This window comes from Macrotis lagotis, chromosome X (assembly GCF_037893015.1).
Source record: "Macrotis lagotis isolate mMagLag1 chromosome X, bilby.v1.9.chrom.fasta, whole genome shotgun sequence".
NCBI classification, from domain to species: Eukaryota; Metazoa; Chordata; class Mammalia; order Peramelemorphia; family Peramelidae; genus Macrotis; species Macrotis lagotis.
Window position 1 is genome coordinate 373,812,383 of NC_133666.1, and position 65,066 is coordinate 373,877,448.

The following is a 65,066-nucleotide window of genomic DNA, read 5'->3' on the forward strand; positions in this document are numbered from 1 at the left end:
GATTATGATGATTGTAGTAATGATGATTATGATTATAGTTGGCAAGAATAATCTTTTTTCTGCTAGCGGCTAGTTTTGATTGCTATGATCCAGTTCGCTGACTTGAGACCTGTTGATTAATGGACTTATATAATTAGAAGTAAAATTGTGGGTCAATGCAATAGTTTTATGGTTTTTGTTCTTGTCATATTTTTATGGAAGTATGATAAAGATTATCTTGGAATGGATGTTTACCTAATAAGAGTAATATTTATTGGGTGTTTTATGTTTTGCAAGGCAGTTTCTAAATGTTAACACATTTTAGGCAGCTAGGTGGCGTAGTGGATAAAGCACCAGCCTTGGAGTCAGGAGTACCTGGGTTCAAATCCGGTCTCAGACACTTAATAATTACCTAGCTGTGTGGCCTTGGGCAAGCCACTTAACCCCATTTGCCTTGCAAAAACCTAAAAAAAAAAAAGTTAACATATTTTATCTCTACAACTACACTGGAAAATAGATATTTTTATCTACAGATGAGGAAAATGAGGAAGATAGAGGTTAAGTGACTTGGTCAAGTTTATAATGTTACTAACGCCTAAATTGAGATTTAAATTCAGGCCTTCCTGATTCCAAATCCATTACTGTCCACTATACTGCTTAGATTTTTGTTTGGTTTTTGTTTGTTGTTTTTAATATCTAAGGTTCTACAGAATAACTATAGAAAGTCAAGTCGATAAGAATTTATTAATAATTTACTGTATTCCAGGCACTATACTCAATACTAGGAATTCAATCTAGGGTAGTTAAACAGTATTGAGATAAAAAATGTACTGTTCTGTAGTCACCAAAAACAGCTTTGCAGCAACTCCACTCACAAATATGCTGGTAGGGACAAATAGGCTAGTATGTGTCTGATCCTATTGATACACGATTTTGAGTTTTATTTTTAAAATTATTTTGTTCTCGGTTTTCTGACAATTGTGAATAATCATTTTAAAATGTTTTTGGATCAATGTTACATTTAGACCACTGTGAAAAGCAGTTCTGTCTGTAATGATGCTCTAATTCCCTTAGAGTTTATATGAATTATCAAGACCATTTATATGTAAATTTTAAGAGAATGAGGATTTGCCATCTGTTGGTGTGTAAAAATAGTAAATTCTTGATGGAAACATCCGTCCACCAGATCATGATCTGCTAGTTATTTGGTTGTTGCTATATTTTAAGGGGTCCAGTGATGTGTTGTAATTTTTTTTACTGTGTCCTTGTATAACGTAAAATGATTTTTTTAAATAATGAAGTTTTTGTGGATGACCACTTCTTAGTTTTGGGTGGTAATGACAATTCTGAATATCCATTACAATTCTCTTCATTGCCACAAAAAATATGTTTGAGTCAGTCTTTTAAAAAAATACATTTTGTTACTGTTGTTGACACTTTCTGTTTGAATTCAAGAGAATGTTGCTCAAAAATTCTTCTCATAATTCTTAGATGTATCACTGGTTCCATTTGGAAGCATACCATCATTGGTTATATTGGATCAATGCAATAATATGTAGCACAACATTTGTTAAAGTTTCATGTTTTCTACTAGTCAAACTGACTAAGTTAAGAAACAATTATCTATTTAAGAACTGGGTAGGTAGTATACCAAGCGACCCAGATACAAAGATAGATAAAACCATTTCCAGGACTAAAGCAGCTCATATTCTCATATGGAAGAAAACAGGCATTTTACTATGAAAAAGAATTATATTTGACCCCTAAAAGTTTGTGAGTAATTTTGATGAAGTCATTTTAGTGGAATGATGAGGAAGGAAGCTCAGTACAGACTTGATGAGAGAGAAAGAGGAAAGGAACTAGAAGAATTGATTTTATACAGCCTTCAGTCATGAAAGCATGAAAAGATAAAAAGTTAATTGTTTGGAATGGAATATTAAGTGTTTAAGAGAGGAGGAAATATGGATACATAAATAGGTGTCAGGAAAGCAGGCAGTAGACAAGGGCAATTTGAAGGTCAATGAGAAATTGGGGATAGTGGAAGTAGAAAGGAATTTGCTAGAAAAAATGGGTTGGTTTGATTTACTTAGGGAAGTAGATAATTGTATTATGAATAAGAAAAGACCATCTGTTGAGAGGCAGGATCAAAGGAGAAGACAGTAGGAAAATTCATTTGAGTAATGCAAAGAAGTCAAAATAGGGAGCTCTTAGAAGATAGTTTCATTTGTTTTTTCCCTAAACTATGACAAAACTCTCAAATTGGGATGAAAATAGGGAGAGGCATGGGAGGTCTGTGGATAGATAAAAAATTATGAAAAAAACTATAGTGGTGAGTGAGAGAGTTCTTCAACTGGGGAGCTTAAAATCAGGTTTACTGCAGTGAGAACCCAGTTGAGATTATATAATACAAATTTGTAGACCAACTCAAAATTATTTTATGATTTTTCTTCTGCTTCATTAAAAGGTATGTGAAAAGCAACAAAGGCGGTGGGTGTTGGATGATAAAAACAACTGAAGGTTGTGGGTTGGTAGACATAACTGTTGAATAGGGTTCACTGTTGTTAGTTATCTCCATCTGAGACTGAGGGAGAGATGGTGGTCAAGGTCTTAGTAGCAGATTGACTCCTATGTCCCTCTCAGTGCGGTGAAGAACCTTATGGTTTCAACTAGTAGCTTCCTTCCCTTTTCATTGGAGAGGGATATGCATATGAAAAGAAGTTTTGAATATCATGCAGTGGGGCTATAAACTTGTCATCATAAGACCAGTTCTAAACCTGAACATAATTATTTTTTAATTGCTATTGTGTCTAATGTAAATACAATATTCCTTTCAGGTATCCATTTACTAAGTATAAAAATAGCCCTATGTATGTATGTATGTGTGTGTGTATATATGTGTGTGTGTGTGTGTGTGTGTGTGTGTGTGTATAAACTAAACATAGTTTATCATAATCCTTCTTACTTGCATATTTAGTTAATGCTTTTCTTTGAAATGTTTTGATTATCAAAATCTTTTTCATATCATATGATCTTTAATTGGAAGTTATACTCACCTCTATTTAGAAAAGTGATAAAGCAATTAAGGTTAGGCAAAATGGTAGCAAGTTTAACTAATTTCTAGGCAACATATAAAATTATTCTTAAAACTATAGTGTTGGTTTTACATCTATCTTATAGAATTATTCTGAATGTGAAAAACAGAAACACTAAATATTTATGTCAAAAATTTTGAAATCATTAGTAAAATTATTACAAATATTGTGATACTGTTAAGTAGTTCATTCAATAATCACTGAATAGATAAATTTTGCTTCTTAAACCACTAGATATTTTTGAAATTTCCTTTGTTAAAAATCACGACCAATATCTTGCTTTCTCATAAATATCTAGGCAGTTTTTAGTGATGCAAGTTATCGATGCTTCATATAAATGATAGAAAGACATAATTGGTCTATATTTGGTAGACATTGGCTTTCTCATCTATGGGTAGGAGATTCGAGATGCCTAATTTTAAGAAAAGTAGGGCTAGATGTATTTCTGAAAGAAGATAGTGAAAAAAAATTACCATTAAATTATACAGTACTGTAAAAACATTTAAGCCAATAATATGGGAAATGGTCAAATGTCTCAATTTTCCACCCTTTCAGAGAATCTAGACTACATTTCATGCCTCTTTATCATTGTTCAATGGTTTATTATTTCAATCTGTTTTAAGGATGTTTTACAGTGCCATGTTGTCTTCTGTTTTTCTTACCACAAGTTATACTATCCACCTACACTAATATATTTGAGTGTTGAAGTATAGTTTTGTTTTGTTTTTAATGTAAAATATTGTGGGATAATTCATGCATGTGTGATGGTGGCAGTGAAAGTGAAAACCAACATTGATTTCTTTTATTTATTTATCTATTTATTTGTTTGTTTGTTTGTTTATCTATCTAGGGTAATGAGGTTTAAGTGATTTGCCCAAGGTCACACAACTACTTAGTTATTAAGTGTCTGAGGTCCAATTTGAACTCAGGTCCTCCTGACTCCAGGATTGGTGATCAAAAACCAACATTGATTGAGAAAGTTTCTTTATCTCAGATTTCCCTGTATCAAAAAAAATCACTTTAGTCAATGTAATTCCCTGAATATTTTCTAGTGTCTCTTTTCTCTAGTGTCCAGTGTTTCTTCTCTTTGTTCATTCTGTGAGAAAAAAAAAAAACTACCCCAATTTGTCACTCTAAGAATTACCTTAGGAGCAGCTGGGTGGTGCAGTGGATAGAGCACCGGCCCTGGAGTCAGGAGGACCTGAGTTCAAATCCGGCCTCAGACACTTAATAATTACCTAGCTGTGTGGCCTTGGGCAAGGCACTTAACCCCATTGCCTTGCAAAGAAAAAAAAAAAAAGAATTACCTTAGCATATGGTTTTAACCTATACAGTAAAGATTCATGTCTAAGACAACAGATTATCTTAAACATGCCTCAGGACTCTGTTGCTTAAAAGATCAAGTATATGGGAAAAAATCTCCATAATATAAATAATTATGCGCTAATCAGTCATAATTTAGAAATCACATATGAAATTGGTCAATTAGGGCTCTAAAACCATAAAGAACACCATATGTATTTGTGTGAGTGCATCTGTCTATCTATCTACCTATTCATCTATCTCTCCATGCAAGCATGCATGCATGAACATATAGGAATACATGCCCATATATGCATTTATATATTTCTATACACATTCATGCCTATATATAGAGAGAGATTTCATAAAAGAGAATAAAATGCATGCCTGTATGCAAATAGCATGTTTATACTGTATTGCTATGTGAACATGTGATCATATCTATGCATGTATGATACATATATTGTTGCTGCTTAATCATGCCTAACTTTTTGAGAATCCATTGAGAATCCATTTTTTGGCAAAATTTCTAAAGTGATTTATCCTTACCTTAACAGATGAAATTGAAGCAAAGAGAACTAAGTGACTTATCCAGTATAGTCTGGCTTCTAATAAATTTCTGAGGCCAGATTTGAACTCAGGAAGATGTGTTTTCCTGATATCAGGCCCAGCACTCTATCACTGCACAACCTATCAGAGATCTTAGGAAATTACCTTAAAAAAGTTTTCTTTTCTAACTTTATATCATGTTCTTATGTATAATTGCCTTAGATCATTTATGGGAGTATAACTTAAGTATTCGGGAGATATGAATCTCAGGGAAGTCACATACCAATATTTATATATAAATTGATATTTCTCATCATAAAAGCAAATTACTACCAACACAATATGGTTGTATTAATAGATCCCTGAATATACCAGAGCTGAAATTAATTTTGAATACTAATTGTTATTCTTAAAATATATATATATATGTGTGTGTGTGTGTGTGTGTGTGTGTGTGTGTGTGTGTGTATATATATATATATATATATATTTATTTATTTATTTATTTATTTATTCATGTATATGAACCAGTCACTATTAAAAACATCATATAAGCTAAGGACTCTAACTACATTTACGGGAGACAGAACCCACAGAGGAATTCAATGAGGCAGTTCTCCAACCCAAAGTAAACTGGAAAAGAGCAGAAAGGCTCAGCTACACAGGGTTGGGTCAGAGGGGTGGCCCACCAGAGCGAAGGAATTTCAGCCTCCTGGAGGCAGCCCTAGGTTGCTGGGAGATGCGACTCTGGGCAACGGGGGCAGTTTCCTGATTTACACCCTGGAGAGCACCAGGCACGACTTGGGGGATCAGCAGGGGACCTCTGCCAGAGCAAGCACGGGAAGCCCAGGCCTCAGGGCACACAGCAAGCAGCCCAAATCCAGGAACTGGAAGTGGTAAGCAGGTGCCCCCAGGGCCTGAGTGCTGAGCCTAGGGAGGGAAGTGAAGAGAGAGTCTGCTGAGCTCTGTCTTCTGTCCCTGGAACAGGACTCTGGGGTTCTGACCACATTTAGATCCTGATTGCAGTCTAGGCGCCCCCATAGAACAGCAGGGGCCCCCCACCTCAGCCCCGTGGCAGAGGGGTGCACTTATGGTCATTCACAGACCAGGAGGGAAGACAGAACTTACAAGGGGCTGGGAGTGGATAGCTTTTCCAGGACCATAGGGCTGGGTGGATGCTGGGCCTAAGGGGTGGTATGTGGGCTCGGGGCTTCTTGGCCCTAGGGCCAGAGATCTGTCTGCTGCACCACTCAGCTACCCTACAGCAGATTCAGAGTGAAAGGAGAAAGAAAATATAGTATATGGTAGTAGGGAGGTATGAATGGAGGGAGTTGCAATGAGCAATGGCAAAATGGCAATGGTGGAAAAATATAGAAGTAGCTTTTGTGATGGACTTATCATAAAGAATGTGATCCAGCCGCGACAGAGCTGGTGGTGTCAGAACACAGACTGAAGCACATTTTTTATTATCATTATTTGGGGGGGGGGGGGCAGTTTGCACGGCAAATGGGGCTGGGTGGCCTGCCTGGGGTAGCACAACTGGGTGATTGTTGGGTGTCTGAGGTCTGATTTGGACCTGGGTGTTCCTGGCTCAAGGACCAGTGAACTGGCTGCCACCTGGCTGCCCCTACTATTACTATTAATATTTTTTTTATTTTGGGTCTTTTCTGTTTTTTGGTTTTTGTAGGACAATGGGGTTGGGGTGGCTTGCACAGGGTCACACAACTGGGTGATTGTTGGTTATCTGGAGCCTGATTTGGGCTCCGGTGCTCCTGGCTCCAGGGCCGGTGCTCCGCCCACTGCACCACCTGGCCATATCTATAATTATTACTATTTAATTTTAATTTTTTTCCTCTCCCCTTTACTTTATCGCTCATTAAGGGTCTATATTTTTTGGGGGAGGGGTATTATGTTTACTCTTAAACAAGAATATCTTAGTAATGTAGAAAAAAATTATTTGTACAAAATAAGAATAAATAAATATTTTTTTTTAAAAAAAAGCTGTTCCTGTAATACATTATATGCTTCTCTAGAGTTCCATTATTTATGGCTTCTCAAAGAAAAATATAATTCCACAAAATCCATATACCATAACATATACTGTAACTCAATTACCAATTCTTTGCCAGTACTAAAAGAGTTTCTATGATTATTTTGCAACATGAAGGACCTGTTCCATATTTCATGATTTCCTCTGGATATAGGCTTAGGATTGAAATTGCTGGACCAAAGGGTATGATTAGTTTTATTGTTTTGGGGGCACAGTTTCATATTACTCTCCAGAAACGTTAGATCCCTTCACAACTCCATCAACAATGCAATACCGTTCCCAATCTTCCCATAGTCTCTATAACATTGATCATTTTTCTTTTCTATCATCTTAATCAGTCTGATGGGTATGAAATGATACCTCATAGTTACTCTAATTTTCTTTTCTATAATCATTAATGATTTGGAACACTTTTTCATATATATATATAGTTTTAATTTCTTCATTAAAAAGAGTCGGTTCATATCCTTTTACTATTCATCAACTGGGGAATGACTTAAGACCTTATAAAATTGATATAATTCTCTATTTTAGAAATGAAAGCTTTATCAAAACCCCTAGCTGTGAAAAACTGTTTCCAAGTTTTCTCTTTTCCTTCTAATTTTGGCAGCATTGGTTTTATTAGTACAAAAACTTTTTAATATAATATAGTCAAAATTCAAACATTTTGCAATTTTTATATACTCTGTTTCTTGCTTGGTCATAAATCTCTCGCCCTTATACAGATCTAACAGAGTAATTCTTTGTCTTTTAATTGGTCTATGGTGTTGCACTTCATATCTAAATCCTGTACCCATTTTGAACTTATTTTGGTACAAGGTGTAAGATGTGGGTCTAAGTCTAGTTTTAGCCAAACTATTTGCCAGTTTTCCCAAGTTTTGTCAAATAGTGAGCCAGTATCCCAGAACCTGCCCCAAACGTCTTTCAGTTTGTCAAACATTTGATTTCTATAGTCATTGAATCGATCCTAATGCATTGATCCATTAATCTATTTCATAACTAGGTACCACATAGTTTTGTTGACTGTTACTTTATAGCAGTTTTACATCTGATAGAGCGTTGCTACCTCCTTTTACATTCTTTTTCATCAGTTCCCTTGATATTCTTGACCTTTTGTTGATCCAGATGAATTTTGTTACTTTTTCTCTAGCTCAGTAAAGTGGTTATTTGGTAGTTTTATTGGTACAGCACTGAAAAGTAATTTTATTTGAGTAGAATTGCCATTTTCTTATATTGACTTGATGTAATCATGAGCAACTGTGACATTTTTCCCAATATATAAATTTGACTTTATTTGGGTGGGAAGTGCTTTATAATTGTGTTCATACAGTTCTTAGGTTTGTCTTGGGAGGTAGAATCCCAAATATTTAATGCTATCGACAATAACTATAATTACATACTGTCTACAATTATATAATTATAATATTTGTCACTCTTGGACTTTGTTGTTTATATATAGAAATGGTGATGATTTATGTGGGTTTAGCTACTTTGCTAAATTTGTTCATTGTTTTGAGGAGTTTTTGGATGATTTTCTCAGGTTTTCTAAGTATAACATCATATCATCTGCGAAGAGTGAAAGTTTTTCTTCCTCCTTGCCAATTCTGATTTCTTCAATTTCTTTTTATTTCTCTTATTGAAAAAGCTAACATTTCTAATACCTTGAATAGTAATGGTTATAATGGGCATCTTTGATTCACTCCTGATCTTTTTTAGAAATGATACTAGTTGATCCCCATTATATATAATATTTGTTGATGGTTTTAGATAGATACTGGCTTATTATCTTAAAGAAAAACTCCATTTATTCCTATATTTTCTAGTATGTTTTAATCAGAAAGGATGTTCACAGACTTTTTCAGCATCTATTGAGATAATCATATGATTTCTGTAGGTATGACTATGATATGGTCAATTATATTGAATGTTTTCCTAATATTGAGCCATCTCTACCTACATGGTATAAATCCTATCTGATGATGATAACATTATCCTAGTTATAATTTGAAATAATCTCTTTCCTAAAAGTTTTAAGATTTTTGAATCAATGTTCATTAGAGAGATGGATCTATAATTTTCTTTCTCCATTTTGGTTCCTTCCTGGTTTAGATATGAGCACGACAGTAGTGTGATAAAATGAATTCGCTAGAATTCCTTCTTATCCTAGTTTTTAAAAATAATTGATGTAGAATAGGCAGCAATTATTCCTTTAATGTTTGGTAGAATTCACTTGCAAATCAATCAGACCTGGAAACATTTTTTTAGAGACTTTATTAATGGTTTCTTCAATTTCTTTTTTCTGAAAAGGCTTTATTTAAGCATTTTATTTCCTATTTTGTTAATCTGGGCAGTTTGTATTATTGTAAATATACATCCATTTCACTCAGATTATCAAATTTACTGGCATATAGTTCAGTAAAATAACTCCAAATTATCCTTCTAATTTGTTCCCCTTTGGTTGTTAGTTTACCCTTTCATTTTTGATACAGGCAATTTGGTTATCTACTTACTTTTTTAAAATTAGATTCATCAAAGGCTTACCTATTTTATTGTTTTTTATATAAAACCAACTTTTAGTTTTATTAGATCAATAATTTTCTTCCTTTCTACTTTTAATCCCTTCCTTAACTTTCAGAATTTATAATTTAGCATTTAATTGGGGATCTTCGATTTGTTCTTGTTCCATCTTTTTAATTGCATACTATTCCATTGATCTCCTCTTCCTCTATTTTATTCATTTAAGCATTTAGAGATATAAAATTTCCCTGCAAACCTCTTTGGTGGCATCCCATAAATTCTGGTATGATATTTCATTGCTATCATTTTCATGTATGTAATTATTAATTATTTCTATAATTTGCAGTTTGAAACAACATTATTAAAAATTAAACTATTCAGTTTGCAATGAATTTTTGGTTTATAATTCCATGACTCTTTATTACATGCAATTTTTATTGCATCATTATCTGAAAAGTATGCATTTATTATTCCTTCATTTCAATATAAGGTTTTTAGGCCCTAGTACATGGCTAATTTTGGTATATGTACGATGTACTACCAAGAGAAAGGCATATTCTTTTCTATCCCCATTCAGTTTTCTCCAGAGGGCTTATCAAATCTTAGTTTTCTAAGTTTTTTTTCACCTTCTTAACTTCCTTATTGTTTATTTTGTAATAATATTTATTTAGTTCTAAGAGAAGGAGGTTGAAGTACCCATTATTAAACTTTTGTTGTACATGTGTCCTTGTAATTCATTTCACTTTTCCTCTAGGAATTTGGATACTATACCATTAGATGCAAACATGTTTAATAATAATATTGCTTCATTACCTATGGTGCCTTTAAAGAAGATGTAGTTTTCTTCCTTTTCCCTTTTAAAGTGATCAGTTTTTGCTTTTGTTTTATCTGAAATCAGAATCACTACCTCTGATTTTTTTCTTCAGCTGAAATGTAATATATTTTGCCATAGCCTTTTACGTTTACCCTGTGTGTATCTCTTCTTCATGTGTTTCTTGTAAATAATAATTTGTAGGACTCTGGTTTTTCATCCATTATGCTATTCACTTCTGTTTAATGGAAGAGTTCATCCCATTCACAGTTACAGTTAAGTCAACTAATTCTGTGTTTCCCTCCATGCTATTTTTCCCCATTTATATTTTGCTCTTTACTTTCTTCTTATCCCTCCTCACCAAAGTTTTACTCACTTTAACCTTTAATTTTTCTTTTAAAATTTAAGTTCCAGTTTGCTTTCACTTATCCCTTTGCTTTCCTTTTAATAGTCTGTTCTTCCCTTTTCTTTTCCCTTCCCTTCCTTTACCTGTAGAGTATGATAGATTTTTAAATCCAATTGGGGAGTATTTTATTTCCTCTATGTGCCAAATCTATTGAATTGAATTTATTCAGTGTTCACAAATCTTTGTGACTCTTCACCTGGTATTATTTATCTATAGAAGTACTATCAATCAAGTTCTATTAATCAAGTACCATCAATCAAAGCTTGATTAAGTGATTGCTAGTGTGCTTGATGCTCCGAAGTGCTATCAAAGTAAAATCACAGAGTGAGTGATTGATTATTTTATAGTCAGCATTGCCTCATAGTCACTAAGTACCCTCCCCTCTTCTGCCTTGTTAGAAATTCTCTTCTAAAGAGTCATGAATCACATCAAATTATAATCAGTTTTTGCCTTACCCCCCTTTCAAGTACCTTCCAAGGACACACTATCCTCATGAGCCAAAGCATCATCCAAAGCTAAATCATTTCATAGGTCTTCCCCAAGTATACTTTCTTCCATACTGCTTTCCTTTAGGTCCCCAACCAGGGTACTTGAACCCTTGATAACTGAAGTATGGATTAAGTCCAACCTTTCTAAGTAGGTTCTCATCCTCTGCCACTAAAATCACTTTTGATTTAATTAAGTATAGTTAAGTGCCCTAAGTACTGGGACCCTTAGAAGGACTCTCTTAAGAAACTGACAATTGATTGTAAGATATGGGAGACACTGGCTCTGGCCTGCCTAGTATAAGACGCCCTCATCAGAGAAAGTGCTAAACCCTATGAGCAAAGCAGAATTAAAGTAGGTCAAAGGAATCTGAGACACTTAAGTTTAGAGTTAACACCTCTGCTTTTCATCTGGGATTTTTTTTTGCAAGGTAATGGGGCCACACAGCTAGGTAATTATTAAGTGTCTGAGGCTGGATTTGAACTCAGGTACTCCTGACTCCAGGGGTTGTGCTCTATCCATTGTGCCACCTAGCCACCCTTTTTGTCTCAAACATAGTGATGTCATGTTGGTCCTCTTCAAATGAAACACAAGAACCAATCATACCCTTTAATTATATCCAACCTTTTAACTATACTAAGAGAAATATAATTCTCAAGAGTTACAAGTGTGATCTTTCCTCAGAGGGTTAGGTACAATTTGATGTTCTTGACTAGTATTTGCTTTGTTTTGTTTTTGTTCCCCTTTTTGTTCACCTTTTTATGCATCTCTTTAGTATTGGTTTTGGAGATTTAATTCTCTGTTTTTGTTCTGATATATTTATCAGCATTTTGTGGAAGCCCACTATTTGTCGAACACCCACCTTTTCAGAATATGTTTATTTTTGCAGGGTATTAAATTCTTGGTTGTAATCCAAGGTCCTTTGCCCTAACATATACAGTATTCTAGGTCCTCTGGTTTTTCACTGTTGAAGCTATTAAGTCCCTTGTATTTAAATTACTTCCTTTTTGCTACTTGCAGTATTTTCTCCCTTATTTGAAAATTCAGGAACTCAGCTATCATAGCCCTTGAAGTTTTTATCCTGGGGTCTCTTTCTGGAGGAGCTCTTTTCAATGGCTATTTTGTCTTCTTGTTCTAGCAGATTTGGACAATCTCCCCTAATAATTTTCTGCAAGATCTTTTCAGGTCCTTTTTTTGATCTAGACTTTCTAGTTGTTTTGGAACTTTTTTTCCAGTTAAGGTTTTCCTAAAAGGTATGTTATGTTTTCTATGATTTTTTCAGCCTTTTTACTTTGATGGAATCTTATAGTCTCATACTTTGATTGGTTTCCCTTTGTCTAATTATAATTATTAGTGTTTTATTTGCTTCAGTTAATTTTTGCATTTCCTTTTTCAGTTGGTTGGTTTTATTTTTTGTAGTTACATTCATTTTCCAGTTGATTATTTTTACTCTTAAAAAAGTTGACTGGGGCAACTATGTGGTGCAGTGGTTAGAGCATCAGCCCTGGAGTCAGGATGACTTGAGTTCATATTCAGTCTCTGTCACTTAATAATTACCTGGCTGTGTAACCTTGGGCAAGTCACTTAACTACATTGCCTTGAAAAAAAAGAGAAATAAAAAAGATGAAGTTGATTTCTTTTGCCATTTTTTTGTAATTTTCCTGCATGACTCTCATTTCCTTTCTCCACATTTCTTTTTCCTCTTCTGTTTTGTTTTTTAAATTCTTTTTTAAGTTCTATGAGCTGTTGCATTTGAGTCCAATTTATAAACTCTTTTGATCCTTTTCCTGTGGGCAATTTTTCAATGTTTTCTTCTTCTAAGGTGGCATTGTTATCATCTTTATCTGCATAGCAACTTTTTGTCATGAGTGCTCTTTTAGCTTTTTTGTTCATCCTGAAATATCTGAGCTCTAATCTTGGAGTATAGAAAATAAAGACCCAAGTTTTTTAATGGTGGTGCTGGAATCTGGTCCCTGGCTTGTTGTTGGTCAAGATGTTGCCTATACAGTCTACAAATTGCCTTTGTAGAGGTTTGTTTCTCCCTTTATGTCCAAGTTCTACCTATGCAGTGATTTATTGCCAACCCAGTCCTGTCTTTTGCCCCATTGATCCTGGAGTTCAACCTTTGTTTGGGGTTGAGACCCTCCCTGCTGGCTTGCTATCCAGCTGCTGGGACTGATGCTGTTGTCAAGTTTTCAGGACCTGGATTATACTGTGGCTAAAAGCCTCCCTCTGATTTTCCTGCTCTCCCACCTAATTGGGTTTTACTTCCCCTTTTCCCCAAAGAAATAGACCTTCACTGAAGATCCTCCATGATGCCTACCATTGAAAATCTCTTTGGATATCATCATTTTTTGGTGAGTCTGCAACTTTAATGTCAGCGTTTCTAAAGCCTATCCCATTTAGTGCTTTTTTGTTTTAGGTTTTTCTAAGGCAAATGGGGTTAAGGCCACACAACTAGGTAATTATTAAGTGTCTGAGGCCAAATTTGAATTCAGGTACTCCTGAATCCAGGGCTGGTGCTCTATCCACTGTGCCACTTAGTTGCCCCTCATTTAGCTTTGTATGGGGAAAAGTTCCCCAAAATAAACACTTTTACTACTTAAATTCTTCTTTTGTTATTGAGATATTATTTCTATCTTAAATTATTTTCTCATTATCAAATTGGCATGCAAATTTCTCCTAAGGAACTTTAGTAACATGGAAGATGCTACCTCTCAAGATAACCCTATTCTATTTCTGTATAACTCTTATTGTAGAGAAATAAAAATCCTTATTAAATCACTACTGCATTTCTTTTACTGGAATTGAATTTTTGCAGGGGTCCAGCCTCCGCGGGGTCCTTGGAACTTGACAGGAGGGATAGAGTCGGCAAAATGAGTTGAGTCAACAAGTGGGTATGGGCAGGAACAGGCTGACTGACTGTCAGCTGCTTAGATTTATTTTTATAGTCTTAGAATCATATGAAACAAGCAAACTAAAATCATTTCCTTGGTCACAAAAGTATACAATTTTCATCATTAATCACATAATTCATATGGTTACAAGTTTGATCATGTAGTAGTTACAAGTGTGATTATCAATCATGTAATTAATTTTCTTGTCCCTGCTCAGACCGTGATGACCTCAACCTGACTGTTGCCTAGTTTGTTGCTGCATAGTAAAGTTATTGATTAAACAGAACTTTCCTTAGAATAATCTTTGATATAATTTGTTTAATGGAATGCTTCTATGTTTTTGTACCGCATATGTAATGTTTTCTATATGCTCCCTTGAGAACCTATAGTGAGGGTAGTTATGTTTGTCCACCTGTCCGTTGACTCCTTCAATAACTAATTTTCCTTTCAGTCCTTGTTGGTAGATGCTACGTTTTCTATGACTTTTTATTCTTTGCCAATAAACTAAGGCTGTTAGAGTTCACATATTGGTTACCTATACTAACTATTCTCTTACCATCTTTATCATATATTCCTGTGTATGATAAGGGGGGCAAAACTGTTAATTTCCCTGGAATTCTATCTGACCCATCTTGTATCTTTTTTCTCTGTATATATTCTGACATCTCCCTGGAACTCCCAGTGCTGTATCTTCCAAAGATTTCATAATGCTGAAGCCTTTTGTATGTCTCAGGGAGAGGCAGTCCTGTTAAATTTGGACAGAGTTCACAATCTGTTTTATTCAAGGAATTTCTCTGAAATCCTTCCTTTATAGTTATTCCACTATTAGGATGAGTAAGTTTTGCAATCAATAATAGACTATAAATACGGGTATACATGGAATCCCTATATATATTGAAGAAGGAAATGTTGTTCCATCAGGCAGTGTAACTGCCCTGAGTCTTCTTGCCACGACTGTGTCAAACAGCTTAGAGACCCGGGCTCCCAACAAATTTGAAGTTTCAATCTGTTAAATTTTAACTATTTTCATTGAAAAAGTTAAAATATTGCATAAGAAACCTATTTTTGAAAGCATTTACTCATTTTATTCATTCCTTATCCCCTTATCTGATTGTTATTCATACAACCCTCACAATGAACATGTTAGTATGGTAGATACGGCCAGCATACACTTTGGAAAATATTAATTTCATATATGTAGATTTCTATATACATTCATATATGCAGATGTGAAACACCTATTACTAGTCTACCTCGTGCTGATGTTAAATTTTATTATCTGAAATAAAAGGATACTCAGGATTAAGTTACAGACCATCTATAATTTTATTTTCAAAGCTATCATGAATATCAGATCAGATCACCTGACTCCTCAGATGCCAGAGACCCCAAGTGATTTGTAGAGGTAATTTTTCTTCATAATAGAAAAGAGGGGGGGAAATGACAGAATTTTATTTTGAACATAGTCATTGCCCAAGCCCCTCTTCCTCCCCAAAACAGGAAGAAGGCATGGAGGTCCCTTGATTTCTAATAGGACAAGGCAGTCCTACTGACTAAGTAGCTTCTCTCAGTGTTTCTAAAGCCTATCCTAGAAGTACCATGTCTTATAGGGGTGCTTCTTGTAACCAGAAGACATGCCAAGAAAGAAGATATTATGGTCTACAGTTAGCAGTCACCCCCCCCCCCATCTTCCTTAGAAGACTCCATTATTCAGCTCTTACTCTAACTCTAACTTATTTTCTTTTACTAGTTTTTGACCCTTTTTTGGTTAATCTTCTTATAACATTTATTTCCTCCAGATTATAAGTAGCACATGGACAACTAATGTCTTTAGCTGGATATCAACCTCAACACAACTCTGGAGTCACCACCTTTTAGATATTGCCTCCATCTATTTCCATATTACCCCCAATTCCTTTAAAAAAGAGGAACTGCTGGGCAGAGACAGTAATATGTCCTCTTTTCAGCTTGAGATAGTTTCAGAAGAAGAGACTTTCATCCCAAGTCCAAATATATTTGTTTTGGAATTGTTTAAGTGGAGAATGTAGCAGAGAAAATATTAGATAGAGAAATATATTCTATAAATAATCTGTTCCCTCTGGGCTGATTATGTCAAATAGTAAACTTTTGGGCTACCCTTTCATTTAAGACTAAACCCCATCCCATTGTCCAAGTTATGGAGAAGTGGTCAATGGGTAAAATACTTTACCTTTCTCTGGCAAGGACTAAGTAAATCCCAGGTGTCAAGTCCCTTTTCTGGACTCTTATGTTGAGTCCCACTTCTGGACTCCCTCAATCTCCCCAAGCGAGCGTTGGAGAAGCAGGAAACAAGGAAGACAAAGGAGACAAGTTTCTCCCTCAAGATCTCCAAGTGCTCCATTTTTTCTCCAGAATAAAAGTGCTTAAATACCTTTCCAGTCTCTAATCCACTCCCACTCCTGTGGTAATTAACAAAACAAAGTTCTGATGCTCAAAGGCACTAGGTGATGGTAATTTACAGTATTCCTATACACAATGGTTCCCAATATATCCTCCTTCCTATTTTTGGAACAAAAGTATTACAAAATGAACGCCACATAATTTGTGTTCAAAAATAGTACAAACAAACATCAATTAAACAATAGTAAAAACCAGTATTCCCAAATTTCTTAAAATACCTTTTATCCCCAATTTACAAACAGACAAAGATTAGAAAGGTTTTCTTTTGCCAACAAAATATCCTTTCAAAGTAATCAAATTCAAAACCCAAACTAAAAGGAGTAATATTTAACTTTAACTAACTATTTCAGAGTTTAGACACTAACACAAACACAAGAAACAACTCCTTGGTATTTCAAATTTATCAAAGTGAGATCGTTGGACACCTTGGACAGCACCAAAATCTCAAAATATAGAAACATTTTCCCACCTCTGCAGGCCAGTGGAGAGATATAAAAATGTCCTATTGATGATGAAATACACATATACACATGGCACACCAATTAAGACCAATCAAAAGAAATATAAATCATAGGCACAGACTTCATAAGACAAAATCCAAATTTCCCAATCCCAGAAAAAAAATTCTCTCCCTTTTTTCTTAACTAATTGAACCTCTGAAGCTTCCGGATCAATAACCTATTGAAAAACATAGTCATTGCCCAAGCCCCTCTCCCTCCCCAAACTAGGAAGAAGGCATGGGGGTCCCTTGATTTCTAAAATAAGTTTTTGGAGAACATGGGTTTGAGTTTCAAAGTTCCAAAAAGAAAGATTTCCCTTCTCCACCCCACCCCACCCCACCCCCCTGCAGAGGGTGGGAGGCAGAGAATGAGAGAGCATTTGAAATCACCTAAGCAGTTAACACCAGTACAACCTGGAGTTGTCGCACCTCATGAACAGTAACCATCAACATAATAAATTGTCCAACAGCATGTGACACTTTCTCTTTCAACATAGGAAGCAGTCAATTCGGAACCCTCTGCTGCCCAAGCAACGGCCCAGTTGAGCCTGCTGTAGGTTGAAGAATGAAACTCACTGTATTCGTGGTAGGCATCAGGGTCTACATCAGAGAAGAGAGGTTTCTGCAGTGGGTCTCAGGTCCAGGGGCCCAGGTCAGGTCACACCCAGAGTGCACAGCATGGTCAGATAGGCACCTATAGCCAAAAAGAACAGCAAGCAGGTCCTCCACATCTGGTTCATGGCTGTGGTATGGAGCTGAGTAAGAAGCTTCTTTGCCTGGGGCACTGCTTCCAGGACTCCAGGATGTGAAATACTCAATTGTTTTCTCACTTTCACTGTTTGTTTAAAACCAACCCTCTTTGTTTAAAATCAGCCCCCTAAGTAACAAATCATCCTGTTACTTTCTCCAGAGTCCTCTGCTCTGGGATGTCCCTTGGTTCTCTTGCTTGTATCTGCTAGATATATCTGCTATGTCCTTCTTCCTGACTTTATTCAGATAATACGCCTTTGTGCCATATGTTTAGTCCCTTTTGGATGCCATTATGTAAAGTCCCTTTATGTTGAGTCCCATTTCTGGACTCCTCAATCTTTCCCCAGGAGAGGGTTGGAGGGACAGGAGACAAGGAAGACAAGGACAAGTTTCTCCCTTAAGATCTCCAAGTGATCAGTTTATTCACCAGAATAAAAGTGCTTAAATACCTTTCCAGTCTGTAATCCATTCCCACTCTTGTGGTACTTAGCAAAATAAGGTTCTGATGCTCAAGGACACCAGGTGATGATAATTTACAGTATTCCCAATACACAACACCCAGGCCTCAGGCACAAGACAACTTTCTAGCAAGAATACAATAGATCCCTGTCCTAGCCTAAAAAAACTAAATCTTTGAGCTACTTTGAGCATCTGTTTGTCCCTAATTATTCTATTTTTGTTCTTTGAGGTACACCCTCCATCTACATATACTTAGTTACCTCATTTATGCTCCCTGAGTTACTGACCCCATCATCATCATATACCTAATTATCATATCTTCCTGCTTCCTTTTAAAGCTCACTTTCTCCTGATTCAAGATACAATTTCCCTTTGGGAAACCAATTCACTCTTGTGGAACATGATTCCACAGAAAGTTTATCTTTATCACAGTTACAACACTTTGTAACTTCCCTTTACTTTTCCTTCATTACTGTGCCTGATACTTCTGCTGTTGCTCGTCCTACTGCTGCTAAATAACTTTAGAGGATCAGTAACTTTCTACTGTCTATATTCTTTTTCTTTCTCTCTCTCTCTCTCTCTCTCTCTCTCTCTCTCTCTCTCTCTCTCTCTCCCTCCCTCCCTCCCTCCCCTTAGTTTCTACTAGGCATAGTAATATGTAAATAAACCTTTTTGTCCTGAAACACTTTTGGATCAGAATAGGACTTTTGAGTGAATTAATTTACATTTGCTTGAAACCCTGAAGCCTTTAATTAGTGAGTCACATTTTCCAGCAAAAGAAGCACTAACAACATTTGACTTTTTTTCACTCTCCTTAACACTTTTAATTCTGTTTCTCTCCCCTATTCCCATCACTTTTTCCTAGACATATCATAACATCTTAAACCTAAAGATACCCCAGAGGTCATCAAGTCCATGCTCCTATTCACTGGAGGAATCTTTTTTATAGCATCCCTGACAGATAGTCTTTAGTTGGTTACTTTAAATGCTTTAATTATGGAAAATTAAGCATTCCAAGAAACAATCTGATTTTAAACAAAGAGGATCATCTTGGTCTTCTTTATGTGAAATCCATGTCACATATAATTTTTCCCTGTTAGTCTGAATCTGATACCTAGAATGATACAAACAATTTGACACCCTTATCTATATTGAAGTCTTTCCTTACATGAAGTCAGAATCCTAGAGCTTTCCAAAATGAGCAATTTAAACTGATTTCTTTTCCTATATCATCCATGTTCCCCCCTCCAATTTCCAATACCTCTTCATATATTGTTATCACTTATTGTATTGAGAGAAATGTTATTTCTTTCTTATATTTTAATAATCAACTCCTATTGGGAAGAGACAGGATTTCTTTTTTAACTTAAACTATTTTTTCATTCTCTACTAAGGTAAATAAACCTTTGTAGACCTTCAGTTTGATTGTCTGTTCAATATCTCTTCTTTCCCCCAGTTTCCTTCACAGTTTCCAAAATATTGAGCTAGCCATGGCAATGTATATGGCAACCTCATTATCAAAGTATACATCCCCGGAACATATACTGCCAAAGTAAATGAGAATGGTGTGGTGTTGTCTGGTGGAACATCTATATTTTCTTGTTTTTAATTGTTAGACCAAAATTAGAAGCTGCATCGAGTGTGCGATCATCTGAAAAAAAAACACACACACAAACACAATAACTCCCTCCACTTTGGTCTTAACTTGTAGCCTTTTTAAGTTGAAGAATTGACCATAAGTGTGCCAGCTATCCTTTATTCAGGATTCATGCTTCTTGACATAACCTGGGTAATCTAGATGCAAGAAACTATGTTAATCTGGTTTATCTATTACATCTAACTTTTCCTTAAAAACAACCTTAAAAACCTTTAATCAAACTAAAAATATTTCAAAAGAATCAATATAGATTGATTTCCCTTTCACTGAGTACTGTATTAAGTACTGGGGTCATGCATTTGCATTTGGGTTTGCAGGAGTGTGACACATGTAGGAATGTAATTTCCTATTGTCTTGCAAAGCTAATCACATTTTTAACTGAAAAATGGAATCTAAATTAGATTTCCAAATATAAACAAATATATTCTTACACAAATCTATTATTTTTCCTTCATGCTCAAACTTGTAATAATTACTATTATGCTGTGTCACTTGTGAATAGAGTACTGGGACATGTAGTTAAGGAGAGGGCCTTCAAACCACAAATCTATCCCAGAAAATTTTTCCACATTTGAACACTTGAAGATTACACCTGCTGAGCCTACTGCCAACATTCCATCTCCTTATATCCATTTCAGTTCAACTACTGATCTTTATTGTTCGCAACTCCTTTGTCTTGGCAATTTTACCTTCCACATACATTCCTGAATTGTACTTAGTGGCTCTGAGGTCAGAAGATTGACTTGGTAATTTTAAATGGGACAGATATGCTGCTTGGATTCTAGAGACTTAGAAGTACAAAGTGAATGGATAAGGGAAAAGTGGTATTAGAGGTCTATCAAAGATCCTTTATTTTGAAAAGAATGTATCATTTGTCAGCAAACAAAATACTTTTGTAACTGTAAATACAGAGAGCAATAATACATCATAATCTTTCAAAACACAAATTGTATTTTTTTAAATTTTTATGGGAAAAAAGTTTTCATTGGATTTCATTCAATTGCCTCATTGCATTTTAAGCAATCAAGAATAATCATCATTGCTTAGACTTAGCTCAGAATAATATTCACCAAAAATCTGCAAATCTTTTATTCCAAACCTTGCTCCAGAAATACAAATCCCTTTCCAAGATACCATTTCTTTACCTGGTTATTCATTGCTAAATCAGTTTTTATCTCCTCCATGTTCATCTTAGGTGGAAATCCTATAATTCTATAGATTTGATTCTCTTTTCTAAGATGTCATAATCAGTGGTAATCTTTACAATTTTTTTCAGTAAATATCATTTATTATCATGTTTTGCTAAGTCTTGGAGCTATTGATGTGAGATTTTAAATATGTGTGGGATCAGAACCTTGTGTTATAGCATTGGTTCTCCTTAAGCAGAATAATCAGAAGACCTGGACCAGAGAAGAAAAAGGAGTTTATTTGCTCTTCAAGAAGAGGGCACAACCTCCATAACATGAGTAACAGCCCTAGGAAGAATGCAAAGTATGGAGGCGTGCAAGCTCCCTTTTATTCTAGTCTCTAAAGCAATCACATTCCCCTGGCCTACCTGTTGGCTAGATAGCTGGGCTCACAATCATTCTGTGGGTATCTAGCTAAACAAGGCATAGCATTTCAAGCCCTATTTGTATAACTAAGCAGATCCAGTTTTACCCTATCAAAGAGATAATTCTGTATCGTTCCATATAGAGGGTCAATCAGCACAGTGCTGAATAATCTTTGCTACCACCTGACCTTGGGAAAACGGAAACTGCAATTTCTGCTGACATGGCCTTGGGAAGAAAGGGGGTGGGCAGCTAGGTCGCACAGTGGATAGAGCACCAGCCCTGGTGTCAGGAGAACCTGAGTTCAAATGCATTCTCGGACACTTCATAATTACCTAGCTGTTGTAACCTTGGGCAAGTCACATTAACCCCACTGCCCTTAATAAAATGAAATTTAAAAAGAAGGAAAATGAGAGGGACATCAAAACCATGAGAGAGATTTCATTTTGTTATAATCCCATGCATTAGTCCCACCCTCAAGGGATTTACATCCTAAGGAAGAAGGTACTTAAAAAGGCACCAAATGGAAGGTACTAAAAGGGTACCTTCAGAAAAGGAATGTGGAAGGCAAGGAGAGGGAAAATTTGGATAATAATCCCTCTCTTATACAAATCTTGGGATGTTGGGAGCCAGGGTCTTTAAACTGTTTGACACAGTCTCAGCAAGAAGACTCAAGGCAGTCACACTGCCTGATGGAACATTTCCTTCTTCAATACATATATATATATATATATATATATATATATATATATATATAAATATATATATATATATTATATATATATAAATATATATATGGATTTCATGCATACCAATATGTATAGGTTTATTATTGATTACAATATTTACTCACCCTAATACTGGAATGACTATAAAGGAAGGATTTCAGAAAAATTCCTTGAATAAAACAGATTGTCAACTCTGTCCAAATTTAACAGGACTGCCTCTCTCTGAGGCATACAAAAGGCTTCAACATTATGAAATCTCTGGAAAACCCAGCACTAGGAATTCCAAGGAGATGCCAGAATATATATATATATATGGAAAACAGATACAAGATGGGTCAGATAGAATTCCAGGGAAATTAATAGTTTTGCCCCCCTTACCATACACAGGAATATATGAAAAAGATGGTGAGAAAATAGTTAGTACAGGTGACTCATATGTGAACTCCAGCAGCCTTAGTTTCATGGGAAAGAATAAAAAAGTCACAGAAACTGTGGCTTCTACCAACAAGGCCAGAAAGAAAAATTGGTTATTGTAAGAGTTAACGGATGGGTGGACAAGCATAAAGACCCTCACTACAGACTGTTAAGGAAGTGTATCAAAAAACATTACCTACACAAAACAATAAAAAACTTTCCATTAAAAGAATTGCTTAATTAATAACTTTATATGAATTAACAATTATACAATGTAGTAATAAATAAGGTAACAGAGAGGTTAAGGTCATCATGGTCTGAGTATGGATAAGAAATCAATTAACTATATGATTATTACTTAAACTTGTAATCACATGATTAAAACTTGTAACCATATGAACTATATGATTGTTGATGAAAATTGTACACTCTTGTAACCAAGGAAATGATCTCAGCTCGCTTGCTTGCTTGAAACATACATGATTCTGAAACTATAAAAATAAATCCAAGCAGCTGACAGTCAGTCAACCTGCTCCTGCCTTTACCCACTTGTTGACTCAACTCACTTCGCCCACTCTATCCCTCCTGTCAGGTTCCAAAGGACCCAGCAGAGGATGGACCCCTGCATTGGGATAACCAACCTTTCCACTGTTCTCATAAAGTCAACAAATAAGGGATTCAGCATCTTAAAAAGTATTGAGTAACTCATCAGAAATATGCTTATTTTCCTTCCTCTGATCCTTAACTGGTTGATCTGTCACCTAATATTACTTATTAATCTATTATATAAGATAAACAGAGGTCTGCTTCTGAGAGTATGTATTTCTATTTAATTTGAACACAATCCTGGGTTTTTATTGTTGTTGTTCTTTTCTTTTAAGTTAATACTTCATAATTTTTTGATGACCTGAGGAATGGAGGAATGGAGAGATATTCCTTGAGTCCTTTCATTTTCTCTTCTCAGTTGGAAAGTTTTTATAGTATCTGAAAAACAGACTTTTACAAAAGCATTCTATTTCAAATAGAAGTAATTGACTAAGCCTTTAAACCCAAACCACTGATTGTCATTGAATAGTGAATAAAAGTTCCCATCCCAGGCTCCAAGTTTAAGTTTTGGTGGTGTAGAATAAGTATAAACAGCAATTGTTTTTCTGTTCAGACCAGAAAGTTAGGGTGACTTCCCTCTTAAATAGATCTGCTTATGACAGTAAATCAGGCCATCTTTTGACTCAAATCACATGTACCTCACATAACCAGAAACCTGGGAAAGACCTTAATTTAGTAATGCCAAGGTCACCTGTTGCATCCAGGATGCCATCCCCAGTCTTCTAGAAATTTATCAGGTAACTAGACTTTGGTGGCTCTGGACAAGGGACTCAGTTTGCTTACTTGCAAAGATCTGCCTCACTCAAATTCAATTCATGTGCTAGTCAAGACATCACCCCATTGATTTCATTGATCCTCTTCAAAGAATAAAGGGAGAGCAATAAAAATGGAGAGGAAGTGGATTTCAAATCATGCCCTGAAGGATAGGAAAAATAAGTTTGAAATAGTATTCTAAGTGAAGAAGGGTAAGAAAATCATGTAAATGGAATGGTGACAAAACTTTGGTTGAAAGATAATGATCATAAAAGAAAGGAGTAAAAGAAAAAGTTAGAAAGATATTTTTAAGAGAGTTTTGAATGTCATGAAATCTGGGACATAAGGAAACAGGAATATTTAAAGGCTTATGAACAGGATGACATTAAATATGCTTCGAAAAGATCAATATGCGCTGATCAGGAGCAGCATATCAGACAACAGGTAAGAGAGAACTTCATTTTTTAAAGATTTTATTCGGCTTGTGTAATTGTAGAAAATAAAGGGTGAGGGGAGGTTATGTGATATTGTAGTAGAGGTAATATTAGATAGAGAAAAATGTTATGACAAATATTATTTCCTTCTGTGCTAATCTTGCATAACCTGTGGGTATCTGATTTCCATCCCATTGTTATTTAGATAAATGGTTTTCTGTTGTAGACCCCCCTGAAACCTCAGCACTGAAAGCTATCTCACTAGAAGCAAAGATTAGTGCTCCCATCTGGTATTATTTGATACTCAGATAGAGACTTGATATTGGTGCCCCAAAGGCTGTCTCATCAAAAAGAGATACTAAGATGTAAATACCCATTTCCTTTCCCAAACTCAGCCTAAAATTTATCCCATCAAAAATGGGTATTGAAACACAAATACCCTAACTACTCCTCCCTTACCTCTTTCCCAGCAAATCCCAAAGTCTCTACTACCATCCAATTGTTTGGGGCTATGGAAGCTACTTGAAACACACTCATATTCACATAACATTGTCTATTTTACTGATATCACATGAAGACACTGAGTTGAGTCTACAGGTCATGAACAAACTATGTTTTCCCCACTCCTTGATCTTTCAGGAGCACAGCCCTAATTCCTCCCTATGGAAAAGAATCAAGTGTTTTGCTTTCAGAAGGGTGAGAAAGGTATTACCAGAATCTCACAGATGTCTGTGAGGATAATACATTACAAAAACCAGGATGCCTGGTCTTTGTGGCAACTCAAGAGATGCCAACCTGTTTACAGGAATGAGAGAATTATGACAAAAAGAAAAGGTTAAATAACTTTGCATAAGTTGAATTCTGTGCTATTGTCCCTTTAAAACTGGAGAAGGAAGTAACTATTCTTGCCAATTAGTAAAATGGACAAGGTGGGGAAAACAAATGAAGGGGACAAATGTATCAATTAGATTTGTGACCCCATCCTATAATTGTCATGAAAGGACAGGAACAAAGTCTTAGAAATTACATTTATAACATCTAGCATTTGGGGGTTTAAGAGCCCCTCTCTCATCTTGAGAGAGGTATACCATTTCTTAAGATATCTAAATAAAAACCATTTTAATCACTCTGGACTAAGTATTCATGAGCCATTTATAAAATTTGGGCACTCCTCCTGGGATATAATAATGTAAATCTCTTTTCCTGATATTTTTTCCTGGAAGAATACAAGAAAATAACACATGAAAATGACTTGATTTCAAGCCCACTTTCTTGGTGTTCTCTGCAGGGAAATATCTCAGAGATTCCTGGGAAGATTGGCCTGGAGTTTGGAGTTGAGAGTGTTTAAAATGTCTGGTAGGTATGAACCACGGTAAGGGACAATTACTAGCGTGGTGTGGTGGTGGTGGTGGCCAAAGCTGCCCTGAACTGGCTGAGAAATCCTCCAAAGGAGAGGTCAGAGGATGATAGGGTGCCCCAAAGGGAGGGAGGAGGATTTGGAGTACCTCTCAGGAAATTCCCTAAAATCCAAAGTCCACCAAGGGGAAGGCTGCAGGCTGGACATGGGAGTCTGGGGAGCCTCATGGCTTGTAACCAGGAGCCAGGAGCCAGGAGCCAGGAGCCAGTAGCCGGGTGGACGGTAGTCAGAAGGAGGAAGGAAAGAAGTTGTCAATTGGATTCAATGTGTGTATTGTCCTGCATTGGGGAGGGGGGTAATTTGTGTTTTGTGTGTGTGTGTGTGTGTGTGTGTGTGTGTGTGTGTGTGTGTGTGTGTGTGTGTGTGTGTGTGTGTACTATTTCCTGTGTGTTTTGTCTTGTGTAATTGAACTAGGTTAGTTATTTTTGGGTTGGGGGACTCAGCTTCAGTTTTAAACTGTAGGGGAGCTGGGAGTTGAGCTCAGGAGTTTCAGAAGGTAGAGAGGCGGAGGAAAGAAGATCTGCAGTTTAAAGTGTCCCCCTGGTGTAGCTGAGCCCCTCCCTCACTGAGCCAGCAGCCGGCAGCAGAGCTGGAGAGAGGAGGGGGAGGCTCTTAAATAGAAAGCTGTGTGCCGGAGAGTTTAAAAAGGAAGAGAGAGAGAATTTGAAGGGAGATGATGATCAAGATGGACAAGTTATAGGAGGGATGACTTCTACTTTAACTCTAAACTTGAGTCTAACTGAAGGAGTGACCCACCTGCCCATGGGGGGGGGGGGGACAGAAGATTTAACCTTAAAAGGAATGAAATTGTATCACAGGTGGGATATGTGATTGGCAAAGGAAGAAAATATAAAATCCAGGGTTAGGAGACACATTTATTGAAAGGAAATCATATTTAATGTATGTCTCTGCTCTGGCCAAATGACCTAAAAGTGTTGACTCCCACTCCATTTTTTTTTAACATTGACCCCTTTCTGAACTAAAGTTTTGGGAAGAACACTGAGGATTTTTTTTTTTTTAGATTTTGCAGGGCAAATTGGGATTAAGTGGCTTGCCCAAGGCCACATAACTAGGTAATTATTAAATGTCTGAGGCCGTATTTGAACGCAGGTACTCCTGAATCCAGAGCTGGTGCTCTATCCACTGTGCCACCTAGTGCCCCAACTCTGAGGATTTTTAAAAAGGATTATTAATATTGTTACATTTTGATAAATTTGTACAGAATGGGAGAAATTAAATAACCTAGTTTGTTAAATTGGTTGGGATTTTAAACTTTATTGAAATACCTTTGAATTAAAAGAAAGAGATATTGTGTCGCTAAAAGAAAAAACATGTTATCATGGATAATTACTTATTTCTTTTGGGAAAGAGAGATGCTGTACTAAATTCTATGATCCGATTTGTTTTGATGTTAAATTGATATCAATAACACATTATCAACAATCTCATAGGGTCTTTTGTTGGTAAAGGAGGAAAGTTTGTATAATTTTGTCTTCTCACATTTTTGTGGAAGGGAATAAATATATATGTGTGTGTATGTGTGTGTGCACATGTGTGTATAAAACCAAAAGTAAAATCTATTTAACATCTGTTATTTGAAAATAAGAAAATGTATTTAACAATGCCTAGTATTTATAGCATAAATAAGAATTGCATTGGGGTTTTAAATGTATCATATGTATGAGATTGGATTCTGAGAGGATTTGGGAAAAGAGATCTGAAAGACAAAGGTGAAAAGATAGTAGGATAATCATTTTGCTTTTGTTTTAAGAGGAATGAGATGTTTAAAGAAGACTCTTATGTTTGATGAAAATTAATATATGTTTAATTTTAAAGAAGTCAAGAATGTAGACTTCTCTCTTGGTATTGCAGATGACTGTTGTGGGGGGCTCTGATGGATGACAGAACAAATAGCAATTGTGTGGTCCACTGTAAGGTTACTGATGAATAAGATGTATTTATCAGTTATGTGATATTCTTTGATAACTGCAAAGAGATTGACTTTATAATATTTGGTTATCTCTTATGAATATATAAGTTATTAAAATACTATATTGTTAAAACCTAGCATTAACATGGGATTGCTTTGAAGGGTAATAAGAGAAATATCAAAAATTATTATCCCTTCAGCAATAGACCTGTGGATTCATGAATAATGTAATAATGGAAGGATTGTTTTGTACAATCTAGTAATTTTTGTGTTATTCTTATTACTGTTTTGTTATACTGGAATTAATAACACGTTAGAATTTTAAAGTCACCTAAGATGTTCTAATAGATTTAATGATTTTTGAAAGTAATAGTTTGTATGATAGGGGTCAGCTAGGTGGAGCAATGGATACACCACTTAACCCTTGGAGTCAGGAGGACCTAAGTTCAAATCTTGCCTCAGACATTTAATGATTACCTAGTTGTGTGATCTTGGGCAGTTCACCCTAATTGCCTTTCAAAAAACAAAAAATAATAATTTGTATGTTAAGGATAGCTAGTAGATAAACAAATTCATGTAGAAGTTTCTATATACATATATATATATATATATATATATATATATATATATATATATATATATGAATTGGAAACATTTTGTTTATTTAATCAATTTTCTCATTTTATGTCAAATACCAGGATGATAGCAAAAAAGGAAGTGTTACTGGGTCAATGTGTTGTTCTTGGAGCCAAGGAAGCCAAAGACCTGAAGATGTCAGGTGACAGGATGTACAGTTGAAAGGGCAGCTTTTCAGTATAGCCTGAGGCTGAACCCTTTTGACTTGATTTCCCCAAAATGACATATGGATAATGTCTCACCTGTAGATTAAATCTGGCCTAAGACATTTGATACTACCCACATGACCTCTGCCTGGACACTGAAATTCAGTAATGATAATTAAAGACATTTTCCTTTGATCCCCTGGATGTTTATAGTAACTAAGCAAACCAGAAAAAGAAGTTTTAGATGAATTGGATTTAATAGCCAGATTAGGTTAGTTGTGTGACTCTGACACCTGCTGTCAGCTACATGTTAAGATAGGAATGAAGTTTCCTTAATTTTTATGTTGGAGGAGATATTTAAGCAGGAAGAAGAATGGGAAATTCTTAGGATAATTACAGTTTCGAGGTCTAGTATAAGGAAAGAAATGTGAGCCAGATAAGTAGCATATTTGGAAAAAGGAAAATCTATGGAATATTTGGGAATAATTTTGGAAACAAAATTCATTTTGTAATGAGAGCAAAAGGTTAAGAAATGTATATGCTACAATCTTAAGTTAATGTGGTAATTTTCAGTGGAGTTTACTCATTTAGCAAATTACTTGTAGAAGTTTATTGTGCTAAAGTGAAGTATGTAGGTCAATATGACAGTCAGTAAGGCAAAAATGTAAATTGTAATAAGCTCCAGAATCTCATTGTCTTGTGATAAAAACACATGTTTTTATCTGAATAAAATGTTAAGCAGTTTCTTTACCAGAAGACAAGGTCTCAACAAGTCACCTGAGTTGGAGAGGACCTTTTGGAACAGATTCAGAAGATGCAAAAGGACATCAGATGTCTCTAGGGGGAGAAGAGAAGGAAGAAAGAGATACTGGACCAATTCATCTCCAACATCTCTCATCTATGTGTACATTATTTAGTCAGGGGGTCTCTACCTGTAAGTTCCCCTTGATCCTCTAAGTGTGATATCCCTACTTATGCCCCACTCCTTATGGAGAGGAAGAGGAGGAGAGGCGGGGTAAAGATGTTTTCCACTGAGAGGAAAGGAGGAAGATTATTGGATGGCATGATTATATCCCACATGAGTCTATATATCCTATCTAGGGAGAGTCCTATCTCTGATTTAGACAATGGGATATTAGGATAATGGGAGGAGAATCTAGCTGACAGAAGTCAATGCCCAGTCTTGTGGTATGGTTAACTTTTGGACTTATGGTGATCCACAACAGTTTAAGAATTGGTCTTGGGTACCAGCATGCCTGAGTCAGTCTAGAATTCTCAGTACCTAGTCAGAGGTACACTATGTCCCAGGATTCTGGTGCAGATGACAGAAAAAGTAGTGGCATATGACTGGGTCAGTTCAGGGTGACAATTATTTATACCAGTCTAGATAAAATATTGTCCTGGGGAGTAGCAAATGGCTGTGAACTTCTGTCCAGAAGCAGGGTACACATATTCTGGGCTGTACAACTTACAGAGAGATAAATGAACTGAGAGATTCATGTGAGATGTAATGATGGTACCTGGAACTCTTTATGGGATTCATTATGGTAAAGAAATTTTGACTACTGCTACATATTCTCATCTACCAAGGGTTGATTAAGGAGTTGTTATCTATACTCACAGGCATGCTGCCTGGGCACAGGATGGGATTTGAGGCTATGGGATCCCAATTTTTATCCTAATTAGATTCTAAGCTGAAGAAGAAACAATTATCACTTATTCAGCTAAGGACCTTGGACTTGCTGGCTGGCTAAACCATGCAAATAAGAGAAAAAGTTATTTAGCATAGAGATGTATTAGACTATCTGTTGAATGGAGGAGGAGTTTGTAGTAAATTAAATCTATCAAGTCACTGCCTAAAGATAGATGACAATAGGTGAGTAGTAAAGAAATAAGAAGGGATATCAGAAAGTTGGCAAACCTGGAAAACAGAATGGGCCCATGCCTGATAATGAGGATGTAAGATCTTGATTGGAAAAGTTAATAGTCATGTCAACAATAAGGATTATGATTTGAAGGAGGAATTATTAGTAAAGTGTGGAAAGCAAAATCGATAAAAAGAAAAAAGTTGGAAATTGTGGGAAAGAATCAAGTGTTTTTCTTTCACAAATGTGAGAAAGGATTTTGCCAGAATCTCACAGATGTCTGTGAGGATAATATTTTACAAAAACCACATGCCTGGTCTTTGTGGCAACTCAAGAGATGCCAACCTGTTTACAAGAAGGAGAGAGTTAAGACAAAAGGAAAAGGTTAAATAACTTTGCATATGTTGAATGAGGTCTGTGCTATTGTCCCTTTAGAAATGGAGAAGGAAGTAACTGTTCTTGCTCATTAGTATAAAGAGCAAGGTGAGGAAAACAAGTTGGGGGAGGGGGTGAATGTATCAGATTTGTGACCCCAGCCTATGATTGGCAGGAAAAGGCAGCAACAAAGCCTTAGAAAGTGCATATAACATCTAGCATTTGGCGGTTTGGGGACTCCTTTCCCCTTATTAAGAAATCTTAATAAAAACCATTTTAATCACTCTGGACTAAGTATTCAGGAGCCATTTATAATACTCCCCAACTTTCCCAGATCAGATACTATACTTTAAAAACTTTTCATTGCTCGCTTAGCTTTTGCTAGTTTCTTAAGGAACTTCAACAGTTCCCCTTACAATAGTCTCTAATTTCTCTATACTGCTCTCTCTCTATGATGCTTACTTCTTGATGGCTACTGCTGATGATTGAATCCATCTGCATCATTCTTATAATTGGCCTTAGTTTACTTCTTTACTTTGCCCTAGCTGCTGCTTATCCCTTTAGGGAATCAACTCAGATGCAATAATCTGGCAACTCTCTTTGCTTAATCTCTCTCTCTCTTAATTTTGCTAGAACTCCTTAATTAGTTCTAGCCTATATTCCTGCTATATGTGCAAACTTCTTTACTTGTTAGTTTTAAGATATAATAATATGTAATAAATTTTCATGTCCCTCTACCTCTTAGGCAAAAATCTATGTGTGGAATTCCCCCCCCCCCAACTTTCTGAAGAATCTGATACTCTCACCTTCATCAATATTTAATAATTCTCTATATTTTTATAAAACTTTAAAAGGAAGTTTCACAAACATGTATTTATTTGATCATCATAACTGATCTATGATGTAAATACTATGAGAACTATTCTTGTCTTTAATAGAAGAATGTCACTGAAATAATGTAATTGATTTATGACCACATAGAGAGCTAGTTAAATATTAATGATGACCCTAAAAAAATTACTTACTTTTTTCCTAATTCAGCAAATTTTCCACTAGGCCATGTCACTTCCAGAGATGATGGTTTAGATTCTTTGATAAAAAATTTTGTTGGATAAAACCATGGCTGCTAGTAAAATTGGTCATTAAAAAAAATAAGTATTTGGGGCAATGAAAATGTAAAAGAAAAAATAAGGAATTGGAAGAACAAATATTAAGAAACCTTTAAATAAAGATAAACTAAAATTCTAATAATATACTTACCATATTCCATTTTCATGTTATGAGCATCAGAACCTGAAGTCCCATTTTCCTTAAAAGAATCAGTTGTTTAATCCCAACTTAATTGTAAACTTAAACTTTCTCTCTTTTAGAATCTTTTATTAAGGTGCTCTTAATGAATGAGTTACAGTATCTGATATTCAGCTAAGGGAGCAGAACCAAGAGAACAAAGTACACACTGACAACATCATTGTGAGATGATCACCCTTGATGAAGCAGCTACTCTCAGCAATTAAGACAATTAGGACAACAGTAATAGAGCAGCTATGGATAATGTTATCCTCATCCAGTGGAAGAAAAACAAACAAAAAATCCCAAAACAAAACCTTCAGAATCTGATGAACACTTTATAAAAATATCTCTTATGTATCTCTTTTTCTTAATCCCAGTTCCTCATACGGAAATGACTAATCTGTAAATATGTTTATCACAAAAATATATGCACAATGTTAACCTGTTTGCTACTGAGGAGAGTGGGGTGGGAAGGGCAGGCGGAAGGAAATTTTGCAACTTAACTTAAAAATACACATGTGCATATGGATGAATGTTGAAAAACTTTCACATGTATTTATAAAAATAAAATAGCAAGAAAAAGAAAAAAATTCAAGTATTACAAACTGTTTCAAATATGAAGGAATGTAAGAAAAACATAAAAATAATATTTTGTTTTTGTAAAGCATTTCATGTTTTGTAAAATAAATGAATTTTAAAAATTGTTTCCACAATCAAGTGATTTTATTTGAATTCCAGTTGAAAATACTGTAGACAAATAGAAAATAATGAAAATGAAAATAGCATGATATTTTATTGACATTCTTCCCAATGTATTTGTGGAAAAAAGAAGGTAAATTATTTTGGTTAAAAAAAAAAAGAAGCAAAGCAGCATAGTTTATACTGAAGCAGGGCACTGAGAAAATCCTGGGTTTTTTTTTTTTTTTTTGTTCTCCATTCTGTATTGACTATGATCTCCATTCCCCATGCCAGATTAGATTTAGGGGATTTAGCATGCAATAAATATATAGAACAGCACAGTGAGTGCTGTTGTAGCCACTCCTTGGGGAAGGCCCTTATAGTAAATGCACTGGAGAATATCTGGACCCTGCTATTAAATCATTCTTCAAGCATTACCCTTGCCCTGCCCACCTGTAGTTGATCTAAGCTTCTCTTTCTCTCCTTCCATCCCCTCCCCCCCTTCCCCTTCCCTTCTTCTCTTCTCTTTTTTCCTTCCTGGGCTCTGTGCCATTTCTTTCCCTCTTCTTTTCTATTTTCTCTTTTCCTTTATAATTTTACTACTCCATTCCTAGTTTATAACTACCAATATGTCCATAGCTCCATTTGATGATCTATGTTGGTCTAAGCTTCTTTTCTTTCCTTTTTCCTTTTAATCACTTAACCTTTTTTTAACCTCAGCTTCTGCTAATCAGCCTGTCCTTCAAACAACTCACTCTCTTGTTGCTTGTCCAAAGAATTTAACCTGTGAACTTTTATAGTTACTTGTAAACTATTTGAGCAACTGTGAATTAATATTTAAGTCTTTCTTACCCTTCTGAGTCAGAGAGTTGGTGAGTTTTTCACCCCCAAAAGAATTCCCATGGTGATAATCTCCTGTACCCCATTTCCTCCCATCTTCAGTATTTTCTTTTGAAGCTGATGCACAACCTTAGCCAGATATAAAGAAAAAAAAAACAATTTTAACAAAGTTGGTTCACACTCATATTTGTAAATGTGTATGTTTATGGACACCTGCAATATATGTTAAATGTTTCTATTATTTTATGAATGGTAGATACTTATAAAATGTAAGCTGAATTTGTGAATTATTATTAAAGGTAGCAATATATGTAGCTTCTCTCATTCTCTCCCTCTTCTTTCCCCCTTTTTTGCCTTTTCTCACACCTCTTCATTTCATATTTCCTCTCACCAGTTCTTATTTTATTATATCTCTTTTTCTTTTTAAAAATAGATATCAGTATCATGCTTTTACATGTAGGTGAAATGAATTTTTTTGGCTATATAATTACACCTGAAATAATTCATGAATAGAGAGATATGATAATGTGGAGGAGTAGAAAGTCTCTAAGTACAAAGAGATTTTTTTTTTCCCAGAATTTTTAAAACACAGGAGATGGGTGAATTGAAAAACAATACTGTTCAATTTCAGGGAATTTCTTCTTTCCTTTTCTAAATATGAAAAAATGTGATGTAAATATGAATGTTTTGGGGGGAGTGGAAGAAGGATTCAGAAGTTAAGTAAATAAGCATCAACCATGTTTTCAGAAATTCAAACTTTGGTATAACACTTACAAGGGATACATATACCGAATTAAAATTTTTTTAGAGTTATTGATAGAACTTAAAAAGATTTTCTTCTTTGAAAATTTCTAATATCAGAAAAAGAGATTAGAAATATGTTTAAAAATCAAGATGCACTTTAGTATTTTAAAATAATTTGATTCCTTAGGAATTAATATTAGGGTCCATTCAAATTGTCTAAGCTTTTGCAAGTTCCTTAATAATTTGTTAATGCTATTTTGAATTTATTGACACAAATTCTTTTCTTCTTAAAAGATTTATTACAATGTTATTTCTGGATAGATTATATTAATTTTAATATCAACTCTTTAAAAATAAAACATTTCTATTATTTGTTAAAAGTATTTTCACTATCCATTCTTTCAATCTATATAGATTTATTCTTTTCATTTTCCCTGAGAGGAATGAAATTGTGTATGACATATATTCTTACCTCAAAAAGCTAACAATAGAATATCCTGGTAGATAAGAAATCAATTGTAAAGTGAAGCCATATAAAATACTGAATTTTTTAAAAATATTATTTAAATACTAAAAGTCGCAGAATATTTAACCATTTTAAGATGTCTTGAAAAAGTATTGTTGAGGACTTCTTTATCATATGGATATGAATATGTCAGTCAAATAGAGAACATCAAAAGAAAAAGTTGGCTTTAGCTTTTATTACCCACCAACTTAACCTTTCACTTTGTACCATGTTAGAGGAAAAAAAAAATAGTCAGGGGAAGCCATGCCAAGAATATCCATTTAGTCATTATTTGAGTCAGGTACAATTGTAACATTGATGTCTCAGGTAGGGAGAATGAACAGTTATAGATTTTGTTGTAAGGAAAGAATAACTTTTTAAACTAGCATTATAAAGGAGATTTGACAAAATGGAGGGTATTTAGAGTTTAAGTATTTTTTAATATATCAAATTATATTAATGAGCATCCAGTGAAGTATGGCTTGGAATTTCATTGTGGTGCAGAAGTGATCTCATACTTCCAAAGGTTATTCCAACATAGTATAATCTTTGTTAGATATAATCAAGCTCAGAAAACTTAATACACTAGTGAATTTTCTCTTATCCTAGAACCATCAAAGTCAAAGGTCAGAGAGATTTTTCATCACAAATACTACAACTGAGAAATCAAAGGTTTTCAATATTATTAAACTGTTTTCTAAACTTCAATATAATATATGTCTATCATTGTCATAATTGTTTTAGTTTTTGTTATCAGTATTATTACCATTCTTGTTAATATGTCCTCATCTTTGTTGAAAATGTAGATAGATAAAAATGGTCCTGAAAAGCTATTATCCTGCCAATATTTGTTTAAATTTTTTATGCTTTCTATATTACTATACATGTGGATTTATATATCTATATCTATATATTAATCAGTTAAATATTGATGTATATATAGCTAAAATTATATATATTCATATATTCTACAATATATATATAAAATCAATTTAATCTATCTCACTATGTTTCTAACATCCATTATTTGTGTATAGTTTTATATGGAGACAGAAATGTGTACAATATATATGTGAGCAGCTAGAAGGCCCTGTAGAGGACCTAAGTTCAAATTTGTCCTCAGACACTAACTAGTTATATGACCTTGAGCAAGTCACTTAATGTTGATAGCTTCACATCCATCTCTAGTGATCCAAATTCATATCTGGCTACTGGACCCAGATAGCTTTGGAGGAGAAAGTGAGACTTGTGAGTTAGCATAGTACTCCCCTCACTCAGATCCAATTCACATGCATGTCATGGCATCACCTCCATGATGTCAAGGTCTAATTTAAAATGAAAAGCAAACATGTAATCATCATTAAATTATATATGTGCAAAAATGTTTATGTGTATGTTGCTATAGTTATATATTTCATATACATATATGTGTATATATAACACATACATATGTATGTATACTATCCATTACTCACTGTGACATATAAAAAGTTTGAGAGAAATAGTTTCTTACTATTGAATCATTTTATCAATTATACTAGCAGATAAGTAATAAAAATAATCACTGATAGTCTCAAATACCAAAGACCTATCATGGAATTGCTCATTGCTTATATGCTGTTGGAAGAGTGGGTTTTCTTAAGAGTAGCAATCAATTGTGATTGGTTAAAAATTACTGAAAATAAACATTATAATGAGAGATGAGTTTATTCCAATGAGGTGCTGGAGGATATGATTCTGATCACTCAGTCTTGGACAAAGAGACTTACTCTTACCTACACCAACTTGTCTAGGATAATCTAAACAAAAGGGGAATCTATTTTTACCCAGGCCTATCTTCCTTAAATACAATGGGCTAGAATCTACCAATTCACCTAATAAGAATCTCCCTATTTTTTAACAGGACTAAGTTTTCAATTTCATTATTAACCACATATTTTAAATGCTGCATGATTAAACTAGAGGGCATGATTATGAAATGAAGAAAATTAAAGAGAAGAGCCTTAGTTTTAATTCAATGATTGGCTATTAATGTGGAAGAGAAATAATAATTTCTCTCATTTTACACATATTTGTATGTATGTAGCATAAATACATACTCACCTATGCAAAAAAATGACATAACATAAATTCATTCTTTGTAGTCTTACTTAAAAGAGTGTTGGTACAACTCCATTAATAAGAAAATCATGATTGTTTACATTTCATCATACTCCAACATGATTCTTATCAATGATATGCCTTTTCATTTCAAAATGTTTTGAAATCTCTGTTTTATGGAGATTATAAGTACTTGTTATGATAAGATAGATTAAAAATAGGTAAAATATATCAATTAACCAGTGTTATATCTAACTTTGTAGACAATCTTTTGAATAATTAAAATGGTCTAATTTCAGTATAAATAATTGATTGATGTTTTCAGGATATTTCAAGGTCTATTTTTGGCATGAAGTTATTGGGGTTTTTTTAACTAGCTGTTAGTCCATAAAAGATAGTGAGTTTCTGATACAATGTTTTAATAGCAAAGTGTTGTTTGATAATTAAGTGCTAATTTTTTTTACCACCTATAGTCTTGTGTTTTGCAATTTATATGTTCTCTTGAATACTGTAATATTACTAAATTAATATTACTAAATATTACTAAAATTAATTATTGTATCCAGCTTCTTTAACAATAAAACCACTCAATTTCTATCATGAATATCCTGGTACTAATTTGTTGCTGTAGAATCCTAGAATCACAACTTCTCAACAATGAGTTTGTCAATATTATTGATGATACAGAGGTAGTTGATGTCATCACTAGATTATCTTTTAATTCTTTTCTTAGTTCTTAGCCATTTCTTGAACTGTCCTTTGAGATAATTCACATTCAATTATATCTGACAAATTCAATATTGTATATCTCTTAAAAAATCTTTGATTTTTCATTGATAAGATACACACATGCACACATATACTTTTATTTCTTGAATTGTTTATTATTTGCTCTAACAAATGAGTTTATTATATGCAAATTTTATTTTTAACAAGAAAATGTTAATCTTTTTGATGCTGTCTTAGGGTGACTGTCCCCGAATTTCACTAATATTGTATAACTTTATTCTGATTTTTCCAAATTATTTATTAACTACTATACAGTTATAAAAGTATACATCTAGGTGAATGATAGATAAATGAGAATTGCTTTAACATGCTTTTCCTCCCTTACTTTGATTTCAGGATATAAATATATTTCAACATGGTTTTCTATTTCATAGTTTTATGCTTAATATATCATGCCTGGAGAAAATAAAATATCTATATGTATTGATTTCCAGATTTAAGCTTCATATCTTTAGTTTCTATCTCTCCCTGATATACAGAAGGTTTTATATTTATTGAGTAAAAAAATGACATTTTAATATCATTGGAGAAATGTCCCATGAGATGAAAGACCTGTGGTTTTCAGTGGAGTTATATAGTTTAATGCCTTGTACATGAAATGATGAATCAGATAGTTTGGTTTGAATTCTCCTTTTAAAATAGGAGTCACAGTTTATTCTATTTAGATGTAATATTAATAGTTGCAAGGATGTGCAGGAACATGGAATGTTTAAACCATTTCCAGGAGAAATACAGCATTATCAATTGTTCTTGAAATTATTGACAAATATTAATAATATGTTTTAAATAGTGAAGATGTTTTTTATGTGGTGATCAAATCCTCCAGTGCTTTTGGTTATATTTGGCTCAATTGTAATCAAAGGAAAAGACTTTATTTAGTCTTACCAATTCAATTTATGAAAAAAATCAATAAAATTAAGAAATTATGTTACTTACCAATGGTCCAATAAGTAGCAAGAAGTAGAATTGTGTTTTGAAGATGGATATCTTGATCCCAAATGGGCTTTTCAACATGGTATCTTCCACATACCTCTATAACATTGTGATAATCAAATGATCCTATTTACTGTTATCTTCTCCCTTAATTCTTTTCCTTTCCCTTTAAAGTTTTCAATCTTTCCTTAGCTACTGATTTCTTTACCATTCATTACAAGAATGATAAGATTCCCTCCTCTTTAAAAATACTTCACTTGATGCTACCAATAATTTAAATATCATTTCCTCTGTTGTTTTATCAATTATGTAAAACCTGATAACAAGAGCGTACACTAAGGCTAGACCCTGATCTCTATATCTTCTTTCACAAGGTGACTTCAATAAGCTTTGTAATCTGTACAAGTTACTATCAAATATATTTGTCTTTATCTTCATAACATTTCTTGCATACATTGTTCTTTCTATTTATATTACCATCATATTAGTTTATTCTCCCAACATATCTTGCCTAGATCATTGTAATATACTCCAAATTGTCTCCTCAGTGATTCTAATCCATCCTTTCAACAACTACAAATGATTTTCCTAAGACCTAGAATACATAAACACATATATGCATGTGCATACATACATACATATGCACATATGTAAGTATATTCAAACTCAAACAAATGATTATATGTGTGAATAAGTGAAAATGAGTCATTTTGGAGTATATATATATAGATATATATATATATCTATATATATATATGAAATTATAAACCACCCCAGTATCTTTCTTAAGTAAGATAGCAGAAAACAACACATGACTAAAAAAGAGGAAAAAAAGGAAAAAAACTAATAAACAACAATACATAAATACTAAGATTAATATTAATAAAATTATTGTATTCTATTATTTCTGGGGATGAATGAATAAAGATTATTCTAGCTATTTAGTTTGACTAAAATACATAATTTTACATGTTTTAGACTATATATATAAAACATTATTGTTGCTTCCATAGATTGTTCATCTCATGATATTAAATTAAGACTTTTAATTAGAAAAATTTTGACTGTGCTCATATTTCTTGTGCCTCTGCTTCCCTAGCCCTGAGATTAGCTATGATATAACTGAAATATTCTCTATCTTTGTTATATTTAATGTCATTATTGACAATTATATAATATCTGAAAAAATGTCTTCACTTTCAAGAATTACTGCTCCCTGGTAAAATTATAAAGGTCGTTTTGTTTTGTTTTGCATATGTATTTTTCTTCAGAGATACACTTAAAAGAACTTTCTCAAGAAGATCTATATTTCTTAGTCTTCTTGTAAATGGATGAAAATGAATTTATTTTAAAGGTTTCCTAATGTTATCATCTAGCCAAATATGTTTTTACTATTTTATTTATTTGTTCTTTCACGTACCTACAATGATAGTTTTTAACCAATCGATTTTTACATTTTGAGTTTTACATTTTTTTCCCTCCCTCTTCTCCCCCTTCTCCATACAGAAAGTAATCTGATATAGGCTCCACATTAATAACCGTGAGAGAAAAATCAAATTCAAGTAGAAGAAAGAAACATTAGAGAGGAAAAAATGACAATGCATAAGACAGCTGTTAAAAATTTAAGATAATAAGCTTTGGTCTCCATTTAAACTCCACAGTTCCTTCTCTAGATATAGATGGTAATTTCTAGCATAAGTCTTTTAAATTGTCTTTGATTATCATATTACTGAAATTAACAATTCCATCGTGCTTGTTCATCACCCTATGTTGTAGTTAACGAGTATAATATTCTTCTGGTGTGCTCATTTCACTCAGTATCAATTCATAAATGTCTTTCCAGGCATTACTGAAATCTCATCCCTCATAATTTCTTATAGAACAATAGTGTTCCATTGCATACATATACCACATTTTATTCAGCCTTTCCCCAATTGATGAGGATTCCCTCAATTTCCAATTCTTTCTATCAATATTTTTGAACATATGATATTTTAACCCTTTTTCATTATCTTCAGGTTATAGACCCCAAAATGGTACTGCTTGATCAAAGGGAATGCACATTTCTATTGTCCTTTCTGTTTGATTCCAAATTGCTCTCCAGAAAAATGATATGAGTTCACAACTCCATCAACAATGTTTTATTGTCCCAGTTTTCTCATATCCCCTCCAATGTAGATCTTTTTTTCCTAGTCACATTGAGCAATCTGATAGATGTGAGGTGGCACCTCAGAGATGTTTTAATTTGCATTTCTCTAATTAATAATGATTTACTGCAATTTTTTCATGACTATAGATAGCTTTTATTTCTTCATCTGAGAATTATCTTTCCAGATCCTTTAACCATTTAACAATTTGGGCGATAAGATTTTTTCTTAATATTTGATTTCTCAGAAACACTAGTTTTAAAAATTGTTTCCCAGATTACTAAATTTCTTTTAATCTTGGCTACAGTTGATTTGTTTGCACAAATACTTTTTAATTTAATGTAATCAAAATTATTCAGTTTCTTTATTATAATGTTCTCTCTATCTCTTCTTTGGTCATAAACTGCTCCCCTTTCAATACATTTGTCAGGTAACCCATTCCTTGTTCTCTTAATTGGCTTATATGTTTAAATCCTGCACTCATTTTGTCCTTGGGATAGGATGTGAGATGTTAGTCTATGCCAAGTGTCTGCCCTATTATCTTCTAGTTAAGCAGTTTTTTTGATAAAAAATAGAATAAATTTTTATCCCAGAAACTGGAATCTTTGGGTTAATTGAACAGTAGATTCCTATAATCATTTTACTACTGTCTCTTACTTTACCTCATCTATTCCACTCTATTTCTTAGTATTAAACAATTTTGATAACTGATGCTTTATAATGCAATTTTAAATCTGGTATGGGTAGACCTCCATCTTTTGAATTTTTTTCATTAATTCTTTTGATATTCTTGACCTCTCGTTCTTCCATATGAATCTACTTACTATTTTTTTCTAGTTCACTAAAGTGATCTTTTGGAAGTTTGATTGTTATGGCACTAAATAAGTAATTTAATTTAGGTAAAATTGCCATTTTTATTATAATACCTTGACTTACCCATGAGCAATTGATATTTGTCCAGTTATTTGGATCTGATTTTATTTCTGCAAAAAAGTGTTTTATTTTTGTTTTCATGAAGTTTCTGCATAGGCCTTGGCAGGTAAACTTCCAAGTATTTTATGGTGTCTGAAAGTATGGGATTTCTCTTCCTTTCTCTTGCTGCTGCATCTTATTAATAATATGTAGAATAGCTGAGGAATAACATGGGTTTATTTTATATCCTGTGACTTTGCTTAAAGTTGCTAATTGTTTCCAATAATTTTTGAGATGATTTTCTATGGTTCTTTAGGTATACCATCATAACAACTGCAGAGGGGCAGCTAGGTGGCACAGTGGATAAACCACTAGCCCTGGAGTCAGGAGTACCTGGGTTCAAATCTGGTCTCAGACATTTAATAATTACCTAGCTGTGTGACCCTGGGCAAGCCATTTAACCCCATTTGCCTTGCAAAAAAACCTAAAAAAAAAACCCATCTGTTGAGTAAGAGTTTTATTTTTTCATTACTGATTCTAATTCCTTCAATTGCTTTTTAAAACAGAATTGAATAATAGTGGTGATAATAGACTTCCTTGTTTCACCCCTGATCTTATTAGCAAAGTTTATAGCTTATTGCCATTACATATAATATTTGTTGATGGTTTTAGTTAGCTATTGCTAATCAGTTTAAGGAAAATTTAATTTGTTCCTGTGCTGTCTAGTGTTTTTAAAAGGAATGGGTGATTTGTTGTGTCTAAATTTTTTTCAGCATTTATTGAGAAAATCATATGATTTGTTAGGTTTGTAATTAATATGGTCAAATACAGTGATAGTTTTCCTATTATTGAACCAACCTTGCATTACAGGTATAAGTCCCACTTGTTCATAGTTTATTATCCTAATGAGAACTTGCTGTAATTGCTTTGCTAACATTCTATTTAACAGTTTTTCGCCCTTATTCATTAGGGAAATTGGTCTATAATTTTCTTTCTCTGTTTTGACTCTTCCTGGTTTAGGTATGGACACCATACTGGTGTCACAGAAGGAATTTGGCAGACATCTTTCTTCACTTATTTTTTTTTCAAATAGTTTTAATAGAATTTGAGCTAATTGTTCCTTGAATATTTGGTAGAATTCACTTGTGAATCCATCTGTCCTTGGAGATCTTTTCTTAGGGAATTCAAAAAGAATGTTCATTCTTTTTCTGAGATAGGGTTATTGAAGCATTTAATTTCTTCTTTTAACCTGGCAATTTATATTTTTATAAATATTCACCCATTTCACTTAGATTATCAAATATATTAGCATACAGTTAGGCAAAATCTCTGCTCTCTGCCTTTGGCATTTGCCTGTTTCCAACCTCCTCAGTGTCAGACCTTACTTTTTTTTTCTTTTGTGGGTTCTTTTGATCCTAAATCTTTTAAAAGGCTTGATTCATGCTGATTCTGAGGGAAAACAGGACAGTTTAAAACAGTGCCTGACTTCTCTCTGCCATCTTGGCCAGAACCCCCAAATGTCTTTTAAAATAAATATTAGTAATCCTGTCTATTTCTTACATGAATGGTGTGAACAAAAATAGATTCTAAAAGTTTTTATAGATTTAGAAAAGAATTTACATTCAGTCTGAATTTATTCTGGAGAGAATTCATTGTCTCGTCTATGTCTTTGCTAAAGAATGATTTGAACCCAAGAACTGTCTGATAACATTTATATTAATGGCAAAAAAGTGTTGTAGTTTTCAACCATTTCAATCTGTCAGCAAATAAAAAAAACATCTGTCAGAAACTCAGGAGGGAGACTTCTTTTTGTTCTGAGATATCTAACAGTCTTGACAGCTTTACTCCTACTGTAGCTATAGAAGTTTCCAGCATATCTGAATTTGAAAAAAAAATCACAGATTGTTCAACTATATTTGCAAGATGTGATTCCCCCAGATGTCAGAAGTATATTTCTCTAATTTTACCTTCATTATAGAATGCCTTCAGGCTTAAACTGCCTAGTTTTTTCTGTGAAATACTTTATCTGCATTGTTGGCTCCTAAGGAAGATGTAATAGCAATCAGTAAGTAATAGTACAGAAGCTGTTGATTATTACTGAATAAACTAAAAGGCTTTCTATGCATTGCAAACCAAAAAATGATCAAACCAATAACTTTCACTGTGTATTCCAAATGACATTGTAAAATCTGAGGACCTTATTAATCAGTGACTTATGGCATGCTTTGCAAAGATTTTCATGTACCTGGTTCAGAAAACAGGAGAAGAACAGATCTAAGGAGTTTCTTTTGAGGGAATTAAATTAAATCAGTATTCATCAACAGAGGCCACTAGGTAGAACAGACAAGCAAATTATAAATAAATCAGAGAAGATACAAAAAGAAGAGGATATTTACTGCCACAATTGATTTCCAAGCACCCCTTCCTCCCCAAAAATGTAGTATTTCAGAAATGAGGAATAAAATTTTTTAGGTAGCTGAAGGATTTTGGATTGAAACTTCTGGAGCATATCCTATGGTTTCATTAGTACTGAAAATAATAAAATAGTCATTTATATATGAGGTTTAAAAAGTTTTAAAATTCCTCCAATATAGTATGTGCAAACACAGATGTGCACATAATGGTCTGCTTTTTTAGAAAGATCAAAAGATGTAAAATCAATTAAACAGTGGAATCAAAGAAGATCTAACAAAAAGGAACATGATACTCCTAAAAAGTTCTACACCCTGGTTTGGGTAAATAGGTAAATACTCTGCTTTATGATAATTTTTTGACCAATGCAATACTTGAAAATTCATAGCTGTAAAAAAAAACAGGGCTTACCCTAGTACTACTGGTTACAAAAAAATTTTATTAAATTTTCTTTACAGAATTTTTCAGTTGCCTGAAAATTAGCTTTTCCTTACTTCTATATACTGTCATCCTTTCCATCCTAATAATCATCTAACAATCACTTTCTCATATTTTCTCCTTTTTTTTAAAAAAACATGACAAATTACTTATGAACAAAGCAGGTCTGATTTCTTCTACCATAATTCAATATTCAATTAAACAAACATTTAATAAGTACCTACAACATGCAAAGCAAAATTTTTGATAATGTTTATACAAAAACATCATTTTTTTAAAGTAAACTGACATCAAGGAGCATATACTCTCGATGGTGGTTGTGACAGTTGTAAATGTAATATTACTTAATCCACTTAATAAGTAGAAGAGTCAGGATATACTAGTTAAAGATGGATACTAGAGTTGACTCTTAAAAGAATCCAGGTGTTCAGGCCTTCCTTGCATTTTTTTCCCTATTACATATTCTCTTTCTTTCTGCTGCTTGTTCACAATTAGAAACTAAAGTAGATGTAATGGTTGAGCTAATAAAAAGTTTAAAAAACGTTTTTTCAGGACAAGCTTTGTTGCATTCAAGATTAGGATTTATTTTTTCTTAATTTTATAACATTGAATAATACATGTCAATGTTTATGATCATTTCTTAGTATGCCTATGAAAATTAGGAACTTGACTTATTGTTAGATGTCTGTGATTTTTAGAACATAAACATTTTAAGATAGCATAATGATAAATGGTACTATAATTCTTAATATATAGTGCACTAGTCATTGCTTTTTAAGCAAAAGTTTAAATTGTAGAAAGAAATGGAGAAATATACACTTATAAACTCTTTCAAACTTATTAACAAAATGAAATGATTGATAATCAAAGAAAATAATATCCAAGATTAGGGGAAAGAAATGAAATTCACAGACTTTAGCTGAATTTAAATTATTGTTTAGAGTAAACGTAATAAAAAAATAAAATTGAAGATCTTCAGAAATTGGATAAATGTAAAGACATGAGACACTATGCTAAGTCCTGGGGGGAGGAACTTGCATTTTATTAGATGAGATTTAATACAGAGCAGACAAATATAAAACAAGAGAATTTTATAAGAGAGAGAGAGAGAGAGTGAGAGAAAGCCTAAAAGATTGCCTATCATGGATTTTGTTGAGGGATTTCCTGAACAAAATGAGTCACTTATTCAATGAGTATTTATTAAGAGGTAAACTCTGTGCTGTGCATTGTTTGACTAGACAAGATTCTAAGAAAGGAAAAAAGTTCTCTTCCCTCAAAGAAATCACATTCCATGTTGAAAAACAATATGCAAATAACTATGTATAGACAAAATATAAAGTTGATGAAAGTTATCAGAAGCAAGTCCATGAACAGCAAAATAGAAAACTAGACATTTTCTCAAATTTCCCTGAACACACAAACCCCTACAATTCTGCACTGAAGATACAGCAAGTTCAGTTGTTTCTAATGGGATAAGACACCCAGAATTCAAAGGAAAGTTAAATAAAAAAACAGCAACTAATTCTCACTGACTCTAAATTTACTCAGCAGCCTTTCCCCTACTTCTCATGCTATCAGAAGTGAGACCAAATAAGACAACAAAGTCATAACAAAGACATGTAGCAAAAACCTCACCAATGCCCTGGGTTACTTTCTTTCTTTGTATTGTTATAGAGATTCCAATTCAATTGGAAGCATTCTTGGGCCTATGTAGTCAAATTTGCTCCTTTAAGAGAAAAGGCCTGCTGATTACTGCAACCAGGTAGCATCAATGCCACAAAGCTCTGAACTGCTGATGAAAAAGAAGTCAGGTTCCAATGCTTCTGGAAAAAGCAGGCCTTGGATTTAATTGAACCACTCAAAATTTAGTTGGAACAAAGACTCCTAATCATTGGGGGAAGGAGTCAGAAATAAACAATAAAGAAAATAAGTGAGGAGAAAAAGATTGAAAGCACCAAAGATTACAGGAAGAATAAATTTCAAAGACTTTGAATATAAACAGATAAGTCAAGATGGAAAAAAATGATGCAATAAAAAGTAAATATGGCCTCCAGCTTTAGCAAATGAGTTGGGACCTAATGAATAGACACTGAAAAATAGCAGAATGGCAAAAGAAAAATCATTAGGAGATTTTTTTTTTTCAAAAGCTATTACAAGGTAAAAGAGTCAGTTCAGGAAATCAGTAAAGGTATGGATTAAAACTGTCAACATTCTAACCATAGATGAATACTTCTTTTGTGAGACTTACATTAAGACCTGAGACTTACATTAAAGCATGGCAGGGCAAGAATGGAATAGAGAAGAGTGAATTATGCACCCAGTGCAAATTTAGTATACTGATGAAAGGAAAATGAAATAGTGTATAAGTAGCATATGGAAAAGACTGAAAAGAAGAGGAAAGGTAGGAGAGAGCTTGACTTATTGACTTATCTTTCAATGGTTAAAGTAAAACTAGAACTTCATACTGGATAAGACCTAGGAGATTTTGTGCTTGAAAATTTACTTCCCTTGGGGAAAGAGGGAGTGGAATCCTTTGAGGATGGCTAAAAGGAGGAAGAGAGATCAATGAAGCAAGAAAGAAATTGCCAGGCAAATGTAGGAAAAAAGAAAAAAGAAGAAAATGTCAACAATAGAATGATGAATAGATGAATGGGGGGAAGGGACCGGGAGAGGTGTCCTATCATGGGGCAGTATCACTTTTGACATTTGATAATCTTTTAAGAATAAGGCGAAAAAGAAAAGAGAATCAATCCTATGAGGCAAGTTCAACAAGGCAATACCACAAAGTGCCTAGACTATAGAAATGATACTTTGGAAAGCTTTAATTGTATAAAGAGAACAGAGAAAAGAGACAGACAAGGTAATCATAATTGTCATGAATCAGAAAATGAGAATCTAAATGGGAGGGGTGGAGAGAGAGAGAGAGAGAGAGAGAGAGAGAGAGAGAGAGAGAGAGAGAGAGAGAAAGTTGAATAATAAAGTGAAAAATTCTTTTTGTAAATTAGTGAAAAATAAATTTGAAAAACTCTAGTAAATAGGACTGATGCCAGCAAAATGGGCTGGGGGAAAGGGGATTCATTCGTTTCTGGTGATGAAATTTTAGGAGCTGGCCACTTGGGTTCGATTCTGCCTATGAGGAATCATTATTCAGACTGGGAAGGCAAGGATGGAAATAAAACAAAAATTTATTAAAAAGGTTACAAGATATAGGAAGGACTAAGGAGAGAGACAGAGAGAAAGAGAAAGAGATAAAAGAACAGCCAAGGAGCCTTGGCTGGGCCATGGTCAGAGAACACTGAGCCAGTCCTGAACTGTAGTACAGCTCAGGTTTTTATATCTTGCTTCTCATCCCAAGGGCAAAAGGTGAACTCCTTTCCCCTATACTCAACCAGGAATTAGGTAGAGGGTAAAACCCAAGGAGATCAGGATACAGATTTTTACATTAAACTATAATACTTCAAGAATGGGGATGTTTCCTACCCAAGATTACAGTCATTTCTATTACAATCATAATTCTCTCCTTCAAGTCCATTTACATCTCAAAAGTCAATTTACATCTCCACCCAAATTCTGTCTTTTACATTCAAATTATCTTCATCTTCCCTAGCAACAAGCCCAAAACATTTCCACCCAAGTTCTACATTCACAATTCTCTTTATCTTTCCCCTGCATCAAAATCATCACCAGGTTTTTCTGACTCAAGAGTCCAGCTTTTCAGACTAAGAAAAGTCATAGATTTAAATTTACAGATTGATGCAAAAGTTCATGTTACTAAAAAAAGTTCAAAGTTTCCTACAAAAACCTCTGAGGTTGTTACAAAAAGTTTATAAGTTCTTTTAGAGAAGCAGCAAGATTTTCAGCATTTGAGTAAGAGTAGTACTGAAGTTAAGCAAATTGAGGTAGTGAGGTCAGCAAAAAAGGACAAAAAGTTATGAAAAGGAAAAAGAAAGGGAAAGACAGTGATGGAATTTAGATCCATATGGATCCAACATGGAGAAAGGGGATGACCAAACTTTTATAGAAAGCCTAGCCCATCTTCTGTGCTGGGAGAAGTCAGGGGGAGTGGAGTCAAGGAGTAACTCACCTAGATGTAACTGGAGTCTGGCATATACTGAGGAAGGCAGGTGGAGGAGGTTATCTTAGTGAATTTACATTTGAGAAGAGGTTTAAACTGAACAATAGAGAGGAAGTCAGAGGCCCTCAGAAAATATCAGGCAAGAACAGAAAATAGTTCCTTTATATTACAGGAAAGGCTAGACAAATATTTCTTCTTCAACAGGACTATGTGACAAGGAATAAAGAAAGAGGAAATCTATCTTACTGAGGGGGAAAAGGTAGAAGAAATGTAAAACTAGATAAAATTAGGAGAGAAGAACTTATACATAGCTGAAAAGGAAATGAATAACAAATGAGGAAAGGGGCATCAAAAGTGAGGGAAAGAAAACCTGTGCAAAAAGAGCCACCTTAGGGGGCAAAATTAAAGTGAAATAACTGAAAGAAGAAGAGGAAATTCTACCTTTAAAATAATATTAGAGGGGCGGCTGGGCGGCTAGGTGGCTCAGTGGATAAGGCATCGGCCCTGGAGTCAAGAGTACCTGGGTTCAATCTGGTCTCAGACACTTAATAATTACCTAGCCTTGTGGCCTTGGGCAAGACACTTAACCCCATTTGCCCTTGCAAAAAAAAAAAACCTAAAAAAAATATTAGAAATAGATGGAGGAAAACATAAACATGACTTTTGTAATTTTAAATGTGAACAGATTAAATAATTTAATAATACAAATGAAACAAAAACAGTGCTAAGAAAACAAAAGCCTACATGTTTTTTTGCTTATTAGTAAAACATTTGAGGAAAAAAAAGTCATTCACAAAATAGGACTGAGGGAATGGGGAAAACTTACTATGAATCAATTGAATCCTAAAGAATCAAGAATTGAATTATGCTATTAGACAAAGCAAAAGCAACCATTCAAAAATAAAAGGGTTTAAACATATATATACTGATTCATATATATGGATATATATTCATATTTGCAAACATATGCATGCATATATGTATATATAAAATGCCATAAAGAAAGCATACCTCTTTCATAATGAACTTTTATACTCCAAGTACCTTTGCATCTAAATTAACATAGTCAAACAAGATTTGTAGAGGAAATATGAGAGACAATCAAAGGGGAAAGGGGGGGAGGGGGGACTTAGGGAAAGTTTGGAAAAATATACTCTAAACTAAAAAGTCAGAAGGAAGTAATAGATTATATCAAGACAAAAATCAAATATATAGGCATATAAAGCAATATTAGGAGTAGGGTTTTAATTATACACACATATCTTTTAAAACTAAACACACAAAACATGAAATCTATGACCTCCTTAATGTTAACATTAATTCAAATATGAGAAATTGTTAGTCTGCATACATAATTCTGAGCGAAATATAAAAGACAAAAAGAAAAAGAACATGAGTACTAGTAGCAGACAATGTAAAATATTAAGAGCATTGAGTACACAATAACAAGACCTGTTTTCAAATCTTGAATCCTTCCATTGATGATTATGTGATCTTGAGCAAAACACTCACCCTGAACCTTTCTTTGTTACTTGTAATATAAAAAATTTGGATTCAGTAGCTGCTATAGTTGCATCCAGGTGTAGCATTGAGAAACCAGTGTCTTATGAAATGGTTAACAGTAGAAATTAATAGAAACATAGATTTTAAGCAATAGAACAATCTTAGAGCTTGTAATTGATATGGAAAGGAAAATAGCATACCCTGATATGTACTCTAATTATTAGGCTTCACATAGTTCTTAAGAAAAGATACATCACACTTCATCTTCTAAAATCTTCAGAAATCAATACAAAATATCTGAAGTACTATTAAGAACCAAATTCTGACAAACAAGCATTAATAGGAAGAAAGAGGATAGCTAAGTAAATAGGATGGTAAGGATACAAAATAAATTCATCAATAAAGTTATATATATGTAGATATTTATGTATGCATATACATATATATGAATTAAAATCTATTATTATACATTCTTAACTTTCCTCATATAATTAAAAATTAAAACAAAAGTCATGTAAGAACATACAAAGTCAAGTGAAACAAATTCCTACTTTAGGGAAAATAAAAATAAACAAATTTAAAAAAATTAAACACAGACCTCCATGCCTTAATCTGCACCCTGACTTCATCATTACTCTCTTGGCTCATTGTATAACTTATTTTTGGCAAGTCTATACACCATTCAGAGATCTTAAACTTTTCAAAGCTGTCGGTCTTTAAATTGTTCTCTTACACTGTTAATGCATATATATGACTTTTTCCTCTTTGTCTGATTACTTTGTTTAGAAGGTCTAATATTAGACTGAGTAAGACAAAGTAAATGTATGATTTAGTGATTTGGGGAACATATTTCCCTACTTTTTTTTCCCTGAATGGCTGAACAAAATTTTAGCTCAAACAACAGTGTATATATGAACTTGTTTTCCCAAAGTTCTTCCCATATTTATAATTTTCCTTTCTTTGAGGTGGGGGGAGGGGAGTTATCAACTTTGCCAATCTGATTAATGTGATGTGTAAATTACATCTCTTTTTGAAACATTTTATATGATTTTTCATTGCTCAACTTTCTTCCTTTGATTAATGTATGTTCATATCTTTTGACCAAATGATATTTAGAGGATGAAGTGTTCTTAAGAACTATGAGAAGTCTAATAACCAGAATACATATCAGGGTATTTAAATTTGAATTAGTTCTTTATAGATCTTGTAAATGAGCATTTCTTTAGGAAATTGTTCCATGTACATTTTTCTTCCCCCTTTTTAGCTTCTCTTCTAATATTAGCTGCATTTTTGTTTGTACAATTACTTTAAAAACAATATGCAATCAAAATTTTTCGACTTAATTTTGTTTAAATCTTCTGTATTGTTTGTTTTGTTGTGGACTTTTCCCATATTCATTGCTCTGAAAAGTCATTTCTTCCTTGCTGGATCAACTTCTATGTTTATGGTATATATTCATTTGGAGTTCAGCATGGAAAAAGGTCCACTTCTCCTAGGATGTGCTCTAAATTTCCCAACAGTGTCGATAAAAGAATGAGTTTTTTTTCATAGCTAGGGGTTTTGAGTTTTTCATGCATCACTATATTATTTATTAACCACATGTATTTGTTGAATTTCCTATTTTATTCTACCGACTATCCTATTATTTTAGTGAAGACCAAATTATTATTTGGATGCTTTCTGTTGCATTTTGTTGATAATACACAGAAATTTTAATGATTGGTAGTTATTTTACATTCTATAATTTTGCTAAAGATGTTTTTCTATTTCTTTTGTTTTTCTTAACTCTCCAGATAAGCCATTGTATAACCTGCAAAATAATTTCCCCTTTGTTTATGGATATTCTATCATTTTTGTTTTGCTTTTCATTGTAATAATGAGTATTTACATTACTACATCAAATAATTGGGATGAAAATAGAAAATTTGCTTTATGGTCAGTCTTATTGGAAAAACCTTCTTGAATATATTCATCACTTATAATGCTAGTTCTTGAGTTTATGAAGATTATAACTGACATATCAAGGAAGGCTACATTTATTGTTCTATTTTCTAGTGTTCTTAAAAGAAATAGTTGGACCTTCTCAAAAACTTTTACTGCTTCTTTGATATAATTTTATCTTTTAGATCATTTTATATTAATATGATAAAATGTTATTTTAACAAGATATGAAATACATATGGCATATTAATTGTCGGGGGTCGGCCCTGACCGCCTGGGTGGATAGGACCTCCCCGGGAGTGAGGTCAGACCAACCCAGAGAAGACACGGCTCCTTAAGGGGAGCAGTGGCTTCGCCTGGTTGGCCTGTGTCCATTGCTCCAATCGGGTGGTAGGTTCTGCCCTCGGGGCGGATTGGGGTGGCAGCCCGGAAATAACTCCCTATATTAACCAGCGCCCTGAGCTATTCGGGGGATCCCTCTGCACCTAATAAAACATATGCCTCCTGAAGAAGTGTCTGCCTGAGTCCCTCCTCGCTGATCCCCGGGGGAGGGAAAACACCAGGGACGCCTGAAGCAGTGCCCACTGAGGAGCTCACTCGGGAGTCTGGGGAAGAAGACCCCGGACAGAACTGGCCCCCGAACAGGGACACCCGAAGACCCCGCCGAGTGAGGTAAGCCTGTTTAAGTAAAAACAGAAGAGGCAGACACCCTAGGTCCACGGGACACCTAGAGGGAGTAAACATGGGCAAAGGAATGTCTAAGCATTTACAGCCAGAGGATTCAGGAGTATTAGCATGCCAAGTACATGCACTAGTAAAGACTCATGGCATAAGAGTCCGTATAAAAGAATGTAAGGATTGGGTGGAAAAAATATTGGTTGTCTCCCCTTGGGTCTCCCACACCGGCATTAGACCCTCAGAAATGGAGAGTGGTAGGAACTCAAATGGCCTCTTATAACACAGAAAAACCTGGCTTTCTATCGGACACGGACTTTGTGATTTACTCCGTGGTGGCTGCAGCTCTTGACCCGCAGCCTCCACTGGGAGCCGTGCCCGGAGAAACACAAACAGGGCCCTCGTTACTAGGGGAACCTGAATGGCCCCCGCCCCCAGATGAGGGGCTTGACGACCTGAGGGAACCAGCCCCCAAATACCCTTAAAGAACTAGGGAGTCTGCTGTAGATTTTATCAGCAGAGTGCAGACCACCGTGGAAGGGAAATTCGGGACAGGGAATGCAGCACAACCATTAATCATTCAGTTAATAAAGGGAGGACTAACTCATTCAAAAGGCTTGCTAGCTACTCTGCCTGCTGACCCCTCCTTAGAGGAGATAATTGATAAGGCCCTAGATGAGGAACCTCCCCCAGACCCTCTCCAAACCTCTATTAATCTCCTCGCTAATGCTTTACAAACCACAAACTTAGTGCCTAGATCAAAGGGTAAAGGAAACTGTTTCCGATGTGGAAAGACCGGTCACTTTCAAGCTGAGTGCCGTAATTCCCAGAAGAGTGCAATGAAGTGCTTTGTCTGTGGTAAACCTGGTCATATAGCAAAGCATTGTAGGCAGAAAAACAAAAACCAGAAGTATAGCAATGGTGGGCCGCAGGGAAACGGGAAGAGGTCGAGAAGCCGAGGGCCCGACCCCAGGGCTGATCTGTTAAATCCCTCGGTTACTATTCCCCTCTCAGAGAGCACAGAATTGAGCCCATGGACTACGACTACTGTTAAAGCCTCCCCTAGGGACTTCCACCGCTTAGTGATTGGAACTGCTCTCGCTCCCCAAGTCATTGTCCACACACAGCTCCTAAGCCCAGGCCAGCTTGATTCATGTCACTGTGGACACTTTTTCTAACTTTATTATGGACACTTTGCAGCCTGGTGAGGCTGTACGCCATGTGATAGCTCATTGCCTTCACTGCTTTGCCACCCATGGGATACCTCGGTTGTTAAAAACCGACAACGGCCCGGCCTATACCTCCTCTGCTTTTGCTCGCTTCTGCCACCAATTCGGTGTCACTCATGTTACCGGTATCCCTTACAACCCCACCGGTCAAGCCATCGTGGAGCGTGCCAATCAATCCTTGAAGCGCACTCTCATTAAACAAAAAGGGGGAGTGCGTGGTAGACTCACTGCAGTTCAGGTAGCAACTGCAGTCTTCACCAGGAATTACTTGATTGGTGATGATCAGGGCATTACCCCTGCTATGAAACAAATACTACCTCCACAAACTCCACTAACACAAGAAACACACACACAGACAAAAAACCTAACAAAAAATAAACCCACAACAGTATGGTGGAGAGATGAGGAAGGACAGTGGCATGGTCCCGCCCAGGTGATGGTATGGGGAAAGGGATTCTTGTGTCTCCACACAGGTGAAGGGACACGCTGGGTGCCCACCAGGTGGACCAGGACCTGTACAGAAGATAAAGAGAAACCACCAAAAAAGCAGACGGAAGCGCCTCAACAGGACGCAGAAAGCAAAGATGGCACATAAATGGCTAAGTATACTAGGAATATTAAGCAGATTAAAACCCATTGACTCCCGATCCATTCCCCTTCATTGGAAAAATCTTACTGAGGCCACTCATTTTACTTATTGGACAGTAATACCAGGGTTTCCTACGGTTGTTCCAGCCACATGGATAGGAGATCCAGTGGAATTACAGTTAGCAGGCTCTGCCTACCTAGTGCTAGGAGGACTTAAAGGGGCTCCTCCTGAAAAGAAACATGATCTGAATAGCCCTGTAACTTTGACTTCTTTGCATCTTCCGATATGCCTTACTACAGGCTCTCACCCCCTCTGTGCTCAGGTGGTAAATGGAACACTTAAAGAAACCCCTCATGGACCAGATAGCAATCTTGGGCATGGTGACTTCTTGCATTTTTCTATGATCCAACATCTTATGCCTGTGGCCTATCTGACGCCAGTTGATAAGACCAAAGGAGATATACACTATGTCTCGTCACTCCCTCTGCCCAATAACAGTTATATAGGAAGAATGGCTTTGAGCGAGTTCAATAAAACGTGGCATTGGATTCTGGGAGGCGGATGCAATACCACTAAAGCCTCTTGGGAAAGTAATAAAACTGATGGCCCTTGTAATTTTATGGACAGGATTAGAGTGGCTGCAGGAATGTCCCCTAACCAAGAAATACCCCATTCCCCTCTACCACCATGCTCTCCTTCACCAACTATGTTTGAAGCCGTACAGGTTTGTTCTACAGGAGTTCCAGTCTACGGTCCCAACGTGAACGGCACTCAAGTGTATTTCCTGGATGGCGGCCCAGGCCCCTATTTTGCTGCTCCGGTCCCGCATGTGATGAAAGACAACAGTACCAGACCACAGACGCACCTTTGGAAAGCCGCAGCAGCCTTCGATGTCATCATTCATTCTACGGACAACACTGCCCCTGCCAAAGTGAACAACACCATCTGGAACCTTTGGGCTGAACTGTTTTATGACTTATATTGGGTGTGCCCCGAAGGACAGAGGACAGACTATTGGTGTAATGTCTTTACCACACAAGCAGTGACTGTCCTACCTATCTATCTAGATGAGTTAGACAAAATAATCAATACCATAAGGAATATCACAGATCAGTATAAGAAAGATATGGAGGATGATCACGGTCTATTCCCTGATTGGATAAATAAGATAGACCTTAATCATTGGATGCATTATTTGTTGATTCTTGGTGCATGGTGTTTAATGGCCTTATTGCTATGTTGCCTGTTTCCCCTTCTTTTTTCTCTGTTTATAAAAATGGGGCGTTGGGCCCTTGAGCAACTCAAGGCAGACATACTCATGTCAAACAAAAAGGGGGGAGTTGTCGGGGGTCGGCCCTGACCGCCTGGGTGGATAGGACCTCCCCGGGAGTGAGGTCAGACCAACCCAGAGAAGACACGGCTCCTTAAGGGGAGCAGTGGCTTCGCCTGGTTGGCCTGTGTCCATTGCTCCAATCGGGTGGTAGGTTCTGCCCTCGGGGCGGATTGGGGTGGCAGCCCGGAAATAACTCCCTATATTAACCAGCGCCCTGAGCTATTCGGGGGATCCCTCTGCACCTAATAAAACATATGCCTCCTGAAGAAGTGTCTGCCTGAGTCCCTCCTCGCTGATCCCCGGGGGAGGGAAAACACCAGGGACGCCTGAAGCAGTGCCCACTGAGGAGCTCACTCGGGAGTCTGGGGAAGAAGACCCCGGACAATTAATGTTTATATATAATTTTACAAATATGTTTTTCCATTTGATCATGAGGTCACTAAAACAGTAGAATCTATTGTTATATGTATATTCCAGTTGAAGAAAAAGAGCCATACTTGAAGATAGGTAAATGAAGATGGGTAGCTAGGAGGTCAACATTGCTGGGAGGATTGTAAAGATTGCTTTGAATTATTTTATAAGTGAATAAAGTCACACAGGAGAATAAGGCATGAACTTTAATCCACAGTGTCCTGCAGAGGGTTACAAGTAAATTCACAGTGTTCTTTGAGGAGACAATAAGGTAAAGAAAATGAATTTTTTTTTAGTTTTTGCAAGGCAATGGGGTTAAGTGACTTGCCCAAGGCCACACAGCTAGGTAATTATTAAATGTCTGAAGCCAGATTTGAACTCAAGTACTACTGACTCTAGGGCTGGTGCTCTATCCACTGGGCCATCTAGCTGCCCCCATGAATTTTTTTTTAATAAGGTAGTAAAGTTAAGAAAAGAAGAGAAGGCAACTGTATGAACTCATAGCTGGGTTGGCAAGAGAGAGGTAGAATAAAATATAAGAAAAGATAGGAGACCAGTTACAAATTTACTGCAAACTCTTCAGAACAGCAGCTAGGAAACTGCAGTGGCATCCATCATAAATAGAATAGAGAGGAGAGAAGCCTGAAGAAAAAAAGGTAGGAGCAACTGCAAGGTTGTACCTGGGTCAAGATCAACAGCCTGGAAAAGATGGGGCATAGCTCACTGGTATGATTGTATTGGGAGGAGTTGGAGGAGTCAAGTAATGGCCAATATCTGAATATGATTACTGTCAGGTATACACTTTGACAGAGCATGTGGTGATGGGCTAGAAGAAAGGGAAGGGAAGTGTTGAGAAAAACAGTTGAGGCTGTTCTTATTATCTCAGAAGAGGCTGAGTTGATTCCTAGCATCTCAGTACCCAGTTTCTATAGAACAGCACTAGAAAGAGTTTGGGAAAGAAACTAAAACTTACACATTGAGTTTGGAAGGAAGCTAAAACATTTGCATTTCAGTAGGTTCAGGTTTTAGATAAAAATGGGAAGGAAATCAGATATCCACAGGATATGCCAGACCAGCACCACTTTTTCAAACAGTTATTAGATTTAATTTTCTTTAAATATTTAAAAGATTCCACTTATAATTTTATCTAGTCTGAAACCTTCAACCATCTCTGGGAGCTTATTTATTACAAATATTATTTAGTTTTCTAAGATTGGATAATTTAAATCTCTACTTTATTAATCTGGGAATTTTATATCATCATAAATATTGATATTTTTAATAGAATTTTTAGTTTTGATGATACAACAAGGTGGCACAAAAGATATTCAGCCTGGAATTAGGAAGACATGAGTTGAAATTGTGAGAATGTAGGGTGTTTGGCTCCCACAGAATGTAAGAAGAGATTGTTAAATATATATTAAGAGGAGATTGCTAATTTATATATATATATATATATATATATATATATATATATATATATATACATGCACACATACACACACCTGTAAGAAAATCAAAACAATGAGCACAAAGACAAGCTCAAAAAAAAAAAAAACGGGAAATGCAAATAAAAAATTCTAAGATCAGTTTTTAGATACCAAATTTTTTGAAAAAAGATATTTTATAAATGGGAAATACAGTGGTTTTCAAAATTCATTTCTTATAAGATTTTTAAGTTCCACATTTTTCTCCCTTCCTTCCCTCCCCACTCTCTGACAACTAATAATCTGATATGTGTTAAGTATGTTAAACATATTTCCAAATTAGTCCTGTGGTGAAAGAAAAATCAGAACAAAAGGTAATAAACACAATCTTCATTCTTTCTTTCTGTTTTCTCCTCATTCATCCTACTTTCCAAAACAGTAATAAGAATTTTTGTACTCAACTTTTTGCAAACTTATATAAATATTCGACTCTTCTTTTATATGCATTAAAATGAAAGTGTCACATGCTTATGTGTCACATGTTTCCTTATTCTTTTCTAACTATTTAACTAGACTACTCCTAGTAAAACACCAATGAGAATTACCCCTGCTCTTTCTCTTCTCTCTTTTCTCTAACGGGTTTCTTTTCTTCTTCTATCTTCTCTTAAGTTCATCAAAACCACATTCAGTCTTCCTTTTTTATTTAACTGATTGCATACCCCATGACATCTGCTGCTTCCTCAGGTCCCATTCATTAATCTTATCATGACAGGGTTTTCTGAGGATACATGTATTATAGCCACTATTCTGCCCAGTGGCCGTACATTGAGCTGTAGCCCCTACAATGAGGGGAAACTGCAACAATGAGACAAGTTTGATTCTAGCAGAATTTCATGAACAGAACATAGGTACTACAGGTTCCTGTGCAAGCTCAAAGATCAGCTGGTATTGATGTGAAGAAATTCTGAGGTTTTGCAATGACTGAGAACATGTAAAGGGTGAGTGCAAAGGACTGTTGTTATGCCAAACTCAGGGACAAACTTCCTTTCTGGGTCTTAGTTCAATAACTCAAAGCATCTCATAATGACATAAAGAGAGAAGTAAAAAGAGAGAGAGATGGTCTTGGCATAGCATTCTGACAGAATGACCTTCTGTCTTGGATATTCAGGTTCAATCATAACCCAGCAAAAGAAAATACTTTAGAGCTCCAGGGTCAGAAATACATAGTAACTGCTTGCAACTTTTCATGCTCTTTGATGAGTGCACAGCTCCAGGCAAGTAACTACTGTCCTTCTTTGGGTCACATTCACTCTGTAAGTGGCAAGAGTTACAGAGATGCTTCTTTGTACTATTTCGTAGTCCATTTATGCCATCAAGCTTCTCTGTCAGTCAACTAGAATTTGCCAGTTGCTCACTCTGTTCCTTTTTTTGCTAAGTTCTGGGGATACAGAGGAAGAAAAGTTTAGTCTCTACTCTTAAGTAGCTCAGTCTAGTAGATAGACACTATTTAAAATATATATAAATTTTATGCAGATATGTACATATATATGCATGTACATAAAATTATACATACATACAAATTTACTCCTGACAACCCTGGAACTAGATCTTTTTTGTTATTCCCCTTTTTTACAATTGAAGAAAAAGAGACAAAAGCAATTTAAGTCACTCGATTGTATGTCTGAGGATGGATTTGTACCCAAGTTTTCCCCTGCTTCTGGGGCATTACTTCATCCCCTCCCTATACCACCAAGTGCAGTATATTTTTTTGTTTTTTTTTCATCAAATAGCAGAAGAATATCTTTCAGCCATAAGAGTGAAAACTGTACTGATTTAAATATTTATTGCTTTGTGACCACAAGAAAGGATTATGTAATATTTTGTCATCTCTCTTCCAAAACACACTCACTTAATATTCAATTCAATTCAATTCAATTGTCTTTGAGTGGGGCAGTATGTGGCAGTGAATAGAGCATTGGCCCTGGAGTCAGGAGGACCTGAGTTCAAGTTCAGCCTCAGAAACTTAATAATTGCCTAGCTGTGTGACTTTAACTTCATTGTCTTAAATAAATAAAATTTTTAAAAATATGTATTTTATTAAATTTCATGCATTTTTAGTGATTTTTGCCAATGGATTAAGAATGAAAGTAAAAGAAGTTCTCAGAAAAGTTTAATTATAATGACTCAGTTTTTGCTGTGGGCAACTCAAATGAGAATAAATATTTAAAACTATTAAATTCTCATGGTAATTTTCCTTTTACCTACATGCTGACATGGGTGACTCAGTCTAGGATCTCTATTACCTCAGGATTCCATTTCAAAGCTTTAATCCCTAATTTCAATATATAATTTATCTGAAATATATTGCTTCAGTTCTTCAGCTTTTCACAAAATATTGACAATGAAATTTAAGATTAACAAGAAAAGAATGTTGGATTGAAGTTAGTAGACATCATTTTAATGAAATGAACATTATATGTATTTTATGTACACATATACACATATATGTTTCTAGGTATGTGTGTATTTACATAAACATATATTTTGCTCATTTTTCAAAGAAGTGTGCACTAAACAGAAAGTATTATGAAGATCAAGATCAGCAAGATAGCAGAGTCCTCTATTTGTTCATACTTCTCCAATATAACACTCTCCAAAGTAAAAAACAAAACATAGGACAAATCTACAGCCACCAAAAACAAACAAAATCAGAAAGGGAAAAAAACTACAATATAAGAAGGAGATTGGGAAACAGGTTTTGAATGGACTCAGTAGCTTCGCTCCAATCTTCTCCTTAAGATTATCTTTTATTTTTATTGTGTATATATATCTTGTTTATAAAGGGTGACAATAGTAGCAATAGTGGCAAGATTTCTTGTCACTTCCTGATTGAGACTGTGAACTCTTTGAAAGCAGATATGTTTCAGTCTTTTTGTGCAGAGCCTGACATATAGCAAGTTCATAATAATGACTTATTGACTTGATTCTAGCTCTCCATGTAAACTGGAAATAACTGTCACAGACTTAGGTACAAGATTTTCTCTACGGTAGATGTGCGTGCTTGGCTCATAACAGACATCCATTTTGAATCACATCTCTTATCTAATAATGAGAAAAAAAGAAATTACTTCTGCCCATCTAGAAAGGAAGGGAGAAGAGGGATGACATAAAAAAGCATGGGATAGCACAGAACAGCATTGACTTGTATAAAACAGTTATCTGTGCCCAAGAGAAAGAGGAATGAATATAGCTGGGACTACACCTAAGGCAATTGATGTTATAGGGGATGAAGTAATGCTCCCATGGGTACAAATCCATCCTCAGATATTTATTTCTGTGTGATTATAATCAAGTGATTTAAATTGTCTTTTTGTCTCTATTTCTTCAGTTGTAAGAGGGGGATGATAAAAATATCTAGTTCCCAGGGTTGTTGTAAGGAATAAAATGAGTTAATATTTGTAAAAAGTGTTCAGCACAGTCCCTGGCACATAGAAGGCACTACATAAAAGTTTATTCCCTTTCTTCTCCACCTACCACTGTTTACTCAAACCAGGAAAATGTATAAACTGCAAAGCTTAAACTAAATTTAAGTGAGAAAAATGATCTTTTGATCAAAGAGGCAGTTTTGCAAGTGTAAACATACAAATTCACTTGCAAAATTAAAAAAATCAATTAAAAATGCAACAATCAAGAAATGATTAAAGAAATCAATTCTTTAATGTTTTAGGTTATTTAAAAGAAGTAAAATAAATTCAATTGAGAGATAGGGATCACACAGGAAGAAGGAATTAACTTGAGGGACAAATAGTTACAAGGCTCTTTATGCTCTCAATGACAAGGAAAGAGGAAGAACTGAATTAATATTCTAATTCTATATTTTCTTTCAGATAATATCTATCCATCCATCCATCCATCCACCCATCTATCTATCTATTTATTTATCTATTATTGGGGGGGGATGTAATTAGAAAGTACTTAATCAGTAAGACATACAACAAAAAGTACTGGAAAATTAGAGATACTTCTCCTGTCTATTACAGGGATCCAAGACTAGAAATGCTTTCTTTCCCTTCTAAGTATTTGAATCTATAGACTTTGCTATCATGTACCTCTACAAGTGTTTTTTTTTAAATTCCCATCACATTTTAGTTTCTTTTGTGTGCTATCTTCTATTATGATGCAAACTAACTCTTTGAGAGCAAAGTCCTGCTTTTCTTTTTTGTTGGATATTCATTTTCATAACTTAATGTGAATTTATGTTACTTAAATATAGTAAGGCTTTAATAAATGCTTAATGCTTTTCACTATGCTATCCAGTCTAGAGGGGAGTAAAGAAGGGATAATAATATATACTCAGTCAAGGAGAGTGGAGGGTTATGATACCACATAATTAATTAATTAATTGAAAAACATTTAAGCAGTATCTACAAAAACTGCTAAGTTCTGAGAATACAATGGAAAAGCAAATGCAAACCAAACACAACAAAATCTTTATGTCTCAAAGAGTTTATATTCTAGTGGGGGGCGGGGTCAGTGGGGAACCTCCATGTAAAACTGAAAGGAGAGATAAACTAGAATGGGGGAAATTAAGGTGAGTCTTACCCTAGAAGAGGAATTGAAATTGTGCTAAAAAAAAACTTTAAAAAGTGACCTTGCCTTAGAGAGCATGATTATATTGAAAGACAGAGCTCCTCTAATGGTCCTCATCTGTGGAACATGAGGAAAATAAGAGACAACCTTTGGTTCTCAGGACACTGTCTCACCCCGAGAGAAAAATGTATCAGTCACAGGATGCAACAAGCATCCAAGATGGTAAAGAAGACATAGGTTAGGAAATAGAGCAAGCTAGATTTAATCTAAACTGAAGAGTGGAAAATGTTCACACTGGCATTAGGGCATAGGACTTGGAGTCCAGACTCAGGATATATAATACTGCTTCCTTCTTAATTTGATCTCTTCTCCAGTGATATTGCAGAAAATCTCAACTACCAAGTTTCTGAACTGGGTGCTCTACTCTTCTCCCTCTGTAATATTTTCTTTAGTGATCACATGAGCTTTCATGGATTCATATATTATCTTTATATGGATGATGTTCAGATCCATTTTTTCCCAGTCCTAGACTGACTTTTAGAAATCTAAAATTTAATGTTTTGTAAATATCTTAAACTCAACATGTGTAAAACATTTCCCCAACTCCTCCCCTTTCAAGCTTCCTTACTACTGGTAGGCTAACATTTTCTTTTTACTTCTCTAAAATATTAGCCAATGTTATAGGTGTGGTGCGGTACCTCAGAGTTGCTGAAATTGTATTTCTCTAATCAATAGTGGTTTAGAGAATTTTTTTTTGTATGACTAGAGATAGTTTTAATTTCTTCATGTGAAAACTGCCTTTTGATATTCTTTGATCATTTATCAATTGGGAAATTATATGTATTCTTATGAATTAGATACACTTCTCTATCAGTTTGAGAAATGACCCCTTTATCAGAAACATTGACTTAATTTCTTTTCCTAATTTTTGGCTTTCCTTCTAATCTTAGTTGAAATACTTTGTGCAAAAGTTTTTTACTTTAATAAAATCAAAATTATCCATTTTGAATTTTCTAATGTTTTCTATGCCTTGTTTGGTCATAAATCCTTCCCCTCTCCATAGATCTACTTAGATCACACTAGCAGGTCATCTTTTGTGTCTAAATCATGGAAGGATATCATTTTCCTCATCATTCAGACTCCCAATTTAAGTATTGTCTAATCTGATATTCTTTAAGATGGAATTAATATTTCTTGATCTATATATTGCTGATCAGAAATTAGTCTCAACCTTTCACTAATAGTTATAAAACTAAAACATCAGTCAGTTATGTAAGATCCCTCTACTACAATGTTGACTATACCTGTGTCAATACTATCTGGTTATCTCAATCATAATACCTGAACAATAAACTTCAAGATAAGAGATATCCTGGAGGATCTGAGAGAAAATCCTACTGTTTTGTGTAAATATTTATACTTCAGCATAAGAGGAATTCTTATCAATAGGAATTTTAAGTAAATATTATAAGATTTGAGAGATCATATTATAAAATCATCTCATCTATGTGAAATCTTATTGATGGTCACCAAAAGTTTTATTATTCTTTACCTGTTTTGTATAAAATGCCCCCAAGATTTTGTGTCAATGTTGGCATTGGTAAGGATGTCATCCATCCATGGGGTTTTGGTAAGGTCCTAGAGAATTAAACTTCATTTATAAACCAATTTTGTTGTTTCATTTTAGCCTAAGGAAAAATATGGCTAACAGTATCATCATCAGCTCCTCACTTTTTAACTGCCCAAATTCAATCAGTTGCCAAATTATATTATTTGTATCTTTGTTACATTTCTTATATGTGCTTCTGTAAAGGACAAGATTAGCCTTACTGCCTCAAATCTCTACAAACTAGTTCATTCTCCATTGATAATTGTTTATAATTGTTCTTCTAAAAGTGCAAATCTGATCTTTTCAACAGCCTATTCAGTTTCAGTGACCTCCTATTGACTCCAGTACAAATATAAAATTATCTCTTTGGTTTTAAAACTTTTCAAAATTTGCCATCTTCCTAAATTTTTAGTCTTCTTATACCTTACTGTCTGTATTACCCTTATTCTTAACAATCCACTGATAATGACCTCCATGCTGTTCTTCATGCAAATCACTCTGACTCTAGGTCTTTTTACTGCAGTATACTATGCCTGGGAATTGCTCCCTCCTCATTGCTTCCTTTAAGTTTCTTCTTAAATCATCTTAATCATCTTCCCTCTGATAAGCTTCCCAGTTTACCATAAAGAAACCTTGTTTCTGTATAAACATTGAGTTTTTGTTTGCTTTTTCCTCCTTCTGAACTCCTTATAAACAGGGACTTTCTCTTGCTTTCCTTTCTTCCATTCTTTTTTTCCTTCTTCCTCTCTCTCTCTCTCTCTCTCTCTCTCTCTCTCTCTCTCTCTCTCACACACACACACACACACACACACACACACACACACACATACATTTTTCCCACCACTTAGACATTGCTCTGCACATAGTATTTTACAAGTGTCCATTAGCTGAACTCCTCCCGATTTAATAATAAAACAAAAAGAACCAAGTGAAAATGACAAAGGTACCAAAATTTGGTACTCTGTAAGTTCTGTCACTCAGAATAATTGTGAATAAATAAAGTTATGATGAAAAAATTAAAAAATAACATTAAAAATAAACTAGAAGGAAATATAAGAAAGATAAAGTAATTGAATGTAGTACATACTGGAAAAAAAAGATTGTAACTAATATGCTATTTAAACCAAGAGGATGTGAAGTGGAATGGAG

At 34.7% G+C, this 65,066-nt stretch overlaps 1 protein-coding gene and 1 long non-coding RNA gene across 2 annotated transcripts; both read left to right on the forward strand.

Moving 5' to 3' along the window:
- The first annotated feature begins 25,948 nt into the window (after positions 1–25,948).
- On the forward strand, positions 25,949–32,608 carry LOC141501990 (uncharacterized). Its single transcript, XR_012472357.1, has 3 exons — positions 25,949–26,061; positions 29,262–29,441; positions 32,118–32,608. It is a non-coding gene; the product is annotated as an uncharacterized LOC141501990 (long non-coding RNA).
- Positions 32,609–52,642: 20,034 nt separating this feature from the next.
- LOC141498431 (uncharacterized) lies at positions 52,643–56,231 on the forward strand. Its single transcript, XM_074201596.1, has 2 exons — positions 52,643–52,726; positions 54,432–56,231. Exon 2 carries the CDS (start codon positions 54,543–54,545, stop codon positions 55,905–55,907), a length of 1,365 nt encoding a protein of 454 aa, XP_074057697.1. The 5' UTR covers positions 52,643–52,726; positions 54,432–54,542; the 3' UTR covers positions 55,908–56,231.
- Positions 56,232–65,066: the final 8,835 nt, after the last annotated feature.

What these genes read in the sequence shown, in the direction of transcription:
- LOC141498431 (XM_074201596.1), top strand. Translation starts at nt 54,543, where the DNA reads ATGGCACATAAATGGCTAAGTATACTAGGAATATTAAGCAGATTAAAA.